Source organism: Clavelina lepadiformis, chromosome 1 (genome assembly GCF_947623445.1).
Source record: "Clavelina lepadiformis chromosome 1, kaClaLepa1.1, whole genome shotgun sequence".
Classification (NCBI taxonomy): Eukaryota; Metazoa; Chordata; class Ascidiacea; order Aplousobranchia; family Clavelinidae; genus Clavelina; species Clavelina lepadiformis.
In genome coordinates this window covers 21,478,931-21,551,019 of record NC_135240.1, presented here as the reverse complement: position 1 = coordinate 21,551,019, position 72,089 = coordinate 21,478,931, and the positions used below count along the sequence as shown (strand labels likewise).

The following is a 72,089-nucleotide window of genomic DNA, read 5'->3' as shown; positions in this document are numbered from 1 at the left end:
AAAGTAGTTACTTTCAAATTAAAATACTTCATCAATCATTGGCGTATTGAAGTGTCTAATTATTATGAATTTTGGTGAGCGAGCTAGGTAGCGCAATGAACACGCAGTAAACGAGATTCACAGAACATACGTACAAAACATTGAAATAATAATGTAATTAAACTACTACAAAAACAAAGCCAATCCGACATAGAAATGATTCATTTAAACATTCAAAAACTAGCACGCATGTTATGAAATCAACAACCAAAGGCTCACATACTTTAGGGCTGAATGTCATCACGACAAAAGTTTAGAGCAGAAAAACGTTTTCTAGAAGAGGAAAACTCTTGAAATTCTCTGGCAACAAGCTTACAGCTTTGATAAATCGCTTAACAAAGTTAGGATAAATTTATCATCAGCTAAAATTGTTACTTTTGCTTGGGTCGCTATAATACTGTATCAATTTTCTCTTTTAAGCAAGTTTGAAAACAGTTACCGGATGTAATAATCATTACGTAACGTTCAGCAGGTTCACTTAGAAATTAACGCGGAAAATAATATTTTACACACTGGGTCTGCATATGTTTATTGATATTCATAAAAAATACTTACAAGTGTTTGTTATTTAGAAAAAATTGAATTTACCGCAAACTCAACAAAAAAATTCAAATTTATCCAAAGATCAATTTCAAGCACAGTGTTAGAAAGCAATAAGACTTAAAAGTGTTAAATACAAACAAGCGTAGATGTCAGAACTATAGTTTAGAACGACCATAAACGATCAACCAGAATATACTTAAGCCAGAAAACGACGGAATTTTAAAGAAAAACTAACTGGAGAAATACACCGTGACTTCTTCAATACTAAAATACATAAATTCCTACATAATGAAAATTCAAACAAGAATTTTCTCCATTGCATTTAATCCATTTTCATGGCCAGTTCTGGAGTATTGCGTTTCTCGTTGACTATATGTATCTAATAGTCGACCTTTGATAACAACCAGTTTGACGAAAATGTTTCACACCCACACATAAATTTAACAATAAATGCTCACCCATACGTGAAGAAAATATGAAGCTGACACGCAACGCGACATTCAAAAACCCTTGCAGTATCATATAAATATCAATGTCATTAACATGTATCTATTGCTTACGTTATAGCTTCGTTGGTGTACATGTGCGTGCAACATCAAACGTGTCTAATTCTGTGCAAGGTTTCCAAATATGGCAAAACTAAAAGATAATGACAAAATACAGCTAACCTCACTCAAGAAAGAACAATAAATATTCAGTTAGGTCATCGAATTATCGATTTAATTAATACTGGTACAGCACTTTAATCTATTCCAACGGAAAGCAAGTCCAAAAGACGAACCTAACCTTATTGTAAAAACTTTAACGCTGTCAACGTGTAACCAGCATCAGGAAAACATTGCATAAGTCTGACGATCGACGAACGTTTTCTAAAAACTTGTTCCACTAAACCAGCGACCTAGCAATAAACTATTATTATCATTATTGTAAAAATCCATCCGCGATAAAATCTGCTCTTCTCCTCCAGTGTAGGCTACTTCTTCGTTACATGGGTTTTTATTTATGTGACTTTTGACTTTTCAAATTTTTTAAGTTCGGACAATTTTCCTTTGATAAGGCGTTGCACGCGCTCTGCACAAGAATATTTTTCCATATTATAAGTACAAACACCTTTTCCGAGTTGTGCAAGATTCAGCATGTTAACAATGCGTTAAATTGTTTTTCAACTGCCCAAGATCTATAAAGTACGCACAGACAACACCAAGCAAGGGCATCTTTTACAGTTATTCTACACAAAAAAAGGAAACGGTGGGTGTCAAAAATTAAAGTATTTCGAAATAACTTCATATGTTAGACTCATAAAATCTTTTATAAGCATTTGACAAGGAAGAGCACTGCATATACAGTTTTACAGCAAATAGCATATACAGCAAAAAGCATCTTTCGTATCGTAACATGCTTTTGTCGAACATGTTATGTGACATAAAATGCTTTTCGAAACACAGTCAGTCACGTTAAGATTTTCTAATCTCTCGAAGCATTCCTAACCGCTAACATTATGTAAGAGGTCCAGGTAATGCCTTGTAATCAAAATAAGACTTATGTAATACGTTATTAAAACACACGTATTGCATATAAACGCAAAAGTATCACAACGATGATAAAGTATGTACACAACGATTGAAGAAAATTTATCAAATTACGGACCGTAAAGGTATAGTTCAGGGGTTCTTAAAGTATGGGTCGCGACCCAAACATGGGTCGCGGAGGGTCAGAAAATGGGTCGCGACATAGTGACATAGGTGGGTCGCGACATAGGTTAATATAATATAATATAGGTCTATAGGACATTAAAATGGGTCGCGACATAGGTTTGGGTCGTGAGGTGATCATGAAACTCAGATTTGGGTCGCGCTCAAAAAAGTTTAAGAACCGCTGGTATAGTTAAAAAGAAGTTTATTGAACTGTGTGAAACGAATTAAGTTATGTAAGCTAAAGTTTAAAGAAAAACAGGTTCAAGGAAACGCAATATTACAAGTTGCAACAGATTATTGTAATGATCACCCACTAAACCAAGAACTTTCACGGATGCGTTAAGTTTCTTGACATTTTGACCTAAATGTCAATCAAGTATCGTTACCCACTCACAATCCTGGTAAAGCGTATTGCAAATCATGACAAGCCGATGCCCCGTTTTCTGGATTTCTTTACGAAAGACTTAAAATATAAATAAACTTCGGTATTTTGAAGGGTGTATGTAATGGCAAATGCGTGCTATACATGAACATGACGGACATAGTATTTCTATATACAATGAGAATATTGTATTCCAAATTTATATTGTATGACATAACTAGTACCGGTACTTAACTTTGTGAAAAAGGAAATACAACATAAAGGACATAAAAAATAACATCCCATGCATAGTGCAATAGTGCATACTACAACTATATTGCAATTTTTCAGAATACAGCACCGGTACCAAAAAAATAATAAACTGATCCCCCTTTTATTTCACCAACATTTTATTTCAAGAGCAATATTAATCATGTTTCAATATGTTTATCTGTACATAAACCTGGTGAGCTTTAAAGCAATTTTTAATTGCGCAAATACTAATTTTAAAACCCGTTGTTGTCACGGCGTTGTCTTGTGTGGGGGAAACAAAATGATTGAACCAAAATGTTACTACAATCTGAAAACAGATTCAAAATAAAAAACGCAGAAACAATTAGTTTTGATAAAGATGAAGCCAATAATCTTATTATCAAAGTTACGGTAAATATTGGTAATAATAAAAAGTGAAAGCAACACCTTACACATTTTAATTAACTATCTGCGTGATTACCCTTGACCTTAACCTACTTTGAAAGATAAATGGGTTGCACCTGCCCCTGTATTTATGAAACACATGTCTATGTGTTTGATGTCACATATTTATATATACAACACATGTCACATATTTATCAGCTAATCGAGTGTATTTTCCACTGATATCACGCTACAACAATCATTAAGGTATCAAAGAACATACAATCGTCAGAAAATTGATGGAAACGATCAGTGACAACGACAACCAAAACCAAAGATCAACAATTGGTACAACCAGCAAGAAATAAAAAGAGTGTAAAAATTTAATTAACTTCACTTGGTGAATAAACTTTAAAAATTTTGAAAAATTTGTTTCTTTCAAACATGATTGACTTTTACATAAATAAAGAATAGACACTTGCGTTAGTCACATAAACTCTAAGCCAGATGGTGTAAAATTAGATTTATTTGACTAATATTCTAAAACCGGGATCAATTACTGACAAACCATGAGTTTCTGGTTAGTAATTTGAATAGATATAGAGTTAATCTTATTTGCATTGAGCATGGTGATAGAGGTGGTGCATGGTGGTGGTGATTGAGCATGAGCATTGAGCATGCATCAGGGCATGGTGATAACGTCGATGCACTTGTATTTGTACATCGTTACGCAGGAATGGACCGTACAAGCACATTTAAATTTGAGTTTAACCTTTACTCTACAAGTTTTGCCAAACAGCAAGAAATCAACATCATAGAAATTAATCATTTCTAAACTTTGGTTGTTAACCGACCAAGGAAATACTTAATGAACTCAACATAATGAGAAAAGCATATCTGTGACTTGATTCAAAACACCCTTCGTGTTTATGGGAACATGTCGACAAATACAAGTCCCCAGCAAAGTGACTTTGCTAAAATAAAACTATTTTTTGTAAGTTTAGGAAATGCTCGCCACTAAATCCCACAAGAAACGTACTAATGCAAGAAGTAAAACTCTCATCGTAATATGGAGAATACAAACGAACTTTAACGCATTTATCGCATAATATGCAGACGTAAATCACTTCGATTTAAATCAGCAGAAGCTTAAACAAATCAACGTAGCGCTGCCAAATATGGAAGGTTAACATACGCTATTTTGCAACACACTACATATTAAAAATGCTTTTGACTGCACAGATCACCACAGGCTTACAGCATTTTCATTGACCGTATCACGAAAATATTTAAACAAGATTTGAGCACTTTTGCTGCGGCGTTTTGCAGACTAACGTGAAACTACCTGTAATGATTAATGCAACGCTCCTCGCGGTCCCTAATCAACGCCCCTTGCAGCTTTATCGCATACCTTGCAATCACGCCAATGATGCTCTCCGTTCAGCTCCTCAGTTCTTTTCAGTTGCGTGATTACGATTTACCATTCTAAGAATACCAGTTTCCTTTTATGCTTTTGTCTAAATTTACTTGTTGTGTTGCAGCTTAGTTTAGTTCTTGTTTATTAAAGCTGTATAATTAAAAGATACAATTATTTATAATTGTCTGTTCAGTTCACTACCCATGTCTGCAGAATTCATTTTTCACTTTCCTTCACACAGTTTTTGCATAATCCTTTGAAACTTTATTTCGCCTTGAACTCATTCTCCCTTGTTTGCGGATTATATCGCGTGCGTGCAAGCTCCGTTAAGCACTACAGCAGAGCTGAATAAATATGTTTAGGCATGCCCTATCGCAACGCAAACTTGGCAACCTACTCAGTTATTCATGCCACCTTCCAACAAGCTTCGCACGAAATCATTCATTACCATAGGAAAAGGGAAGAAAAAACATTGCAGAAACCTCACAACATTGCTGAATGGTTATGAGATAAATTTTTCTAAATATTCTCGACAAGGTATCATATTTTAAGCCGTCAGTATTCACACTAAGATTAATGGCTCACAACACATGCGCACAGTGCACACGGTTACATGATATTAAAAAATGATAAAGAATTATACACACATATGTGGTTAAAGACTTCACAGAGCACAGCTTGTATGTCTAGTAAACAGGACACATCACAATTAAATTGCAATACTTTGATTTCCCACATTACTTGAGTCAATGCAACATCTGGCAATTTGAAAATATGGCTAAATAATCTTATTAGAATGCAGCATGGCTCTTGCAACTACAACATATATAGCCAGGCTAGGTATAGTTTACACATATTAAGTTATAGAATATTTTGGTTTGGTTTGGAACTTGATTAATGTAGTGTAGCATGACAAGTTGGTAAACATGAAGTCCTACTAAGCAAAGCATGAATTTTCAAGTTAAAAAATATACACTAACAAACATATACAGCAAAAGCTTCACCTTCACAATCACATTCAAAAAATTCCATACGCCTAGACAACACTATAAAAAACGTCTTGCAATCATCAGGGCTTGGTTTGAAATTAGACCATTACAGCATTCCAAACAGGCTTGGGTCTGAAAAGTGGAGTTGTTCCAGATCAGTTTTGATTTGAGGATTGGTGTACTTAGGCAAATGGGAGTAGTCTGAAATCAGTCATTTTTTAATCAATTTGGTAAAAATTTTTAACAAGGGAACATCGAATTCATATAAAACCACATTCTCAAATGCAATACTTCCACGTTGACATGTTTACGTATGGACTTTGTTCGCAAATAACATGATGGCACGTTTACTCTTGGACTCTACCCTTATCTATTGTAAAGCCAAGGGAACAAAATTTATTCCAATTTGCTCACCAAAATCCGTGGATTTGATGACGTCGTATGGCACTGGACGTGCCATTCAGCAGACGTAACTGTACAAAGAAAACAAAAAATTGCCCATTTCAAGTACAGAAGAAAATCTCCCGCTATTTGTCGTGAAATGAAATAAGGCAGACATCACATTACCTTTACACCTTATATTTGTAACTAAACATGAGTTTAGTTCATTCGTGAATATATTTCAGCAAAATATCTTGTATAAATCATAATATCTTCACTTATTTAGGCTCAAACATTTTAGAAGTATGCATTTTTACTTCGGTATTTACATAGATATTTTTGTATTTGAACTCATGATATTGAATGCTATGGGAAAGATATTTTCACGTTGTCCCCATAAATACCTTGCTAAGATGTAATAAGTAAGTTTTAACTTAATCCTGGTGATGGGGAGAGTTGATCAACATAAAGGGTTCAAACAACAAGGTTAGGCTGATTAGCAAATAATGATTTATGCGCAAGAAGCAGTCTCCAGATTGGGTTGGGTCAATTTGCCAACGTCGGGGTTGTATTCCCATAATGATGAGCAATGGTTTATTTTTAGTCGCAGTTGCTAACGTGATATTACACTCACGTTCGCTGGGTTAAAATACAATTCGGTTCCCAGTTTTTTTTTCATAGGAAAAGAGATTGGTGCTATTGAGCTGTTGTAGGCATTTTCCCAACAAGCTTCGACGATATGAGGTCTTAACTGGAACCCTTCTCAGCAGCCCTTGTCCAAGAATAAATATGTCTGAACCTAACATTAAAATTTCACCATGGCGTAGCACGTGAAATGTTTTCAATCCATTCTTTCAAAACTCAAAAGCGTTAATTTGCTATTCTTACAAGTGGGGTTGTAAGCTACATACATGAAATCCATATTTAAAACAACAAATGACGAAATACTTTCGCTGTAAGCGATGACAAAGGGTTAAAATACCATAATCCTTATATGGAAATGGAAAAAGTTCTCATATTTGGTGAACACGCATGACTGCATTTTTAAAATGCGTTCACCGTTTCTAAGCGTGAAAATAGAAGCTGACTCAACTTGAACCACGTTATCGTAAAAGCTTTGCATACCAGAGCTCATCGCAAAACACATGGGCATGCAGGTTGACGTCATATAACCATGATTGTTTATCGGCAGATGGTCAGAGTACTCTGATTGTTGGGACTCAAAGAATCTGAACAAAATTGCTGATATAGCCTACTTGCCATATACAGGAAAATGAGTAAAATATTTTAGACTAAAGAATGCGTCATAAGAATATAGCTTTAGATTCTAAAGTTTAGAACATCTAAAATGCGATGTGTTATCATGAAAACGTCGTTTGACGGTATAATTAAAACGGGAATACGTAAAATATAGTCAACACGCAAAATACAATTGCCAAATTAGTTTACATTTTGTAATACTCCCATAATTTAACGCTGAAAAGCTTGAAGGTCTAAGTAAAATCTATGCGGGAAAGTTATTAAAATGGTGACTGTGATAGCATGGTGGCGATTTTGGCTTTGTATGAACATGTTGATGCCCTTCTCCAAAACTTATGTATGCTCATATGCGTGAAAGGAGTGGATAAAAATTCGATGCTTTTGACTAAAGATCGTCGTATTTCATACCATATTTATTTACTTTATTTAATCTAAATCTTGATTTTCAGTTGGAAAACAAACAGGTCTCGGTAACCTACTTTGCGCTCCTTTCTCACATGTATTCTTTATCCTTATATGGCCCTGACGAGATAGCAGCACGTGCGTACCAGCAGGCAAAGATGGCGTGACAATGGACAGAGACGTGACAGTAACTCGGAAAAGACATTCTTTTGCAAAAAATACATAAAATACGCAGCTTCCTTCACAAACCACTGAACTGGTCTTTGTGCAGTTTTGTTTCAAAGAACACTTTGTTGTGCTTTTCATTTAAAAGATCTTGTGCATTTAAAGTTAAGCATACATGGAAAAGCTTATACTAACCGAATGCATTTGAATTAGAAAAAAAATTCAAATATTACAATTGACTTGGATTATAACTGTTTTATAGCACATCTAATCTTCCGGAATTTTACTGAGTGTCTGGTAAAGCATAATACCTTCTATTTCATTACCAGTTGGGGTCAAAAGTTAATCCTAATTATCCGAAAAGCTTACGAAGATATTCCTTCCCTAAATGAGGTGATTCAAGACACGCTTTTGATCAAATCGTGATGACAACATGTACTAAAAGCAACGATATCAGTCGTGTTGATCAGCTTCCCAGAAGTCCACTGTTTGCGTATCTGTGAAAAAGTCTTCAACTTAGGGGAATCCATAGACGCTTCCATGATCGCTCTCTTGGGATGTTTGGTCGTGCGGAGGAGTTATTTGGGTGACAAACACTTCCTCTGCAATCGTGTGTGGCTGATCTGTATCGACAAGCTAAATCTTGCACCTTTGTGATCACGTTTTTTGAAGTTATTGTCACCCACTTTAAAGACTACAATATGATGTCGCAAAATATCAGTTATCTGCTGCATCTAGCAAGCACCGTTGCGTTATGAGGTAATGAGCGATATTAATAAATGGGACCTGGATATACAGGAAGGATGGAAATTCCATCACGAGAGCTTAACTCTTCAGAACATTTGTTCTCTCCTTTTATAAATATATAGGCCTAGCTCACGGATTTGGTAGGATTTATCAAACGGGTTTTATCTCTGGGATTAGATCAAATTTAGCTCAAAAATTAAACCAAAGAAAAAAGTATAATCTAGCAATCTAATCCATTTACTTTCTCAAACTGTTACAATAACAGATATTTTTACAAAAATTCCCCGCAAGTTTTTTTCAAGACGTTTTTTAATAAAATCAAAAATAGGTCAAGTGACTTAGTAAGTTTGACTAAGCAGGTAAAAATTAGGAGTATGTTTGTGATATGACGTTGTAGTGTCCAATTAACAAAGCAAGTACATTGCACACTAAACTATGGTAGATCACTATAAACCATTTTTACATGACCATCTTTTGCGGTTAAAAAACATCTATACAACGTAAGACAAAAAATTTTAGAAGAACGTCATCACATTGACAAGCACACGACTTGGTTATGTGTAAAATGAACAGTATGTTAAGTGGTAGGTTCGATAATGTATGGCTAGCGTACTTAATATTAACCCTCCCAAAGGACAATAATCCTTAAATCGCACCCTACCATAATTGTGAAATTGCTCACGCGTCTAGAATTTTCGTTATCTCTTTCTGCGACCAAATGCCGCCAAGACTTGTTTTTCCAACGAAACTACTTGGTAAGAAATGTGATAAAAAGAAAAACGCGCTTGAACCAAGTACTTCGTGATTCGTGAAGCGTGTTTTCTGCAGAGGTATAAATTGAGCACTTGAGTGGCGACGCAACGCATTTCTCTGCTGTCAAAATGCTTCTGGTCAAGGAAATTGTTTTAGAAAGAGTTAGAAAGAAAACAAAGGAAAAGGTATTGGGAAAGGTTAGCGAAGGCCTACCAGGTCTGATTTGCAACATATACGCTTTAACTTAATACCTTTTGTGCGTTACAGTGACAAAGAAATATAAGTGTTGCTAATGACTGAATGATTTTGAAACTGCCATACCGAAAGAAAACCACCCTGCAAGACATGGCACCAAAACCTTTATGCGTAGAATATGCCCTTCGTCCGTTATCACCAGTCGAGACATCGTGCAAATTGCCATGCCGACGGCGGCGAAGCAGAAAACGGTAAGTCAGCCAAGTACAATAAAATTTTCGAGCCTTGTTGTTAATAAGCTATACAGACATGTTTCAATCAGAACTGGTGTCTTTGAATAAATCAATGTTCTCTATCTCAGATCAAGACAAGAAGACCTTCCAGCTTCATCAGCTTATTACATGACATCCGTGTCTAAAGGAAAAATCATGAATCTCGCCAAAGAAAAGCTTGCTAACGAAGAAGTTCGCCAAGAATCTTCTGAGCATACTAACGAAAGAAAGGTATGTTATCCCATTAACAACTTTCAATAAAAATCGGTGAATTAAGATCATAATAATAGTAATATTTTCCGACTTTTATATAGTCTTTATTTTATGAAATTTTTAGATCGCTTTGATCTTGAAAATTAACACGAAGTTACAAGTCCTTCAAAATATCAAGAGCTTGTTGAAAGCAGAAGTTAAAGACAATGAAAACCTTGGAAAACAAACTCAAAACGTCGTCGCACAACTTTGCACAGCACGAGAGCAAGAAAAGTACAGCTTCTTTGTACATGACGTGGATAATATCATCAACCTAACACTTTCCATATCATCAAGATTATGTCGGGTTGAAAACGCAATCCAAATGCTTCCTGCTGATGCTAGTACACAAGAGAAGGTGAGGATTCCAGCAAGTTATAGGGAATTGATTTGTCTTCAGATAAAAACCTGTATGGCAAGGATATCTTAACTTTTGTTCTTCACTTAGGAATTACTTCACCTGAAACGAGTAAACCTCACCGAACAATACAACGATGCAAATCAGCTGAAAGAAAATATTAACCGAAGACAACAAACTGTTTCCAAGATATTAGCAAGATACTTCAGCAAAGAACAGGTGAGAACATTACGAAAAAAGCTTCACATTAGAAAAAATATTTCCAGAAAACGATAAATTTTACAAAATATAGGAACTTGCATGGATATATTTTCACCCAAATCATTTCTGTTAATTACAGTTCGCCGATTTCGAGCATTACATCAAAATGAAGATCGCCTTGATAACCGAAAGACGAGAACTCGATGACAAAGTGAGGTTGGGTGAAGAGCAGATGCAATGCCTGAAGGACAGTTTGCCCGAAGATTGGCAAATCAACTTGGACAAATTATTGGAAGAGGAGTAATTGGAAACGAATTCCTGGATAAAGATCCGAAGATATCAAAAGTTTCTACATCACCTACAAGGCTGGAATCTTGAAGTAATGGAAGACAAATCCAAAGAGAAAGTAGAGGAAGGAGCAAAGGTCACAAGACGCCATAAAAAGAAGAGGAGAAAAGTTTAAAGTGACCTTAAACAAAGGCTTAGGAGAGAAGAAGACCTAATGATGAATCATGATTGCCAAGATAACGAACTTGGCCATTTCGAGTGAACCATTTGCCACACATTTTTGTAATTTGCATCTAACCTTCTAACAAACAAGAACGAAGGCTAGAATATATTGGTTTGATAACGAAATCGGACATTGTACCGAAAAATCTTTACACTTACACTGTTGTAGCCATTAACTTGACTAATGATAAATTATTAACTTTGTTTATACCTAAAATTTGCAACATTTGGTGAAATTTCGCCAATAACTGATTTTTATGTGAAAACTCTTTTTATGGTTTTTATTGTTTTTTAAAAGTAAACACGCAATACATTTTATTTTTCTCATTTATTTTTTACGAAAAACGCTGATTTTTGTTACTTTCGAATGAATTTATTGTTGTGGTTTCTGTTCATTCTTTCCTTCAAGGTTAACATGCTTTAAGGCAATAAAAGTTGAACTTGAATAAATGTAAACTAGATTTTGTTGTAATAAAATTTAGAGACAACATAAATCGGAAAAACGAACCAAAGTAAAACCAGAAAGCAACTGGGGTGACCGTATTCACCGTAAACTTCAAAATTCGTCCACAGTATCGATCTTTTTACAGTTTGTTAAGAGCTTGAGTTGCTTTTGCCAATAGCTTATTGAATTAAATTCAAGAAATCGCCGTTCATAAGTATCGTGGTTTGGATCACCTCGTATATTTAAAATTTAGACTGGGACCCCGATTGGTGACAGGGCAAAAAACACGCTGACGTAGGCTATAAGGTATGACGTAACAAGTAAAGCCTTTCTATAACCGCACGCCTGCAAACGTCATACCAGGTATTTTTCCGAAGTGATTAAAGTGACTTGTACCCGAAGCATTTGTTAACTAATTGTTAGATTTGGGAGATTTTGCTGGGTTGGAACTCGTCATCGGTATTTCGTTTATGCCCGTTTATTTTAACAGTAAATGAATCAAGCCTTTGTCATTAACCCTGAAAATTCTCGGCAATGCCTCGTTATATAGCATTTAACAAAGCAACAAGTTATCGGGGATGAGTCAGCTTTTAACAACTTTGACATTTTGAATGACGTTCAAGGTCGGCCATGATTTGCGGATTCAACGCAGATGGGAACTTGCATCATTGCAAAAAATATTGTTTTTCAGTCGTTTGCAAAGTCTGTTAAATCCTTGTACAACTTCTAATTGATGAAGCTGAAATTTGATTAACAGAGGTGATAAAAAAACACAATTTAAATTGGACATATATATGAGGAATTTCTATCGTCAAAACTACTGTGCACCATCGTCAAGTGTATTTCTAAAGAATGTGAATTATAGAATCAACACATAAACATATCAATGAACTCGGTGGCGTGGCAGTAGATTCCTCGCGAGTAACTATTAGTTTGAAACTTGGTAAAATTGATTAAAACTTAAACTGTTTTGTATACTCTGTCTGGAATTACGTAGAAAATTTGATTGTTTTATGTCATTTAACGACAAACACGAAAGCGACTGATATTCAAGAAACGTTATAGGAACACTTTCCATGCTGCCTTTCATCAGCTCTATGCATAAAGTATTATAATTTGTTTAAAATTTTTTTAGAATCGGCGCGATTTCACAGTCGGCCTTCAACATAATGCTGTGGAAGTTTAACAACATACAATACATATCAATTAAGTAAAGTTTATGCGTGCAATTTTGAAAACTGGAGTCTCCTCTGTCGTCTTACTGTTGATTTAGTTGCACATTGTACTTCGAGAAAAGTTAACAAAATCGAGATTAAAATTTTGATGCTGGCACGTTAATATACTGATGGATGGGTGCGCCTGCCCTCTGGCAATTTTTATTTTCTTCTGTGTTTTTTATCATCAATCACTAACAGTCGACTGCAGGCCTGTTACGACGAGGTGCGAGGTTATATTAAGTGCTGCCTTCGGTGTCGTAATTGGTAGGGTATAATGACGAGGCGTTGTGCCTACCGCCACATCTGAGAAGGTGTTTTTAGCATATTGTGATAGATAGCGCTCGGGTTAAAATTGGACCTAAGTGCTTGTTGTTTACCTGCCTCCAACTTCTGCAAAAGGGGCTGCGTGGGACCAGGAACAGTTTTTTTTGGAAACAATTTCCGTGACCAGCAACTTTCTCACAGGGTCCAATTAACAACGACAAAAACCTTATTTCGGCAAAAGGCGGTCGACGACCGTATAAAAAAAACAGCAACCAACACAAAACAACGGGAGGGGCCAGGATGTTAAGCACGTTTTGAAATATCTTATCCCACACTTAGCTTTAAGTTTGAAACTTTATTCCGTTTATGGCGTTGCCGTACTCTAAAATGGAGTTTCCTCTGCGTAACGTGTGACGTAAGCATGCTCGAAAAGCATTGGCCTAGAACCGACGGTAAATCCGTGGGTCGCGAAAGCACTCAAAAACTCGGAAACGTGGCCACAAACAAAGTCCGCGACACAAATATAGTTTTTTTTTCGGGCAATTAAAATTGAAACTTGCCAAAAAACAAGTGCTTTGCGCTAAAAACAACATTATAGCATTAGCATTGGCTATAGCAAAAGTTATTACGAGAGGTGTTGTGTTAAGTAAAAGCTTTCACGGATAATAAATTTATTGGAAAGCGCACTCACATGGCGCGAGTAATGACTCCTATTAATCACACGTGCGCCAACCAATGAGAGCTGCAAAATGTTCCGTGGTAGCTGCGTCATAATTTTGACAGCGTTCAACACTTAATTGTAAGAAATATAAACGATCGAACCAGTAAACATTTAAGCTGGCCTTTTCGCATCCAAACAGATTACGTCTTTTACCCCGTGAATAACTCATGGATTTGTATTCCATACGGGTTTATTCAGCGATAAGCGTTTACATCAGCATGATAATGCATGTAACGATGCAGAAAAAAGTCCATCGTAAGAGCATTTATGTAAACGTGAGAACATGTAAGCGGCTTAAAACTCTGTCGCTAGCGTCAAGAATGTTATACCAAGGAAAATTAAAGACAAAAGCCTTTTGATAAAAGTCAAGCAGCTGTAACATTCCATGCTTGAACGAAGACATTTTCAAAGTGCCGAAGTCCGTCCGTATAGATGTGCGCATAAGTTTATCGGTATGAAAGTACCGCCATTAACCTTAGTTTTTCTGCACACTGGTTGATAATTCGAGATTACGCATGTATAGATCACCCTGTCTCGGGCATTTTTATCATATTTAAAGTATCGTTTCTTATCGGTCAAAAAATCGTTAACGGCATTTTAAAGAACTAGTGAAAGCTTTACAAATATATGCATTGCTTTTCGAAAAATGTTTTTACTGTATACACACTTCTACTTTTTTTAAATCTAGAGAAGATGAGTAGTCAATATATAGAACTTTTCGAAGTGTTTCAGAGTTGACAAGCATGTAGCGATACGATAATGACTTTTCTATTATTCACCTGGTCTAAGCTATGTACCCAGCAACAGGAAATGTTATGCAATCTCTGTCAGAAACAAACGGCTATTATCCTAATGCTCCCGTATCTAGATAAATAACAGCAATCTTAGTGAGATCGGCAGTGCAAAGTTTCCCTATACTTACGTAATATGCAACTGTAGCAAGCTAAATATGGCGCAGAACGCCTGCGCATAAACTAAAACCATTCTGCCACAAACCTACACACTCGGGTCTGCAAAATATCGAGCTTCGTTATAAACTTCAGCATTCCTATATCCAGACAAAGGCGGCAATCCGCACGTTCCGTACATTTTGAAAAGACAGAGACATAAATGTTGCTAACTACCCTGAAGTTTGGTTGACCAAAACAGGCAACTTCAGAAACGAACGGGCAACTGTTGAACTCAACTGAACCCTCTTTCTGTTGTGCAGAACTTTGCAACCTAATCGTATCGTTGCTGACGAACAATTTTCAGAAAGAACAGTTTTCCACAAATAATAAACCTTTCTAATGTCGTATTTTATTGTTGTTTTTGGCATCAAACGAGCAACAGACATTGCTCTAAGAAGGTGGGAACAATAACGAAGCCAAAAAAGCGCCAAAGGCCACGCTCCAAAGGCTGGCAGTATGTGTCTGATTCGGTAAATCTAATAAACGCGACAGAACCAATAAAATCGGAGAAAAAAAGAAACGTATAAGGCTTATCCACAATCTATCGTAAAGCCCATAGTAACAGCGAGAGAAGAGGAAAAAACGACGATAATAATATTACTAACAACAATACTACGTTTCAGTAGAAACTTTAAAACAATACAACTTAGTTTTGAAACAATTACAAGAAAAGCGTTGACAAAGAAGAGATTGACCCAAATTAAACTGATGCGAATGTAAGTTCGAGAAAAGATTGTGGGGCGCGATGTACAAAAAACAAACCTTTCGGCGGAAAATATGCGCTCAACAAAAACATAATAAAATATAACAGGCACGTTAGTCACAGTAACAAGCGAAGTAAAAACAATATTGGAAACGCCCTTTTTGGTTGTTTAAACGAAGGTAACGGAATGCAACTGGTGGAACAGCGCATGATAGCAGCATCTGTGCCTCCATAACCGCCGGTGGCGGCAAATAATTAGGGCTCCCACGAAAAGTGTTGGTTTAACAATATTGCCGACATTTAATTCATAATTATCAAATGGCCTTTATGACCAAATTACGTAACACTGCAATTAAATAATTGATCGCACAAAAATCATCTGAACTTTCATTTCATTTTCTCACTGACGTCATGCGAGCACGATGAACGCAATCTACGTCATAACGACGTCAAACACCTCTCTTCACTCGGTAAACACTTCTTCACTTTTGCGGGATAACATAATATGGCGGATGGGGAACTGTTCCGCTTTCCCCGCCTCGCTACTTCTCTTCCTCTTCCAGCATCTTGTCCAAGTGGATCTGCCATTCTTCGGGAAGACTCTCTCTCAGGCACTGCATCTGCTCTTCGCCGAGCTTTGCCTTGTCGTCCAGTTCACGTTGTTCCATTATGAGTGCCGATTTCATCTTGATGTAGTGCTCGTAATCGGCAAACTTCACCAAAAATTTTAAAAGGAAAATTAAAAAAGCGAAAAACATTACCTTCAGGAACTTAAAATACTACATTTCTTCACAAATTCAGCAAGTGTAAGGTGGAGAATTTTGCTACAAAAATTACCTCTTCTTGATCAAAATAGCTAGCAAGTGTTTCAGAGACTGCCTTCTGTCGTCGGTCAATGTTTTCTTTGAGAAGTTTTGCTTCTTTGTGTTGCTCCATCAACTTGTTCCTCTTGTCAAAAAGGAGTTCCTGTAATCGAAACCGACGACGTTACCAAACAAAGTTTGAGAGTCGAGACGCAAATAAAAGACAAGGACTCGTTTCTCATCACTCACCATCTCCTGTTTATCCGCACCCACTGGATGCATCTGGATCGCATTCTCCGCACGAGCCAGCCGCGCAGAGAGCGAAAGAAGAAGATTGATGATTTTATCAACATCTTGAACAAAGAGCACGTATTTTTCCTGTTCTCTCGGTTTGCAGCACGCCTTAGTTAGCTTCATTACTTGAGTTCCGAGGCACTCGTTCTCTCGCATCTCAACATCCAGCAGAGTCTTCATGTTCTTGAGCTCACTTAGTTTGGTGTTGATGCTCAGCACCAACTCCATCTGCGAATAATAAGACCTGATTCAAAATGTCACCTCTTGAATACTCCTGAAAGTTCAGTGGATGAGCTTGACTGGACTACTTCAAATCAAAAATACTTCAACCACCTTTTTCTGGATAATTTCCTCCAGAGTATCCTGCTCTTCATCATTCAATTCACCATCGGCAATCTTCTCCTTCACAAGATTAAGGATTCTCGCTTTTGATGCCGAGGTCTTGTAGTACGCCGATGATGCAGGGAGGCTTTCGTGGCTCGAGATATCAAGTCTGTAGCAGTAATGTAAGCAACTTAGCAATTTCTAGAGAGAAGTTAGTACGAAACCAAACAGTGACACCGTGCGCATGCAATGCCATCCATGACAGAATGACTTTATTGTGGGATAACTTGGTTAATCGCTCGGTCTGTTATACTCAATCAAAAATAAACATAGCACTAGCGGCATTTATAGTTAATGGCACGGGCGTTTCAAGCCGATTTAGCATGCAATCATGTACAAGAGATGTACATTTCAAAGCCTTCAACCAGCAACAAACACACACTCATTTATATATCGCTATCGAAGTTTGAAGCTATCCTACTGTATGAGGTAATATTTTGCCCAAAATAAACAGCTAATTCTCGAGTCGTTTTCTCCTAAAATCAGACGCACATTTTTGCCCTTCATCACTGCGCTCACCTGGTCTTGTAAACTTTTTGCAAATTTTTTGAATTTTCAGACGAAGTTTTGATTTTTTCGGTACACAAGCGACGACACGAAGTGCAAGCAGGCTCTGGAGCCATACTTAAAAAATCAAATGATTAAAAATTATAACTTATGGCGCCTTGCTAACTGGAAAGAAAAATGTTTTATTTTAAAAATAAGTAAGACTTGCGTATTATACCTCACAACAAACGGAATTAACTAGGCAACCAAACAAACGACCATCGCCGACTGACACATGATCAAGACGGCCAGTGCAGCTTTACTGATGAATCTATATATTCTTGTCGCTGGCACCAGCAAGCTGCTAAGTGACTAAACACGTCGGACGACTCCGAAGAAGTGGGATAAAAGTTTAAGCGCGATGTTATTTGGAAGTGGGGAAAAAGAATTTGAACAGAAAGCAATTGCCTCTTTTACGACTGACGTCATTCTGTTCCGCAAACGGTCGGCGCAAGAAAAAAACGACAAATTCTTGACAATTGAAATCACAAACGTGTGCCCTCTTCAAACGATAAGTCACAAAAAAATAACGTTGGCGTGAATCAGTTAAAATTTTTTGGTGAAGTCCCGAGTTACTTATGCTGTCATTTCACCTTCATCGGAAAATAATGGTAATACAAGGCCTGCTTCGCCAACAAAAATCAAGTGTTTTAAAACAAGTATTAAACAAAACTGAAACTGTATTACCGGGACGAACTTTATGGGTTCCCGTTTAAATAATGACGTTTATACGAGTTTTATCATGACAGACAACAACAATTTGTAGACACGCCACCGAAAAATGCAACATTTAGACACGAAAAATTATCTTCGATCGCTGCTGATAACTTCTACTCTAATCCCGTAAACAACCCAGAAGTTCACCAAATTCTGCACGCAATTTGCAGCTTAAATGTCGAGCCGTGAAATAGAGCTCACGCTTCTCAGGTTAAACGAGCACGTCAGAGCGGGTTTCCGTTGTTTTGCAAAGCTTTGTAGGGCAATTTCACTGAAATAAATCACTTGCAAACAATGGCTGCGATCATTTCGGATGTGTTCATCACTTGACCAGTGTCTGATAAATGATAAAAATTCTTGCACTCTATCGTTTGCCGCATTTAATTACCTGTTCACGTTTGCTGATTTTCGTTTATAACGAATAACAAGACCCCGTGATATATGAAAACAAACGGAACTATAATTAAGTGAACATCAGAATAGTAATAGACTATATTTTCGAATTTCACTCTAACTTCATTATTTAAGAAAGAAGAACATGAATTTAAAAGTCCTATAATTACTAGAACAATAAAACTTGACTGGGGTATATAAGATAGCAACTTTGACATAACGTCTGAGTATAAGAGAGTTTGTTTATACTAAGCAGATTTGCGTATAAACGAAGCAAAAATGCTTCTTTGCAAAGTAATTTTGAACGACTGAGGCAAGTTTTAAATAGTTTACTCTAGCCTAATTAAGTTGGGAGTGCCGTAATTTTTGATCACATACGATACGGCGCCGGTACTGTCTAAGCACAAAACTATGGGCTTAGTGAATATAACCCAAACGTTAAGCCTTTACATGAAAATCCAATGTAAGCCACTAACGTACGCAAAGTAGACGAAAGAGCTTTCCACAGAACAACTGCGGCATTAAATGTGGTACAAAAAGCCATGCTCTATGCAAACTATTTCTGTAGACATTCTTCATCGTGACCGTAATAAGGCAAAATTAGAAAATCTTCAAACGTGAAATGGCTTAGTTATTCGTAGTGCGGTTTATGTGACTACGAAATACTCAAACTTCGACGAAATACAGACGAATAAAACATTTACATTCTACTGTATCTAATTCCATAGCGAATGGCTTCGTGGAAACTCGTGGTTCGTGTATATCACTGTACATCACAAGCCGTTTGATTAACACAACCACAAACAATAAGATAAAGACTGAACTGAGGTTTCTGAACATCTGCGTGATTTCGACGCTCTACTTCGAGGTGGCTAGTAGCAGATTTCGAGTTGGGGGATTTCAGTTTTCACACTGCCAAAGTTTGTGAGTCAACCGAAAATAACAACAGGGTGGCGGAATTGAGAATCAAGATTGTCATAATGAGAACATAATGAGACTCCCGAGTACAATTCTTAAGCTTTGTACAATACAAACCGTTTGCTGAAACGCTGCCGCTGGTACTTCGGAGTAAAATGGGATAAGCCGTATTATACACGCAAAAGCTTGCTTCGAAATTGGTTGTAGAAGACTTGCTTAATGCTCGCTGAGCAGATCTTCAGGTCTCTCAAGAACATGCTACTTCAAAACTAAACTATGCGCACCACGCTACAGTAAGAAACCGAAAGAGGAAAACAATAAAATAAACAAAGATACATTCCGCCTTACTAATAAGCATATAAGATTTTTAAGCATAAAAGGAAAATGCTACTAGAATAAATCAAAAAAGTTTCAAACAAAATCATTGTCTCCGAGTTAACTTCATAATGATTGGGATAAAAAAAACAAACAAGGCAAGCATGACACGATGATTAGTATAAAATGAAAGGTAGCGATGGTAGTAGGAGCAGGCAACGCAAACCGTTAGATGGTTGTTCAGCATTCGTTCTACCTGAATCTCTGTAAGTAAATGTGTGGCTCGATCGTTATACTAAGAAGACCTTCGCTCGGTGTAGGACGACCCGTTCGACTGTGGGAAAAAAGCGACATTTTTAAAGACGAAGAGACACAATGTCCATCGTCTTTGCCAAATAAACACGTTTTGGAAACTTATTAAAGTCTTCTGTTAAAGTGGTTGAGTCACAACGTTAGTCGCACGGATAGCACAAGCGTGTTGGTTAAAATTCTGCAACTTTGGTAAACTTTGTTTATAAATCGTAACAGCCTGTTTATGTCTCACACGTAAATTCTCTAAACCAGACATGTTAGTATTGTGATCTTGCGTCATAATCCGTGCGCACATTACATCCATTTAATCCACGAAATGAGCTTTTACATATGCCAATACATGAAAATTGGTGAAAAATCAGACTTGTTCATAATACATACGAAGGCCATTCTATTGGGCTCTGTAGCCTCTGTTTATTAGGAAATCCCGCGAAGCGCAAGTCCAGGTGGATAATACAGCAAATAGAGTCAATTACGACAGTTATGACGCTTGGGTTTTTCCACAGACGCGACATCGTCAAAAATTGAGCAATGCAACTTCCAGTCGGCGACCCTGGGCAAACGGAAAGCCCGATATAGCGCCATATTTTGATATTTCCTTTCCAACAAATCCAGTACAGCACATGACACCCATCGTATGCAAGTGCTGCTATATTTAAAGATCGAGTTAGTTTAGAGAAGGAAACGGGGCCCATGGCCCTGTATAGCCAGAACCAATATGACGTCACACTTGTCGGGGACAAAGCTTAAAATGTGCGAACGATTCGGCCCAATGAATATACAAGTGCGAATGGGTGACACTCTTTGAAGATCGAAAGGTTTGTGAATCAGTGTGTCGGCGCGCATGTCCGGATTCAAGCTGATCGGTCATCTGAGGAAGCTGAAGTATATCGGCCTAGAAAAGGCGTAACCCACGCGTCTAATGTGGTGTAATCTTGGCGAAACACTTAACCTAAGACGGAAGGTACAAGGAAACCACTCGTATTGGGACTAGATTGGGCTTTAGATTCCCCCCAGGCCCTCTACTTGACCCTTAACACTAAAAGGGGAAGCACTATGTTATAACTTTGATTAATAAAAAGTTAGGCAATCATACGGTTCGCATTTTTAGTATGTATATATGCATTGTATTATCCAGTGAATGTACTGGTAGTGTATAATTGTATAAGCCTATGGGGTAATCGGAAGCAACTCGCGTTTAAAAGGCCAGTTGTTGCTTAATTTTCAATTAGGCGTAAACAACTCACTCGTCTAGCCGTAGATAAAGTTTACAGTAGGCCAATAAGGTCGAAATTGCGTATGTAAAATGCGACTTCCAGTACTGACGTAATAAGTACCTTAAATTAGTAGTGGACCGGTAGGGCGCACATGTAATTCATAATAGTGCTTCCAAAAATGCGGATTACTAATCAAGAGTGCGTTTGCACTTGCTACGAAAGAAGATTTAGAAGATAGAATTAACGACTTTTTATGAAGCACTTTACCGACACGAAACGTCCTACGGAAAATGTTGTTTACAACGTCAAATGTGACGTCAAGTCCGAGGCAACAGGTAATAAAGCCCAAACCAGCTCTTCAAACTACCAGTAAGTTCAACGTTCTTGTTTTCCAGGGTTAAATAAAAATTTACATCTAAAGGCACAAACAAACCTACATCGAAAATTCCAGGCGTTATCGACATGACAAACTCGAAAACAATACGCGTTATGGCGCGATACAAATGAAGTTATACATACATAAGACTGAAAGCGGCATCATGTTTTCGTAAAATTAAAGAGAAGTGACCTGTTGATAATCCTCGGTGAATCTTTGCTTTCCACAACTGACGTTTAACGAAAATTACTATATTCAACGCCGAAAGTCTATGCTTGTTTTCATTCGAGTTCATTGAATTCGAAAGTTTACTGACTTTTAATGAGAACGGCCTGCGATGACTTCAATTGAAAATACGTTCGTTACTGGTATAAACGGATTTTGTTACGACATACCGCGATTTGTGTGTTTGTTACTATAGTTGAAAGCCATTGATACTAAGCCTTTAGATACCTCGAAAATATTTCAACAACAAACGTCACCATATGGAATCAGTTATAATGAACCAATATCATAAAATGCGCAAACATTTCAAAAGCGTATTAAAATGCCCTTGTTTTGAACACTGTTAACCTCTGTTGTTCAAAAGCACTCAGCAATATCTGCGAAAATTATTTATGACGTCAACTTTATTGGCGGAGAGCGCACGCGATTTTTTCCAAAACACCTGGCTATGTGTTTACTATAATGAAGGCAAAACAAGCGTATGTTGCTATGTCAAAGTGTTAGTGGAAGCCATATGAGCACCAATGCTTTTACTTACGTTGCATGAACCGTTGGTGCTTCGTTGTCGGCCGTTTCGGTTTTAACAGGTTTATTCCGGCGATATCTCATTCCCTCTTCGATAATATCGTGCGAAGGTTGCGACAAAATGCCCGCCATGTAGTCCGCCGACCTCTTCTGGTTGGTTGTAGTCAAAACCTGATGCAGACGACACACAAGTGATACCATTGCGTGCAAGATTAGGCTTTATATATTCTACTTTGCAAAGTATGTCATTTTTCAATGAAAACGCTGCACTCTGAATGCTGAAAAAGCATTCCCAGAAATCGCATAAGTAATTGATCTCTGATGGAACAGCGACACGATCCTGTGCGTGATAAATTTGCGATACTTCTATGATCGTGATGCATGATAGAAAAAAGTGAAATTGTTCTGGGAAAGTCATTTTAATATTTCAGCGATAAACTGCGTTAAAACTTTGAAGGCTAGAAATGCAAAACGATCAACTTACTTGCGCCAGAGCTTTATCTCCTTTTATGATGTCGCTGGAGAGGTTCGGATGATGACGTGATGAGGAGTCTGGGAGCATTGAAACGTCTGGGAGAAGGGGATGAGGAGAAATTTCAGGAGGCGGGCTGGTCAATGGCTACAGACAAAAAGCACTCACTAATCTGCTGTGTTTACCAACATAACACGACTTCAATACAAGATGTTACGCTTCAGGTTTAAAAACAGACGAACAGGTCCTGTATGACCCAGAAATCATAGCAACTTAAACAAACTAATAAAACCAATCCATACTCAACCTATACCTGCTATATCAAGACTATTTAATAGTTACACTGCAGTTTAAAATCGCTATTGCCTATACGAAACTATACCTATGCTTTATGCACTTAAGTGTGGCACAAGCTCTCTGGTCATTGGGGTTAAATACCTGTAGAACTAAACCAGAATAGAAATAAACGACCACTCGCGTGTGTAGTAGGTTATCTGTCTTCTAGTCACTTTCCTTTTTAGGCTCAAACTAGAATGCCGTGTCATTAAAGTCAGGAAGACGTTGCGCATTAGAGGCGCACGATGAGATATAGAGAGCGTTACCGGAAAGCGCTTTAAAAGGCCACATGATACGTGACATGTCGACATTTTTAGTTTGGTTGCAGAAGCTTTAGTTAATCAGTCACAGACTTACTACCGGCACATCCGATAACCTGCTTGTTGAACTGCAACTACTAAATGAAAGTAAAAAGTGACCCTATCTTTATGAAAATATGAGCATTATAGTTTTAGTTGCTTACCTTTTCGGGGGCTTTCGTTTCCGCTGGCTTGCTTGGTTTCGTTTCGGGTTGGGTTAACTTATTCTTGACGCCGTCATTTAGCTGCGATTCCGTCTTGATCGGCTTGAACACGTTCTCATAGTTGCTGGTTACTCCGTTCAAGTGGGCGTTTTCGTACGACGCCGATTTCCTCTTGCTTAAACTGGGTGAAGATTGTTCATCCATCCCGGTTCCACTTTCTGGTGATTTTTGCTTCTTCGTATCAGGGGATGGGGGTGCACCTTCACTAACTTGACCGTGATCTGCGCTGTGATGATTTACCGTTGGCTGGCTTTCGTCTCTGCAAATTGTACAAGTATTCACCCTCACTAACTTTTCACGTTTAACACTTAGTGAAAATTACGGCCTGTACGAACACGTTGCAACATACCTTCCCTAACTAAGCGTTATTGCAAAATTGATTATTAAAACAGACCAAACGTTACGAATTTACATAGCCTAGCCCTAAACTAACTGCACAAAGTACTGTGGGGTGATGTAAAAAGCAAACAAGATTATGACTAAACTGCGTTAATAAATAACAAGCAATACACAGTGATAACGAGAAAATACGACCGGGTTGTCAAACAAGCTTTTATCCATTTACTAATGCTAGGAAGTAAAAGTAAATCGCTCCTAATGGGTACAAAGCGTAAAACCACTGGAAAAACGCGCTAAATTAATTCATACCTATCGTAAACCAAAACAGTTATAAAGGAAGTTGAGGTAGCGACAACATCCCGCACCAGGCGACCGCCGATTAGTCAAAAAACGCCGAGAAGGCGATATGTTGCATTATGCGTTATGACTTCCTAGTTTACGGTTTAAAAATGGGGCAGTCGCGTGCCAGGTTTGACAAGTTGCTATCCAATTACAAACCTCCGAGGCCGTGGACTAAACCAGACAGGAAAACGTGTGTACAATAGCAAATAGAGCCAAGTAAAGCTTTGTAAATACGAGTTAGAGAAAATAATACACATTGGCTGATTATAAATGATGGCGCAAGGCAACAGCATCGATTGCCGCGATAAATAATAACACGGGTTGAAAAGTTCGAGTTGCATGTGACCTATTATTAGAAGCGAAGAAAAATGTTGCACAAGCGCTATTAAGCACCCAGTGCACCTGTGTCAGCATACAACGCAAGTTCAGCTGAGTTAAGAGGCTTGAAAAACGCATTCTTGGTCTACTATTAGTCACGTAGATTGTGAGGTGTTATTTTAAACTCGCTGCGTTGCAAGAGCTTGTACGTTCATTACGCAATAACATTAATGAAGTGCTGTTGGGCAAAGTAAACACAATTCCTCTAAGACTAACACCAGCTGAAGTACTTTTACTTAAAAAGTTACCAAACCAAAAGCACTTGACATGTAGAGACTCACCTTAGAGTTGATTCAGCAGGTTTAGCAGGTATGCTCGGTGGTAGTGGCAATTCATTTGCAGACCGCTGCAAAACATACTCTTTCAAAACTTGCTCCGCCGCGCCGTCTAGCGGGGTCGGCGGCGGTGGTGGTGGCAAATTTTTCGAAGTCATCATGATAACTTCACCGGTGGAGTAGGATTTCGATTCTTTGACTTGATTAAGGAGCTCCTTAACGCATTCTTCATTAACGGGATCAACGGAAAGCTTCGAAGAATTAATATTGTCAGTTGTCTCCTTACGCGAAGGAGCGTTCGTCTTGCTAAAGTCAGCAGTGTCCGTGTTCTTTTTGTCAGTTTCATCTTGATTGGACTTCGGTGAGTTAACTTGAATTTCCACAGTTGACTTATGCACCACCGCCGCGTTAGACCTTTGTGTACTTTTCGGTTCTATGTTAGAGGATTTCCCGGTGCTCTTTCTTTTAGGTACCCGGTAGGTGCCGGTGTCAATGGGAATTCGAGTCGGAATTGCTTCGCTGTTTTGAGGAGCTTCCACATTTTCGTACTGGCTGTTCATGCTCCTGTGGTGAAAGAGTATTTATAATCATTTATGTTGAATATATGCTGAAAAACGGGTTATAAAAGACGAATATAGCTGGTTTTAAAATTTACCAAGTCGAACCAAGTCAAGTCTTGAGTAATGAAATAGTTCGACAAAAAAGCAAATAGATGCAAACACTTGTTTAGCGGAAAGTCGGGGACAACATACGTTTTCTGTCGAGTTGGAGGCGACTTTCTTGAGCTTTCGCTCTCCTCTCCAAGAGCGGGAAACTTCCCCACTGAAGTCGAAGATGTGGAGGAGAATGACGACAAAGTGCTGATGGTGGTTGCAGATGAGGCATTGCTACTGCAAGGAGCAGAGCAAACATCATTACCATCAGCTTATTCCTCAAACAATAGCATTCAAGAAATTTTATAGATAAAACTGCCAGGTGTTGGGTGACGAACGAGATAATGTTAATTAATTTAAATATGCCCGTTTTGAGTTACTTTTCAACCAGGTTTGGCACTTTTTCTTGATTGGATTTAAACTTAGCGAAATGCAATAAGCAACTAGCACAGCCCACCTATGCCACTGCCCGGCCGGGCAGCTATATCATGTTGAATTAGCGCGCATTTTACAGACATGACTTTTATATGATTCGAGAACTTAGACTCGTTAGGGTTTAAATCCAGGCGGAGTTCAAATAACGTGACAAAATTCGTGACAAGTGCGCTGCCGTTACCTCAAGAGGTCACCACTCGACGTTGCGCAGTGGTAACAGTTCTTAATCGTTTGTCGATTTAACACGAGGTCAAAAATATTGATCAAGCAAGCAAACCAACTAGTGACAACAGATCATCGATAAATTCCTTTCTAGTGAGGTAATTGTTAGGTTTATCGACTTTACCTGTTTGAATGCCGTTGTCTATGAAACTTCCTAGGTGGCGGTCGAACCACGTCATCGGCGGATGAACCGAGCTGCAAATTTAATTATTGCGTGATGCGTGAAGTACAATTGTCATACACACCACTGAAATGAACTACTGTTACATAGCTTAAGCCTAAGACAAAATATAATGAAACAATACTACAGATAAGCGATAACCAGATAATATCCGTATCATACAGTTTAAAACATCTTAGTCTTGATGCTGTGCTACATAGTATTCAGCTGAGACCTGAGCTGAGACCATCACATTACCTCTGATGAAGGTAAGGATTCAATATGCGGGGAAGACTTTGATCTGTTTCTTTGTGGTAGGTCTTGAAGATCAGTTCTGCTTTCAGCTGGTGAACCTCTTGACAAATCTTTGACACAAGATAACCACTGTAAGAAGCTTACAGGCATTGTACTTTTTAACTACAAAAAGGTTTGTGAGTTAATTATGATTATTGATGACAATTTTAAAATAAGAAATATCCATTTATTAATCGATCGATAATACTCGATTGATTGACTGCTTAAGAAGAACTAAAACTAACCTAAACCAGAGTCAGTGAGATTCTCCAAGGAGGCTGACCTTTCACCTTTCCGGAGAGGAGAAGATCGGGAGATATCTGTTTGAGAGTCTGGGGACTCCTCTTCCAGAAGAGAAGACGTAGACTTTGTTCTGGACGTCAAACGGCTGCAAAAGAATATGCATCTTTTATGAATCGCATTCATAAACTAAAAGACAGAAAAATAATTGGAATTGTTCGTTCAAACTAACCCGATCCCTTCCAAAAATTTATTTCTTGTTTCTTTGAAGTTTTTCAACTTTCGAACACTTCCGACACTATGTCGATCTGGCTTGTGGGTTGTTGGTGTACTTTTGCTTTCAGATGTTGGTAAATTTTTATCACAGGTTAAGTCTCCCGACGAGCTGAGTTAAAAATCGAAACATTCAGAAATTTGTGTAAAAGACGTGACTATCTACATGGGACCATTTTTTATTTTCAAGCATGACAGCTTGTCTCTAACGCATAACCAAATTCATAAATTACTTTTAGTTAGTGGTTCAGGCAGTGTAGTCCGTACCTGTGCTTAACTGCATCACACTCATCACCAGACGACGTGCTCTCTTTTGGTCGCCTCTTGTCAGTTTCATCACTATGTGATGTGTGGATACTGGTGGAAGAAGTGAAGTAATTCTCCATTGTGCCACTGTAATATAACGAAAACAAATAAAAAAACATCAATGAAACAACAAAGAACTACTAAACAATAAATAACACATTTAAAATGTCTGAGACGAAACCTGTCAAATGATTGGCCCGTTTTCTTTGACAAGAAATTAAGGACTGCCTGTTTCTTTGCTGGATCCGTTGACATCTTTAGCATTGTCTGGTGGAAGTCAGGTTTGACATCAACGGACACTCTTCTATTCTGTGCAGAAGGATCCGGAAGCGGCTTGTTAGGTGATTTTGAAGTGGGTGAAGGAAAACCATCGGAATGAAAACTACGTCAGTTCAATATAATCACAATGAAAAACTGTTTTGGCAGTGAAATCACATCATATTATCACAGATTTCACCAATTTTGGGGCCGTAATTACAACATGTACCGGCAGGTGAAGGTCAAAAGTCACCCGAAAATGTTATTTAGAGATTTAATCCATGGCTGTGATTCATATTGTATACACCACTTAAAACCTAAATCACCTACTGACTGGTGATGAGCGAGCATTCCGAAAAGCATAAAACCTGAATATGATTACAAACACAGTCATGCATACCTTGGAATCATATTCCTTGGTAAGGACTCAGACTTTCTCGTATAATACGAAGCGGAATTATATGTGGGTGTAACGGTGGTACGATGCACTGGGGCATGCCTGATGATAACAAAACCATGCAAAGAAGCATTAAATTAGAGAAATGACATTAAACCAGTGACATTTAATGTGAGAAAATTATTATGGGGTCTAATGCAGTACCCTGATCTATGTGTTAACATCCAGTTCAACTGAAAATAGTAATGACAAGAAAAATGCATACTTGTGACAGATATTCACATTAAGATTGTTTTCAAACTAAATCATGCATTTTGAATTAACGAGCATGCGATATTACAATGGAAGAAAAAAAAATTACCAACAACCGGGGGATGAAAGATAATGATGATCACAAATACCAGGGTTTCCAAATAACAAGATATGTACCTGCTTGGTCTAACCACCCCAGCAGATTTAGGTCGGGGCCGTGCAGATTCAGATGGTGAATTATCTGTTGAAGCTCGGCCGCTTTTGGGTCGTACATTTTTAGTGCCTGCAATTGGCTCACTGCTCTCATCAATTTCATTACCATGCGAACGAGATCTAAATTGATAAAAAATGTGCAAGCACAACAGATATTATGTAGTTGCAATAGCAAAATTCAATCATAATTATTCACTTAATTCATAACCAGGAAAAACATTTAAGATTTCAAAGTTGTAAAGCATTGCCTGCAAATTATATCCATTATAAAATAAGCAAAAAACTTGTGTGCCTGAGTACAAATCAACAAGTATAATTTGAAATAAAGCTTAAAGTTTCATTACCTGCTGTGGATAACAGCTGGATGAGCTTGCTTCTGGTTGAGATGCGCTGGAAATTGAAAATGTTTCCTCTTCTGCTCAAAAGTTCTAGATGATGGTGATACATCAAGTTCCTTTCTTGTGAAGGAAGTCACACGCAAAACCTTTTAAATGGATATTGTCACCATTTTGCAACGCAATGTTGTGTTTCACTTATAAAAATCTCAAGACAAGCAATGAAATTTACCTGATTGATTCAGGAAATATCATATGTATGTTAAGACAAACATTTTACATAATAATTAATGCGGCTTACTCTTCTTACAGACTATTTTTACAAAAGGATGACTTGCCTATATCATTGACGTTTAACCATCATTAACATCACTTAGCCTTTTCCACTGTAAACCCTATAAGTCAAGTCCAGAGCTATATACATTCTAAATCTAACTTAAACACCTGCTTTACTTAAGTAAATGTGGAAATCTGATTGAAAAAAAGACAAATATACCAAAATGGGCAAAAATTAGTAGAAAAATACTTCCAGTTTGTTATGCCATCAAGCTAACCTTTCTAGACATGTCTTTTATATCATTGCAGTATGCTTTTCCAAAAGCCTCATCATCTTGTGTATCATCCAGTTCTACTGTCCAGCTCCTTTATAACAACATAACAAACATGAAATTGAGGAAATAAATCCTTCATAACAAGGAGAAATGGTTAATAATAATTAATTTGCTGAAAGAAGATAGATGTTTATTTGCAGCCAGATATCTTGTTTTCAATTCGAGAAATATTAAAAAGCGACTACGTGTTCCAAACAGGAATTATTTTAAGCAAACAAAATTGAAGAAATATTAATTAACAAAAGAAATTACTTTCTGGTGTCTTTCTTATTTGACCTTTCGTAGTGTGCTTTTCTTTCCTCTGGTACGTCACGGTTGGCATCTTTTGAGCCCTTATTTGGCTCTGAGCCCCACAGTGTTTCATAATTGTCAGAATTTGCTTTTGATTGATGATTTTTACCTTGTCTGTCACTGTACTGTGCATTTTGCAAAGACCGTAAAATGGAAGGTTGATTGTCAATTTCCATTTCCATCTTCTTGTTATTTGAAAAAATTGAGGCACTGTCAGGGGTACGTGATTGACCTTCAGTATTGCTGTTAACGTCTTCTTTACAATTGTCACTTAAGTGCCTTGGTGTATTATTGTTTTCAGGTTTGAACACTGAAAATCTACCAGCTAGGTCGTCCTTATCATGAGGTGCCCAGTCCCCAAGAACAGTGGAAAAGTCTGCCGATCGGCCGCGACGATGTACTTGGGGAGTTTTCCAAACTGAACCATATCTTCCTTTACCCTTTGCCGAGCCCAAATTCTCATTGAGATCTCCTGAACCAGTCCTGGTGTGTTCAGTAACAGATTTGTTAAGAACACGTTTTGCTGGATGTTCTGTGGGAATATTGGGTTGGCTATGCCTGGTCTGCTGTCGAGAGACATAGTCGGTATTTAGACCACTACGCTCAGGTGCAGTATATGAGTCTTTGAGGTGCTCGTATCGATGAGGTGAAGTTGTGTCACATTTCTTTTGAGAATCTTTGTAAGTTTGAGATTCACTACTTGTCTTCTCGCCATTTACATCTAGCTCTTTAACTTTGGGAGAAACAGTCATACTAGTAGCAACAATGTCTTTGCTGTTCCCGACTGATAGGACCCCAAACACTCGACCAGAAACTTTTGAAGTTTCAACATTCTTTTCAATGGGTCTAGTCACAGTGATTCTATGAGGTGCCTCAGTGCTTGCGATCGATGTATTTGCTTGATGCACTGGGGAAGATTTTACAGCACGACTGGAGTGCTCCAAGATTTTGTCATTTGGTGACGAGGCATAGGGATGATTAGCACCACTTTCATCCTGAACAGCAAAAAGATATGTCAAAACAAATACAGAAAACATCGAAATAATTTAAACAAAACTTACTATTTATAATTAAACCACTCTCCAATAAACTATTGTGTGGATCAGCTACACAATAATAATTATTAAGAGATACCTGAGGGCTGGACAAATGGGAGTGGATGTGATAATTTCTCACAGCCTGTGCACTGGAACTGTCTCTAGCGGGAGGTTCAGGCACTTCAGATGATGGAAGACGCCCTCTGCTCGTGTCTAAGTTGGTTTTAATAATTTTGGCATCACGGAATCTCAGGTTTGTGCCACTTGTCCTCTTTGGAGGAACATCAGAAGGACTTGGAATCCTTTCTTCATAAGTACGATTATCCTGTTGGGATTCCCTTTTGTTGAAGATTGATTGGTCACTATCACTGTCTCTCGACCTGTTGCGAAGATGAACCGAAACAAGGGGAGGTGAAAAAGATGATCTTCGACTGTTCGCAGTGCTGTGATACGGACTTTTGGAAGAGTCCCGCCCATATGGAAGTTGCTGGCAAGGTTTTTCTCTGTCCGAATCATCAGATGGAATTCTGCGGACCCTGCTCAGTCTATCCAAGTCTTCACGTGATCCTCTGCTGTACTGATGAGACTCCCCAGATGCTGAAGATGTCTGGGAGAGTTTCTCAAAAATATTCTTCTGCTGGCTCACAATGCCAGGTTGGGGCTTGTATGGTGAACTTAGCTTTTGTTTACTGCTGCTTGTTATTTGAGGATAACTGGACATGTCACCACTATACCGATAATTATTATCGACTAAATTGTCTAAACTTCCCCGGGAGCTTGACATAGTTCCAGAGCTCCTTGAGCTAGATACGCTTAGCCTCCCACTTCTATAAGATTGCTGGGATCCTCCTGAGATAAGAGAGTCTTTGGAGCCATTTATGTCTCCTTTAAATGTTGACTTTAAATCCCCAGACTCTTGCCAGCCTTTGGATCGCCGTCGATTTTGGTTTAAAGGCGGTTGAAATAGACGATGATGGGAGGCAGGACTTCCTGGATATGCTGTTACTGGTGATCTCATGTTTCTTTCTTGAAGTGAGGTGTCGAAATCAGGATGTTTGGACGCATGCCATGAACGAGGGCGTTCAACAGGATGACCTCTATCACGGGCTCTAAAATACAAACACATTGTTTAGATCAATGACAGCATTACCCAAATCTACAAAACTTTTTAACATAATTTCGCCGCGCCAAGAAGCTATAACTCGTATATCTGGCAATCACTGAAGCAATAACATTGGGCAAACGATCGCGTTTCACAAACACTGGTTCAACGCATAACAAACGTTTTTTAAGAGCTGCACAATTTCTTTGACGGGTGGTTTGCCTCAGTGCGTAAGAAATGAGAGACGGTGAGGCACCTCGCTTACAACTGACAACACTGCTGGCTACCGTTCTGTGATAAATATGTTCTTGTTTTTTACAAGTAATTGTAAAAATCTTTTTTACTGTTCCCCATTTGCATTCACAACAAACTACCTCTAGTAGCTGCAAGGCCAAACTTAGGGGTCAACTGCATGAAAAGGATCAAAGACATGAATAATCACTTTTAAATGAGTTGATTTGGAAAGAAATGAGAATCTTACATGAGTCACTAAGTCGGCGCGTGGCGACCAAAGGGTAACTGAGTAACACTAATAGGGGTGGATGTGCTAAGCCGAAGTTTAAACATACCGGTTACTCAAAGCGGTAAGGTTTTGAGTTGATTACGTCTTTCACCGTAACTATCATGCCACGAGGTAACAAACAACTCGGAGCAAATTTATGTGTTGGCTTGTCAACACTATAATACGTAGACAAATGCACAATGTATTTAGGGTTCACATGCCTGACGGAGGTTATCTTATCCGCTTAATATTCGATGTTGACTGCGTTTCGTGTTTGTTATTTACGTGACGTGTTCGCAGGTTTGCCGAAGAGTTTAAAAGCGTAAAAGCTGGTTTCCTTGTAGTCGTTTGGCCACGTAATGAAATATGTCCTTGACACAGCAGAAGCAAGTCGTAAAACTGGGATCGTAAAAGGATGAGTAACTTCAAAATAGATGTTTTTCTTGCTTTATTACAAGGATTTTCACAGTAAAACGGCAGCATAGTTAACAAACATACAGTACGTGCCTCCTAAATGGATTTAAGCACATTCTTAGCCTATTTATGCTCTAGTAATAATTAATCTCAATAACAGTTCTACGACAAGTGGGAACAAAAACGGCTTAAACGCTCGTTTTTTACGTGGAAATCACCTTTTTATTTGTCGGAAACAGATACAAGTGGGCAGCTTTTTTAAGCTGAAGGGCCATACCCTCGCTTTTCATTCCGTACCAACAATAAAACCCCCACGCAACAACTATCATGTTTTTATCGTAGGCCAAAGTATCTTTTGACAAGGAGAACAGTGGTAAAACAATTGTCAAATTGTCAAGTCAACAAATTCGATAAAAGAAACCGATTGCACCACCAAAATAGCTGCTTCGATTGCAGAAAGTTATTTAGCTACCATACGTAACCGAATACGATAAAACTTCAGCTGTAAAATAGAACAACTTGCAACACATCTTCCCACACTTTTCCCAGCCACAACGCCGCTAATTCGAAATAGCTTGGACCTGTTAACAGGTTTCGCAAATTATGTCAATACAACAAAAAACTTCTATTTCAACACTACCTCAAAATATGGTTAAATCAAATCTTCCAATTATGTAGAAAGTTGGAAATAAAATCAGCGACTGAGTAAACAAGGATTCGCGACAAGCCGCCATCTGACTAAATACGGTGTCGTTGGGCACGACTTAAATTACAACATGGAATCGGGCGATTTATGTTGCCTAGAAAAAACCGGCTCGTCGCCAGAATCTAAGAAGAAATTTCAAGCTGTGACGCATGAATGACTGATAAACATAACAAGGAGATTGTACGACCACCAAGCGAGAAAAAGGAAATAACCCTGACATTTAACATACATTGAACAAGCCCCTAGCTCATAGCACCTGGCCAACGGGAGCAACTTGAATGAACTTCTAAGACCCAAGTTGTAAAAATCTGGTATGTTGATGATAATACAGGCAATTCGAAACACTTAACAGCGGCGACGAAACTGGCCAAGGGGCCATACAAAACGTCCTACAAATGCTTTCAAAACATTTAATGTATTAGCATAGATTAAGTGCTCTCCATTAAAATTTAAAAGAGTCCCAACTGGTCTTTGAACATGAGCTGTGGTTCTGCATGTCGGCAGGAGCAAATTCTACATGCAAGCAACTGTGCAGTTTTACGATTCCTGAGCAATTACAGGGCAACTGTTAGATATACTAATAAAACTGATGCGGCAATTGACATCAAACAATGCCCAGGGCAACTGTAAATAAATTCAGGTCCATTCTGACCAATACATTAAGCAGCCTTTCGACCAACCAATATTATGGCAAAAATTGCAGCAATAAACGCAAACTCCCTCACTTGTCAATTCGGGATAAAAGCAAACCTGTATACTGTCATTGCTCCAGGTCACAAATTAAATCAATGCACATCTTGCACCATTGAATAACACCAATGGCGCCGCTAAGTAATGTACGCAGCACAATTTTCTATGTTTTACACGTCTAAACTCACTCTTACCACGCACTCTGACACAGAAAACGCGAGTTACTCAAAATGAAGTAACCACAAAAACGCCAATATACAAACCAGACTCCTCTCTGCTAAACAGCTAAGATGAACCGTACACGGGTTAATATTTGACATAGGCTAGATTCGTTGAATACCGATACACAAGCTACAAAATCCATCTCTGAAAATTTGAATTTAGTCTGCCTACATACCTCACAATGTAATGCACGAATTAGTAACTGGTCACGTTGCTTACCACCGGCTACTTGCTCATACGGTTAAACATTAACCAAGTAATATAAACATGAAATTACGTCATCGGTATTTATTTCAATTCCGATTCCTTCACAAATAATTAAATAAGCTAGTTTTTCTCGCTTAACTCTCATTCTAGTAACTTTTGTTCACGAAGTTTACGATTAAACAAACACTTCCTCAATTCTCACTATAACGACAGAGGAGCGAAATTTCACAGGCAAAAACGCGCAATGTCCGAGTTATTCAGAACACGGATGCGTAACAACCAGCCGAGGGCCGGCTTGCTTCGAATGACAACATCAAGTCGGGGCACAACAGACGCACGGAACGTCACGTTAATTTCGTAAACGACGTTAATTACTTTTTGAGAACGTATTATTAGACACAAAGAAATTGCTTTTGATTAAAAGCTTTTCGTCCTACTGTATGGTAAACAGGGATGCACGATAGGAGTTATTAGTTTTATTAAACGTGTTTGGCGGCTTACCTAGGTATACAATCCAACGCTGAGCATACTACAGAGCATATTTTGTAGCGGCACCAAAATCTAAGCTACCCACTTTAAAATTGTGGATGGACGATGACAAAACTAAACGCACGTTGCAGTGAAGATTTCTATCAGACTAAGCTTCACGTTACAAGCAAACGTAGCAAACGTTTATCTGTGTCTACGAAAAACTTCGGTAATATGATATCTCAAAATTTAAGCAAGCCAAATATGCACTTGTAACCCGTTAAAAGTTACACCACTACTGCGCCATTAATCAACCACAAGCTCAAACTTGAAACAGCGCTTAACTTTGAGATGTACAGCCATATTATACGATAATACTGCATATGAAAATATCTAAAACTCAACTGCAAATCAACTAATTTCCTTAAAACCTCGCATCACGCTTGCGCTAGATTGCTATCTGCAGACACAAGCGCAGAAGTAGGAGGCCAGACAGACGGCACACAAGGGGACACGCCGAAGTTTTTTGTTATTCCAGCCGATATGTCATTCCTTGTGAGTCATCTGAACCATGAGATATTTAAGGCTTTACCTATGACCATATTTCGAAACAATTTCCAACCGACGTTCGCTAGCTGCTATTGGTGAGCGCGCTTTGTAAGAGCAAAGTAAATTTTCCCCTAATCTATGGGAAATGACTTAATCGACAAAGGTATGATATGGCAACAAACGAAGAGACATTAATTAAAGTACGAATACAAGCTACGCTCACCAATCACTGCTTTCGAGGAGGCACTAGATTTGCTAAATTTGCTGTCGGTTTGCTAAAACTATAATAACGGCAAACCCGTGCAAATGTATAAACATTGATTTGTGATGTTCAACATTACAACATCAGTCCGAGGTAGGATTCGCTTCACGACTCCTGAACAATACGTCGACTTTTTAAGTATAAGAATGTTTATAGGCGCCAATTGCAGCCAAATTAAGACGCGTTTTTTGACGAAAACATCATTTTTGCAAAGCTTGTAACGATGACTAGCGCGGCATGAACGAAAGCAAAAATTCACTTCAAACGAAGAGCAAACGACCCAGTCATTTGTTTTGAATTTAAGGAAACCGGCACTTGTTTAGTCAAGACAGAGCTCACGGGGCTAAATCTATTATTTGAAGGTAAATACGTAATTAGGAAAAGCGTGCCGACTTTAAGTAATTGTAAAAAATGACCCCTCCAATTCTGTTTGAACTCCATGCCAATGAGAAGCTTTTCAACGGTTTCATCTAAAACCTGTTTTAAATGATTGCAATGGCACATTAATTATATCGGCAAAACCTTTGCCGCATTAAAAACTGCGGTGTCACACGTGTCAAGCAAATGCAAAATAATTTTAAAATTCGAAAAATACTATTCCAGATGAGTAAACTGATTAAGCTGGTAAAACCTTTGCATGGCCCGTTAAGTCAAGGAAAGCAGGTTCGATTCAAGTTTACTCTGCTGATGGGGGCAATTATGAAACCAACACTTACGCTACACGCTCGAAAAATTTCACGACAAGTCGGGTTGTATATTGCTCGTAGCCTGTTTATCGTCAATTCGGTCGGGTTAATTTACGTCAGACACGATAGGAATGTTATTTCTGTTAACTTCGCCAAATTCTTCAGCTATATAACAGTGCGAGCACGTACAAGCTGCAAACAATGCCTCAGTCTGTGCTAAGTCGGTGTGTCATGAAAAAGCATACAATCTATCACTTGCGAAGACAACTAGCGAGCTGAATAGATTAAACCGTGGGATAAACAGAAATACTCCAATAGATTTGTTGTTTTACTTTCGCATCACCGCATCGAAGTCTGGTGTAACCATATACGCCGCTATTGTGTGGTCAGCTTCAGATTAGCGACCCAACTTAGACATATGTGAAATCTTCCGAAGAGAATCTACCTCTACCAAACACGAAATAATAACTAAACAAGGATTTATAGAACCTGTGCTTTATTCCATCATCGCCCCATTAACTAGCGCGAACACCTGCCAGATGCTTCAGACGGGCGATAATATCTGAAACCAAACTGTTCGATACGTGACCTGTTGGACTGTAGGGGTTCTAATGACCTTTTGGGGGAAAATGCTTTTGCTACTACGTCATTGGGGTGATGTTACCTCTAACAAAACCCATGAGGAAGTGAAACTTGTGTATCAACATTCCCGAAAAAGAATAAATTAAATTTTCTAAAATACGCTTTGTACGGACTGACCACAAAAAAACTGCATAACCTGAGCCGTTTGTAACACCCAGTTGCAGTATTAGGGACTTTCCTAGTTGTGTAAATTCCAAGGGACAATGTAGAGAGGGAACGAGGTGTAACGTTAGCGCCATGTTCAGTTAACACAATAAGCTTCGATCTAATCTTAGACAAAGAGCAATTAAACAAACTTTCTTCTCAAATCGATCCCGAATTAATACTGATATAACACGATACAGCCGCCTACTCAAATTGTAAAACCACTGACCGTATTTGTTTTCATTTTAGAAGACCTCGATCATACTTCAAAGCTATACTTAAAGGAAATGCCTTAATTGTAACGAAGGAACTTCAAAAAACAATTGACTTTCTATGCTGCCTACGAATTCGCTTCAACCGTGAAGTAAGAGCCATGCTTCAGAACTATCCAGTTTCAAAACTAACCGCCAAGCCCCTACCGACAACTTGGTCGTGTCATCTGCGAAACAGTGAGCGATGTCTGACGACACCAAATTAAAGAATGATGTCAGCGCTGTCCTATTACAACACCGCACTTGGGAGAAAACGCTGACACCTGAATCAGGTTTTCGAAATGACTTGGAGTTGGTGGCTGTACTTCAAGGAAAATAAACTCTACGAGCAATTCGTTGAAGAACCCTAATAAAAACCTTCTGCCAACAAATCCACCTTTTTACGTCACTGTATGACGCTAAATTTAAACACGCACTCACGTGCCTGGAAGCAATCCTTTTTTTTAGAAGTTTTCAAAAATACTTGAGGCGCTTACATGATACACTAGTTTAGGAGGGGCAGTAACGTTTCTTCTCTAACCCTAAATAATATACACTGTGACAAGAATGAATTCAATACACTCATATACGACGTTTATAAAATACCAATATAGTCAAATGAAATGCTGTCGTTAAACCAATATCGCAAGAACCGTACAACTATAAGTTAATTCCATTGTAGAGAGGAACACGTCCGCACTACCTAGCTGAGAAAAGATTATCTTCACCAGATATCACATAAGGCGTATACTGAACAGCATTTTCCCCGTAACACCTTACCAAGTTTGAAAACTGCATTGAAGACGTTTTTGGTTCAACAATTTTATATCTGGGACATATTTTTATCCCTTTACATAATGATTTGTGTATGTTTGTAGCGTTTGCTATGTAAATATTTTCAGTGATTTACCAACTAGAAATAATTTGGACGAAAACGATCTTTATATTTTTAACTTCCCGTCGCAGCAACCATTATTTACACAAACAATACAAAAAAGGGACAAGTTATGGTATAACTGTAACACCCATAGCGTTTATCTAAAAAGAAATGTCTTCTCTGACAGCTAATAGTTTCGTTTGAGTCTGGGTGATGCCGTCATGTGGTCGAGGTACATAACCCTAAGACCAGGCTAGGAAACCGTCATATAAAGCTTAAAAAAGCTTCTCCAAGGTAAGTAAGACTGAGCGCAGTTTCCAAGTAAATCAAGTGCTATATTTTAGGAACTCGGCCACCTTGTTTATTCATATTTCATTGATCTTGGCCGAAATAATGGTCTGAAGGGTTTGTCATCAGAGCCCGTGGCAATTCTAAATTTTAGTATATTTACTTAAGAGCGACAAGACGACATAATAAATTTATTGTAATATCTTTCACAGTAGACTATAATTTAAGTCTAACTACGCCTTTGTGTTGTCTGGTTTGGGCAAATAAAATAAATCATTATTTGACAAGATGAAGCGGTCTGTTAATCGCGGAATTCACATTAAACGCTGAAGAAGGTTTAAAAAAACTTTGTACGGTGAGAAAAATTTAAATATTTACGACAAAAGACCTTTCTAATGTTAATAAACAAAGAAACAATTACCTTGCTGAAATCTACAAAACCTACAGAGCATCGCACCGCATTTTCAAAATAGTTCGACTGTCTGAACTAAGGCTGTTACTGCTTTAATCTCAGCCGTGTTTCGTCCAAACAACACAATTGAAATAGCAAAATAACTCCAAAGGCTATGTCGCGAAATTTCTTTGTTGTCTTTTGCTGACGTCAAAGCCTTCTACCCGAATCGCGAAACACAATATAGCTTTCCAATATTAGCCCTTATAACATAAGACTATTGGAAAACAATTGCCTGTACAACAAGTGTCAAATTCTTCACTATATTAAATATGAAAATGTTAAACAATGTACTCCATATACACAACTCGACATACAATACCATAATATAACACGCGATATCCTACGCATCCAGCTTTCGTAACATCTGGTACTAATTTAGCATCAATCATCGCTGCTCGAAACGTTCATCTACATTCTACAATTTGCTCAGCGCACTGTACACCACACTGACAAGCTTTGGCTGCGTTAAAGTTTGGGAAACGTTTTTGGGAAAAAACTCAACCAAAACAAAGCTAGTGAATCACAGGTGATCAGCTTACAAACCCTACCAATTTATAAAGCGTTTGCTTCAGAGTGCAAGCATTTTTCTCCTCACATTTGAGCATTTTTCGACGGGTTTGCCCCCAAATAACCCGACTGCTGCTTTTCCGGTTGAGACAGGTAATTGCTTACTAAATCCCCCACTATTTCTAGTCTATTATTCGAGGCTTATATCATCTAACAACGGCAAATAACCTTTAACACAAGACTTATTACTAGTAGTAGAACAAAGCCGTTTAATACTCGCAGTCTATCCGCACGAATCAAGCAATCAATGAGCAAGCAGACGCATTAGGCCTGAGATTACTTCGACATCAGTTTAAATTATTTCAATGTCGTGGCATTCCGATCACTCTTAGGCTTAACAAGAATGCAAGAATAGCTTTTAAATTTCTCTCAAACCCAAATGTAATCGGATTCGAAAGGCTTAAATCTAGCTAGATGGTGACTCCACCTTTCAATCAGGCTAATTAGCTAAAGTTCATATGATTGTACGTCGCTAATAATGGCAAACATTTAGATGCAGAACTCAATTTCAGCCTTAAGATAATCACAGTATATAAGCGATTCTTATTGGGCCAGATACACAAATGGCAATAGCGATTTGAATGATATGGCGTCATGAAAAGAATTACGTCACGATGCTAAAAGGAAATAAAAATGCGCGCCCAATAGCGATTCGACAGTTGTTCGACGACTACTAAATCCAGGCGTGGATCGCTAAAAATTTGACCCAAGACGTGCGGGAGTAGCACTCGATTGAAGCGTTTATTGATTTCATGACATTCCAGAAGTGACGAGTACTTGTACAACTCAGTGGGAAAAAGGAGCTCCACTAAACTGCGGTAAACCGTTCGCGACAATACCAACCAAATTCCGGTTGCTACCACCTGATCACTGTGTTAAGTACTAGTTTCATTTACCTGACACATCTTTGGTTACACTGATTTTTCTCACTAGATTTAGTAAATCTGCATACGCTTTATTGTAATCAATAGACTTTTTATATAGCTATGAGGACGAAATGGATCTAAACTAGGCCGCAAATGTTTCGGATACGATTGGAATTGCCAAATCAGGAAGTTCTTAGTCGAACTAACAAAAATAGAGCGGACAAGACAAAACACACTTTGTTAATTTCGTTTGTTTGGACTTGCAATTGTGCTTAAAGAAAAAAAAGGTTATGTATACAAATGCAACCATTTTTATGAGAAATTTTGGGTTGGAGCTACTGGTAACTTGACCCATTGTTTTTTACGTTTGGGCACAATTATTAAAAGTTTTTTACGGAGTTTGTTAATCAATCAAGCAAAAACTTGTTTTAAGCGAACGTCCACTTAGAAAGGGCCGAACGGCGCTGTTTTCCGTTAAAGTTTCCGGAAAGTTGACTTCCGGAAAAAAGACCAATACAGTTTCTCTTTAAAAAATTAATGTAACTAGGTGAAACCGCATGCAAATGGCGGCGACAAAAAAACAATTGTGCTCATGACTGCCAAAGCTACGCTCTCGTTCGGATCATAAGTTCATAAAGCAATTCAAATTAAAGTCTCCGTGGAAAGCGTAGTCATGGTTTGTGGCTGGTTGCCTAGATTGACCCTAATTCACTTGCAAAAGAAACCATTTGCGGTGGACCTAAGAAAATCCAAAGAATTCAATGATGGCGTAAAGGCTTATTGGTTGTTGATGTCAAAACGAAGTCGATACCAGGTTACGTTGGAGAATGACAGAAAAACTCAGAAGAATTTTGTTGGTAAACAATGAACAGCTGTGAAGCGAACGTTGTTTAAATACTTTATGACTTATCGGCCGACATTGCCGTATTTTATTTTTCGCACTGTTGCCTTAATTAGTGCGCCAATAACGTATCAAAATATTGCTCGCTTTGAGCCATCTCAAGGAGGCGCATTCATTTCACATGGAGACAGACGCGGACAGCCTCGAAATTCTTGAAGGGAAAATCTTACATCTGAACGTTTATCAATAAAAGGTATTTATCCAAAGCCACTAAATCTACTGTTTGTGGCATAGGAGGACCAGCGCCTTGGGAAGGTTACGTCGGAAAACAAGCTTTACAAAACAAGGCAATAAAAGATTTGCCACACATGAAGAACATGTTTACCTCTCCTGCCTACACCAGCTAACTAATCCAATGAAATACCAAGGGATGGGCAAAAGAGGAATTTTTTTAGAGATATGTCGTATAATATGAGTGCGCCTTCACCAAAGGCAGGAAAATGCGTTTGAATTCACTCAATATTTTAAAAATAGAAGACAGCGTTGGCCGATCACATGTTTTGTTACTACAAAGCAAATTTCAGGATGAAAATTACTAACTTTACCGCAGTTTATACGAAACGGCAACCAGCTGTCCTTCAAATTAATTCCTGAAATAAAATAAACCAGTAGTTTTGGATTCTGTAAACTCGAAATTAGATCGTGCCTAACTAGCCTTGTAGACAAGTTGCTGGCTAGCAAGCATCTGTCTGACTATTCAAGAGCACTGGTGCTTACACGATTGGGTGTCATATTACTTTATACAGTCACGAACATTTCCCTAATTCTTAATTTTGAGCAAATCACACCATGCAAGTAGGGTACTCTATTGACATTCACGCATGCGTATAAAGACGAAGACTTGTTCACCATCGTCTTGCAAGCGACGAGGGCATCAATTGCAATTCAACTAGTAATTTTAGCGCGAGGTTTGCTACTTATTGCTAAACTTTTGAAATAACTTTAATTTGCAAGCAAACTCTTAATTAGTAACGATACGGCGATATGTATCTTTACGTAGAGTGTAGTATTACGTGAGTGCATAACATACGTCTTCATTTTGCAAAAGTCCAGCATTGCTATAAAACTAAACTTACAATTTTCTGAAAACAAATTCTTATTTTGTGTGATACAGTAATATCAAGACAACTCGGTGTAAATTTTTTTTAACAGTGTTATCTGTTGTTTCAAGGTAAATTACATGTATTTCCCGTTTTTTTTTCTGCACCCACCAGAAAGGTTCAAGAATTCGAAAGAAATGTGCGGGAAGCTGGAAATAGGCCTAGGTCTGACACACGTTGTTAAATTCATAACGTCGACTAACGGTATGCAGTAGTTTCCAATAACAAAGAGCCCCGCTAAAATACCACCTTAAAAGTCAAACAAATGTATGGAACTGGAAAAATACAAATCTGATGTTATCGATGTCAAGAAAGAGAGCGACGAATGTTTACCGTTGAACCCCGATTTCTATTGTGACGCCATAAGGACAAAACAAAAATCTTTAATTCAACGACATACCTCGCTATAGAAAGATGACGACAGAGGGTGGAACGTGCCCTTTTCATGCGTGCAGCCTGATCGAAATTATTCGTCTGCTCGACGACCACATCCACGTGCTTCATTTTGGCCAATGACGTATGACTCGAGTTTGCTATAAATGCCTAACCGCTGCTTGAGAAGACTATAAGCCACAATTTGGAGATCACAACAACTCCAGAAAAACTTCACATCTTTCAGCTGATAACTTTAAACTGAGGAAATAAGTTTCCTTCTTTGGTTGGTTAGTTGGTTGTGACAGAATTGAGGTAAAGCAGAGCAAAGCAAAGTAGCTTGTTTAGCGCCGAACATACCAGGAGGGGCAAATTCAATTCCCCAGGTACGGACAAGAAGTACTGCTCTTTTACCTATCCATTCACCTCGGCAATAAATTTTCGGATATTCCTCTTTCCAGATTTATAGTTTTAACAAATAAATGACAACAGCACGTTCTGCAAACACAAAAGATCTTTTTTTAAATAACTGTCATATATGTTTTTTCCATCTTTTCGTTCTGCGTTTGCTTTGCTGACATCTCATAGTTATAAACAACAGATAGAGACTGAACGACCAATCATTTCATCATTAAGCATATATATCTCAGCTGTCAATTCATGTCATTTGAGCTAATCTTCCACTTAAATTTCCAATGTAATCAGTTAATAGTAAGCAGGTTAAGCCAATCAAATCTTCACGCCTCCTTTGGTTCGATTGCTCAATAAACAATTGTATCGTCTCGTCAACTGACTTTAGACAAAAGCCGGTCTTTCTCGCCAAGCGGGCGGTTCGACGATAGAATGACAAAGAATTTCGAGAGAGACCGAAACAGTGTTTGCTGAAACAACAGGCGCTTGCCAAGTGGCCCGCGTGAAGTAGATTGGATGGCAATAAAGGGCCGCTGCTACATTTCGACGTTCAAAACCGTGCTAACAAAGTAAAACAAAAACAAACGGCTCTCTTCGTTACCCCTCACCCCGATATGCGCCGGAAGCCGTTTCAAAGGCTTACAGCAGTACCGGTATGTGTGAGTATAAAAACCGGTGGTTGTTAGCTTTAATGAAAAAGGCTTGTAACTTAAGAATTCGACAATAGAACGCCCAAAAGAAGCATAAGAACGACAGGAAAAGCGAGGCAGCACGAGAGTGTGGTTACCCGACACCTCAATTAGCTTTGGCCATAAATAGCCCACGTTAGAAAGGCAAACATGCCCTTATTATTTAAATAACTTGCTAAAGACGTCTTTGTGCGTTCAGCGATTGTAAAGAAATAAAGGATTAGATGGAAACGGTATACGGGCATGCGCCGCTGCTGCTTGCGTTTGGTCTGGCATATTGAACCAGACACTGGCGGGAATTGACAGATGTCATAGGATGGACATGAGTGCACTTGATTATCATGGTTCGACGTACGACTGCTTAGTAGGCTATGAAATATGTAATCAATTCGTTAATCCGTCCTCCTGCGACGAACGGTCCATCACTGAAGCCGTGTGAATTTTGAAAAGTGTTACTTACGATGAAAGAAACACCCAAATCAAATCAAACCGCCACCCGTTAATGGTCGAGAGCACTCGAAATGCCATGGGACACTAGAAACAACAATATTGTTGCGACACACAATCAACACGAAACAAAGATCAACTATTTCAGCGCATAAGGACTTTGTCATTTCTTTCATCTTTTTATATTTTTTTATTACCAGCGATAACGGAGGACAAGTTTTACATTGTTAACATCTTAATCGATATTGTAAGATCGTTGAAAAGCTCTTATGATTGCATCACTTGTCGCCGATAAAATTACCATAAAAATGTTTTCGTCTAATACACATTAAAACTTCTTATAGTCATAAATTTACCAACAGCTGATAGAAAAAAGGGATGAAAAAATTGGCAGCTTTGCGCTGAATCTACATGGCTCCATCATCGATTTGCGCTGGTCCTACAGTTTCTGGCCTCTTCTTACGACAGGTTTTTATCAAGCTAAGTTGGTTCACAAATTGAGTTTCAACTAACTAAACAAGCATCAATAAAAGCATGTGGTTATATAGTATTATGTGTTTTAACGCGACACAACAACCTACCGTAGGAGTGCTACTCGTAGTTGACAGTTTGAGATTATGGTGATGAATAAAATAATATCAATTACCGGTTTCTAATCAGAAAGCTACTTCTGGCCAACTAGCTTTTATCGTTACAATTCGTGTCCACTGTGCGTCAACAAAAAGCCGACTTTCAGTTAAAACTTCCAAGCCACCCTCAATACAAAAAGGAACCCTGGGAGATGAAACAGAAACAACATAAGCTTAGTTTCCAACACAACCATTGTTTTCATGATGTCATAACTCAATAATATACGCAATGAGCGGTACCGAGCCGCACAATACAACATTCTTCAAAGAATGCCTAACTGTAGTTATAAGCATTTAAACTTCAGCAGTAAACTTAGATTTAGAGTGCGTCGGTGCTGAAATGAAATGCCATTTCTCGTTATCTCTACTGGACATGTCTGGCGTACAAATTCAAAGCTATGCAAGATATTGAAATTTGACCATGACTGCAAAAAACTCTCCTTTCCTCATACTTGCAAAAGCCTTTTGCTATAGCGTAAAAGAGAACCGTTGCAGAAGAAAGCAAAACATTTGGCTAGCATAAGAAATGTTAATGGCATTAAAATAACGTTATTGGCCATGAATATGACATCAAGTTGCTAACACATAACACAGATCCCATAGAAACGCATAGAAACCCTGGATCCTCTCGCCTGTCGTGGTTCATTAATCTGCCCACTAGACCGTATAATCATAATCTTCCACACTGAGCATTTAACAAGCCATTACAAAAAGTATAATAGATGCCCTATGGACTCAATTTGCTATATTGTTTCATTAAATCGAAATTAAAAGCGTAAAATACAGGACAGTTCTAGCTAAAATAAAGCAACGATGCTACTTTATTTATAGTCGTTTCAAGACAAAAACGCACGAACATTGACAATATCGTCAGTTTTCATTTGGCTAAATCAACCAATTTCTCGAGAAAATGCAAATTAGCATCGGCTATCCAAAATTCAACAACGATGTTTCAGTTATTCGTTTCAGATAAAAATTATGCTTCAATTACTATGATTTTGGCGGATATTCACACGAACCTTTACACTAATGTTAGACGCTTCATAGTTAGATATGGCACATACTTTCTAGCGCGAAGTTTCACCGCAGGGTGCCGTTGATTCTCCACAGGAGTCTCGGTGTTGTGGTCTAAGCTGCTGCTGGAATGGTAGGCGGGCGTCGCTTTGACGTGACGCAAATCTCTCAAAAAAACGTCTGCAAAGTGCAATTATAGTAAGGACCTTCACGATCTCTCAATAAAACCACTAATGCAAATAGACGTTAAACGAATATCAAGAACATATGTCAAAAGTATATCATCGGGTAGATAAAGCTGGAATTTGGAATTCACATGGATTACGCTCATATCTATCTGCTTCATCCAACTTCGTTGCAATCCAAACAATGTACGGCATAACACAATAATATAACAAAACAATATACCGTAATAATTCGCTTCAACTGTGATTACAAAGTAATTTCGAATAGCATATTGTAGATTATAGCAAGTACTTTTTAAAGGCAAAATGACTTTATGAATTATTTACCATTGGGGTGACTTCGATGCGAAGGCATGTAGCCTTCATTTAAGGACGTCGACGATTTACTTATGTCATCATAATTGGAGTTCGGTGTGACTTGGAAAACGTCGTCGTTTCGACTTTCAGGCGGCTGGTCGTATTCGTAAGGTAACATTTTTGACTGCGGGTACTCTTGGTCGTAGTCGTAGTACTGCTGTTCTGGCGTGGGCGAAGGGTTGTAGTAATCACTGTTATGATATTGCGTCTTTTGACTGATAGGCTGATGGTACTTCCCAGTCGCTGCTTTAGATATCATGCCCCTGAAACAGATGGTTGAAATAGCTCAGAAATGCTGTTCACCTGTTGTATTCATAAATACTAAGGTAAGCACAATTCCTGTGTTTGTGATTTGGACTTTGATTGTCTTGGAAACTGGTGACGTAATTTGTGTGACGTGAAAGTTCACAAAATCAGAATATCAATGACGTAACCGTTATTGATCAGATGTAGCAAGTGGTAGGCCGGGCCATAGAACAAATAAGCTCTGACACGTTTGGAATTTGGTCAACGATTAACGCCGCTTAGGGCCAGGCAGGTTCCAACCTACTTAATGAATTACAGCTTTATTTTTAGACTTTTTGTTGTTTAGAAATTTACTTACCAATCAAGAGTCCCGTCTGCTTTCATACTGACCAACATTTTTACCCAAATATAGATTTTTTGACTGTTTTCAGACAAAAATTGATGAGCATGCTCAGGAAAACTGCAAAGGTGTCTGATTTTCAAAGGTAAATTTTTTCACAGCTGCGTTTTGTTTCGAAAGAAGTCTCCACTAAAATGCCTTAGAAGTTGATAGATACACGTTAAATCACACATTTAAAAATACAATCGTACAACATGACAAAATCTAACAACATAAAAAAGATCTTGTACTACTACTTTGTCAGGCTATCAATCGCTGCTAAAGATCTTGATATGACATAACAGACTCAACGGAACAATAAAAGAAAACCAATTCCACAATCCAGGAAAACATTCTAAACGTTGCTTGCCGCTTCTGGCTCGCTCAAATACTTTTGAATAATAAAAACCAATAAGGCTCTCCGCACCTGACGTCTAAATAACCGTTACTTATTAACCAACCTTATAGAAAGCAAGGCTTTGAGAGCTGGAATGGCGACGCACGTAACGAGACCAATCTTTACATCACAACGTTGAGCGCTATACCGCAATACTGCTAATATACAGTGAGTGGGAAGGCAAGCAGTATCCGGGAGCTAACGCATTCCACACACCATGAAAAACAAGAAGGTGTTTGTGGACTTTGGCAGATGCGAAAAAAGTTTACTCTGCAGTGACGTATACAAGTAAGTTATTATGAATGTAATTGGTATACTTGTTTTTACAACTCACACCGTTTGCTTAACATATCTCGCAGTTCGCAGTGTGTTATTGCAAATGAAAAGCAACCTGATTCATGTAGAGTTGACGTAAAATCTATTATGGAAACATGAGCGATTATCTTCAACTTATGGCCGCATTGGCAACATGGAGTTTTATGTGGGCACAATTAACCTTTGCCTGCGGGCGACACAATATGGAAATATAAAAGATTCCAAACAAATTTTCAACATTGGCAAGGTCAACACTTTTCAGGGGTTATCATGGGGCCCTAATGAAGATAAGACAATTGGGAAATTTGGCTTCTTATCACGGCTATCTTCTTAAAATACACATTCACAAACTGATAATATGCTCACCCCGCTCTAACTTTTACGTGGGAACAAGAAAACAAACACCAAGTGGCCAAATATACTACCATGGCACGACACTTCAACGCAAACAATATGATTCTGGGAACTATCAGTTTATGGTCAGCTTCGATACTTTAGTTACGACTGTGAAAAGTCACTGATCATTAACGTAATACTGAGTTACTTTCTGCGAAAAATAAACATTTGCAAAGGAAGCAGGAAACACGTGCTTATTTACCAAATGACACTAATCGAATAACAGAAACTTATTGCTTTAATTATAAGTACGGGCCGCCATTCGGTTATCTACGATTCTATGCTATTTGTCATTAGACTGACTTCTTTTGAACTAAATGAAGTGTGCTTGCAAATTTGTTTGAAATACTCTACTTTTTCAAACAGGTTCCAATAAATAATATACATTGCAGCAAGCAAGCAGCACTACCGTGTTAGTCAGTATGTGCCATGCACCTCGCCCATACAACACTTACTCAGCAGCTACACACACCTTTCGCGGTGGCAACTTTTCTATTGGTTAAAGCAAAATTCCTTGTACTATTAATTAGGGGCCACTCAACCTTCAGTTCATTCGTCGTTAGTTAACACTCAGAGTTAAATCGTCACAATCACTATTGTGCACTCATAATACAACGACGCAGCGAAACAAAGACGGGCTAAAATGCGACACTTTCCCACGATGCTGAGTCCGGTCCGTAGTGGCGGGTTAGCGTTAACCGGACAAGTTAGTGTCAATTATTATCTTTAAACAATTAATAATCGGATTAGCGAATTAACAAAGCGCTTGATTGTTTGATAACATTGTTTGGTGAAATTCGACCGAATCAAAACCCAGATCATAAAACGGGAAATTCCGATAATAAAATGTTCAATGCAATGCAATACATTTAATTGTATCAATATTTATCATCATTGCGTTTAATTTCTGCCAATAATAAACGCTGTAGAATTGCTTACAAACTTTTCTAAGTTCATTAAAAAACATTCACAAACAACACGTGATAGGGTATTTTCGAAGAGCAAGAGCGTATAAAGTCCGTGTTTACTGCGTTTGCATGGCAAGTATAGAGGGCAATCCCTACCGATCAAACTAACCATAAATCACTGGAGATGTCGAAGGTTATATGGCATAAGATCAGCTTAAGCTTGGAGTTAAAACTCGTAACAATTTTTGCGCTCTTGTTTAAGACAAGACGTTGTTAAACTCTGGAACCCTGTTTTTCCTTACCTGGTGTAAACGTCAAATATGACTTCGCTCGATCTCCGAATGCATCGTCGTCTAATAGGAGTTACGCAATCTTCCATCGCCAAGCTATTCGTGCTCAACTCGTTTCAAAGTCAAAATTGTTGTAATAGAGAAGAAATGTTAAAGGACAATTTTAAACAGCTTTTATCAAACTCTGTTAATTTAATGTTTTCAAGTTAAATGCTATTTAGAAAAGCTCGCTAACATATACGACTGTAAAAACAAAGATATATAGTATAGTGGCAAATTACTGACCAACATGAACGTATGAACATGAACGTATGAACATGAACTATGAACAGAATATTTATGACGTTTTTATAACAAAAATGCAAGGTGTAAGTTAATGTTTTACTGCCTCTGACTACAACTTGGTGATATGTTAATAGAAGTATAAAATGTCTCTTTTCCAAACGCAATACTCTTTTCCGTCAAAGGCTTATCTTCTACAGAAGGTATTTTACAGTTTACACCACACTTGCACTCCAGCTATCCACCACTGCAAAGCGTTGTGAGCAACACTTTCATATGAGAATAGTTTTCCCCAGAATAATAACAATAGGCTCATTGAAAACCTCATTTTAACACTGGTTCCTCTATCCAAGCTATTGTCTCATTGTGTAGATATATTAGCAGAATAAACTTTTCCGGAATGGGGCAGCATTCTTATCACTTCTCCGAGCGTCATGTCGAGTCGCAGGTCAATATTTAAGCAGCGATTATATTTCTGTAATCGCCTGACAGAGTGCGTTGAAAAAACAATGCGCCAGTTCGCCCATGACACAAAAAGCATTTCCACAAAGCTACCTGAATTACTATTGCGACTGATTCCTTTTTTCAATTAATCGACCTAAGAATATCGAGTAAAAGTTAAATACTGCTGACTTTTGTGCAAATAGCAAATGCCTATAATTCATCTACAGTTTACCTAAGGTAGTGTAATTTCATTATTAATACGTACCAATACCAATCAGGATAACTCGACGATATTGCTAAAACGTTTACCTAATGTTAACAGCGGATCAAAAACCTGCCGGCTATCGGGCGACGAATAAAAAACGAATGTCGCACAAGTTTTTTATAGTCGTGAGTTATTATTTAATCACCCACCACACCTATCGTTTTAACCCGGACAAATGAACCCACAAACAGTCGGAAGGTTTTTAATGAAATCGTCCTCAATACAGAATTGCTTGAATACAAAATAGAACTTCAAAAAAGCGATTGCGCTTATCAACATTCCAAACAGAAGCTTTGTATTTCTGCCTTAAGTCTGAGAATTACAATCGTGCCCTGTAGTTGTGATAGATGGAATAATGCAAAGTGTACAAAAGTAAATCATGTTTCACAAAATAACAATTATCGCTGAAGGGCAAAAAATGTCAGGGCGCAGATATGAACAGGACCGTAACGATTTCGTCAAATATTATCTTTAGAGGTAATACAGGCTGGATGAAATTCCGAGACCTATTTTGGGAAAGCGACCTAACCCACACCATTGAAAGCGCTAAAGTGAATAAAATAGAGTTTTATACAGAACAATGTATGATACCTTTTAACTGTAATATTTTTCGACACACTACAAAGCGGACAGAAATGCGATGACAATCCATGCCATGCAACACAATGGCCTTTTCAACTTTCTTCATCTATCGGCGGGGCTTTGTAGGCAAGTAGACGAAGTGTCTAGCTGCGTACAATAAAATCGACTTCTTAAAAAATCATTACATCCTGTTACAAACTCCAATGAAATAGGTGTCGGCAATTATAACGAAAATGTGGCGGGGGTAATTTCAAGGTGACATCGTTGATGAATTGATTCGCTTTGCTCAGCATATTTGATGCAATTTTTTTTTAATCTTTGCGAGCAAACAATGAGCTTGCAAAAATCTCCCATTTTAAATTTACACAACGAAAAAAAAACTTCTTAAACTATCCTTCAAACATTACCGACAAAGGATTTCAAAATTGAAAATTCACATACGCATTCCAAATTTTCTGAATAAACCAGAACAGGTCATACATATTTTTCTTAATGCTGGTAAGACGATGCAATTTAACCAAAACTATATGCACGAGAACTAAAGCTAGTCGGTAGATCCAAGAAACTTAAAAAGTTTTAAAACTCATTATTAAGTGCAAATACTATATAAATTACTTGGTAAAAGTGAACAAAACTTTCAATAATCACTACTAATTCAGGACCTGATCAATAAAACTACCTTTTCATATCTCTAGTTTGATATTAACAGACCTTGTCCTTAGAGCTCTGGCTTGGGTGTATGCGACAAGACGCAAAATGACGAACTATGGTTTTGTGAAATCCACGCGTCCTCACACTATGCCAACATTGGGGTTATTTTGCTATTGTCGACAAGGCCGGTCCTACCTTTGTCAAACGTACGAGCAAACCCCTCTGGTTCAACATATATGTATGACGATGACGTAATATCATTGCCAAGAGTGGTGGGCGAAAAAACAACTTTCAAACATTCTCTTGCTCACAGCGATTGGGTCGTGAAAAATGGTCCCGTTACCGAACATTTACACCGTACGTTGTGAGCAAAACCAAAATGAAATCTTCGGGAAAATTTACACTTGGGTTCATTTAAATATTAAATGGTAGAGATGGTTATGAAAGATGTAACAGATTTATTAGGTGTAGCGTATTTCCGTTGCCTTGGTTACATCAATCGTCGTCGCTAGAATGTTCAGGAAAAATACTTAACGTGAAAACTTAAAATTGACAGTGGCAAAACATGACAAGTGCAAATTACAAACGGAACATAAATCAAGTGACAGTTGAAGTATTAACCTAAGAAAGACAGCGTTGAGGACCAACTGTTATCCCAAGAATCAGAATTCCATGATTAATGGGATTATGTTATTGAATAATGAAAACGAAATGAAACATAAAATGAAAAATAATTGTACAAAAAATATAACAAATCGGCATTGTTAAAACTACAAGAAAATCGAATGACCGTTTGAGTTTAACTGGTATGAAAATATCCCCAGGAAATAACAACCTGAACATGAAAAAACTTCTATGTGTTAGTCACTGACCCACTCTGAACAACGCTGTACACTTCCTTGAAAACAATGTAAAAATGGATTCAATTTGTTAACAGTAGCGAACAATTGCAACCCCTATGATGCTGTATATGGTCGTGATTCAATCCAATGCTGTCGCAAACAAAAACCAACGACCGGTGACATCACCGTATCAGCTGATCTCATGACTAAATTATGACAACGTTTTCCATGGAAAGGTATTTATTGCTTTCCATTTCCATCTTGCAAAAGCTTCAAGCATTGGTATTCATGTATTGGTCAGCATTTAAAGAGCAGGCGAATCAAACAAGACTTTTGATAATTAATAGATTTGTAACAATAAAGAACAAAATCTCTTCGTGATGGTTGTATGGTTCCGTGCTGGGCATTTAGCAACAGCAGAATTTTTCCGAATTGATACAAGTAAAAAAGTTGAAAAAATTTACCAACATACGCAAAACCAAAAATGAATGATCGGCAGCTGGCTGCAACAAAAACCTAATACTATCAAAGTCACCAAATGCAAAATGTACAGAACACGTTAAAAGTGCGTGGTATTTTATCCATACCTGCAAACGACACCGTCATATGTTTGATTATGATTCCCAACTGCAGTAGGATTGCTTCTTGGTTGAAGTGGTTTAGTCGTATTTGCACATATTTGGAAATCGGACGCAATTTCTTCGCTTCGAATTTGGTCGTAAATTTGGTGTTTACGCAATGTACGTAGGTCATCAGTTGTCAATATTAGGCTTTTTAAGCGATACAGAGGAAGCTCGGGTTCTTCCGTGACGGACTGGTCACCTTTTACAAAGAGACCTCTGCTTCGTGGGGTTTCTACAATTTCCTGTTGTGGATAATCTTTTTTGGGAGTTATTGGGGCGTTCTGTTCAGCAATACGATTGTTCGATGGAAAGACTGGTGAGTCTGAGTTTAATTCGAATTTCTGGCGAAGGGCAGCAATTGATGTCCTCAACGTGTACTGGGTTTGTGGAAAACTGTCCTTTCTGTACTTTTCAGATGTGTCCAAGTTTGCTGACTCTGTGCAAAATGTCGGCAGCGATTGCATTCGACTGAGATGTTTTTGAAAAGCCACAATACGTTGTCGCCCATAGGCCGATATTCGAGCAAGCTCTTTTGAAGATTCGGCACTCCAGCTAGACCGCTGTGTGTCCACCAGTGAGCAGCCAACGGTTATACTGCCCATACTACGCCGGGTTTTAAAAATAGCGTTGCAGGTCGACGTTACGGTGGGTGATTTTAACCCATTTCGACGTAATTCCCTCATGCTCTTTCTTCCAACTTTTGTCAGTTAACTCGGTTGTAAACTCAGTACATTTCCTCTCTTGGTGACCATACAAATACCTAATAGAGGGTCGACCTACGTCTGCGTAATTTAAACTTAACATTTAAAGTTAAACTTATAAGACCAATTAGCTCAGTACTGACAGACCTTGCGTAGAAAGCAGCTTGCCACCTGTATGCCTCATCGCGTATATCTTATACAAGTCATTTGATTTTAGTGCCTTAGGCAGCAGTAGATCCGCTTCAAATAATCAACGTGCCAAATTTGGGATACGGTCCAAGTTACTAAGACTGTTTTAAAACTTACCGCCCTCGCTTCACCTACACCAAATTAGGTTACAAGAACAGGCTGGTGCAAATGCAACTCAGCGTACACTTCCACAGCTGACAGTGCGTGTCGGCGGTTTTTAACTAAAATAGCAACAATCGCCCATTAAAATACGTGCAGTATGACCTCAACCGTCTGACCTGCGGGACTGGAACTCGTCTACTGCTATTACCGAGCATATTCGAAAAGGTCACGCAAAACCCTACATAAATCTGGCACTGTACCACTGCTGTTGAGTCTTTTGCCTTTTGGAGAAAGTGGTGGTCTTCTTGAAATTAGGCGCATTGAAAAAAACGCTCAGTTACAACACACCGGGCGCCGTGGAAACATTGTCCACTTACACTAACGCAGATTTAAACACCACGGAAAGGTAAGTTGCGATCTTCTCAAAACCACGGGCATGCCAATCGAAACTGCAATTAAACACATCTTCAAAAAGCTCAAAGGCTTCAGGCTTTCCTTCATGTTTATAAACTCTGATTACGTTTTTAGCGATTAGCTTTGCTGTGGATTTCATGCCTTCAATTCATAATTTTTCTGATGGCAAACTATTTTAACAACGTGAATTTCGTCAACTTCGTCAAATTCAAACAATTATAAATTTCTTAACAGGTTTACCGTTTACGTATATCCACGTAGTTTTTCTGAAACTATTCGGTTCTTCTAGCCTCAGTTATGCCAATGCTTTTCTGCCTGAGTTGAAGCAAAAAGCCTGCTACTTCTCAGCCTTTTAATGGCCAGTCGTCAAAGCACGATTCATCAGGCAGCATTTAAGTCGAAGCTCTTCATTCATGACCCATCGTTGAAGGCGAGATCGCAATCATGTAATATTCAGTGCGTGTACCAGCTAAAATTTGTTTGGTTTGATTCTGTCTTTATGAGACAGACTAAAACAGGATTTCTCAACAATCAACATAATGTACCTGACAGCAAAACAGACTTTGTCAACAAGAAAATACCAAGAATTTAACTTACACCGGTACACGTCTGCATTTTTTCTATTCGATACGAACCCATAGTCAGTTTAACCCACCGACTTGCTTTGCAAACTAGCGCTTTCTATGAAGTTCCGGCCATTTAAAACATCAGGAAAAGAAGCGTTCAATTCACCTCATATCCTGCATTTGAGATACGGAAGCAGTGAAAGGTGACACTTTCGCATGCGATGGTGTAAGCAACAACAACAGTCTTTCTGTTACTGTATTTTCGTAGAAAAGGAACCAGTTGTGACACAACTTATGCAGATGCCGAGTGCAAAAGAATTTTTAAATTCCAATTGCCATTACTATACGTTTTACAACAACGCAAATTACAACTTATCTTCTGTAAAGGATTTCTTTATGTAAAAGTTCGATTTGGGCAAATATTGTGTTAGGGCCGCTGGGCATTAATGAATGTTGGTTTCTTTCATTAATGTTTCTTTGATATTCGCTTTCTAATAGAACTGTATGACGTGCTTCCCACAACACAATAATGTCTTCAGGTATCTACTGCGGGGCGTCATCTAGCGACGTACATTCAATCAGCGTTTAATGAATATCACAAAATCGGCCAACCACAACGGCCATTACAACACATGTTTCCTTTGACATTTCTTAGTTACAAAATTGACTGGAAAGCCCTACAAGATTTGAAACATCTTTTGGTTGGTACTGGGATTTTAATGTTCATACAAATAATTCTAAGTAAAATACACAATTGAGTTTTGAGTACATTAATATCTGATTTCTATAAAAAGTTACAAAGTTAATTCTGAATCTATGAAATGAAATGTATTGCAGGCAACTACTGATCAATAACGTCTACTTTAGAAATTTGTTGCCAGATGGCATCAGTATCTCTGTATAAAGTTTATATGTATTGTTGAAGTGAATGTCCATTGCACTAAACTCCCACAAACCTTATACCTTTTTTGAAGAACAGCTCTGTTTAAACCTGTGCAGATATCGTCGATTCCTGTGTCGATATCATAAAATTTGCAAGTATATTTGTGGGCCTGTGGCCTTATGGTATTGCATTAAATTTTTTACAGTCCGCTTTAGTTTTTAAAGTTCATGAAGTTACCTTTACAAGCTTAAAAATAATGTACAAAACTTTTTGTTTTGACATGTACTAAACATTATATACCAAAGCAACAAAACTTGCAATGTAGAAGTCGGGTATGTACAATACAAATATATGAATATGGTATATAATACAGAAATCTCCAAACAGTGCACAGTTAAGTGTACGTAGCATATAATGGTTTAAATCAATTACTGAAATATATCTATACTTCACATGGTGAAGAGAAAAGTGTGCTCCCAGTTTTTTAAATTAACTAACTTCTGCAATTCCTTTTACAGTAAACATATCTTATTTCCTTTGCTCCATTGTATACCAATATTATGTACAAAAGAGTGGAACTTAATATTAGAGTTTACAATGTTAACAAAGATTTCCATGGCATTTTAATTTTGCTAGTGAAAGAAGTCTAACCTTTGATAATAGTATAGGTAGGTTCAATAGGTATTCGGCTGGTATGTTTAATTTATCGGCTCAAATTACAATATTAAATTCAAGTTACATAGATTTGTTTGTCAACAATATATATCAACCATAACACCACTGCTTAATTTTTATTAGAAATAAAGCATAAATTGCAAGAATATAAATTTATTTTATGTCTGTTTAATTTGAAAGACATATTTCGAAGCATACCTTTGCTATTTTTTAAAACAACAAATTTTTAGAAATCTTTTGTTTTGATAACAATATTTAGACCCCAGTGAATGGCATATACCATGAGCAAAGCTAAACACACAACATACCACATTTTAGAGTAGATAGTTATAGTTTTACCCTGTGGTAGTTAGCATATGTAAAGATACAAAATATGAGCTAACCGATCCACTTCTAAGGTTAAAGTATGTCCAGACGTTTTGACAAGTTGTATTGCTTCATCTCGCAAGCCACTTAGTAGAACATTGTTTACACTGTGCAAGATGTCGCCAACAAACAATCCACAGCTTTCAGCTTTGCCACCTCTTTCCATCTATTGTATTTCACATGAAAGAAAAACAAGCTTATTTCATTGAACTGTGCAGGCATTACTGATAGCTAATGATAATTTAATTCAACACTGGGTGTTTACAAGCATCTCAAGTCTTTTAAGATAAAGATTTAAACCAGATATATCTATGTATTTCAAAAATATCAATCTTTCTATTAAAAATTCTTATATTTTTTTTGATTCAATGTAATTGCTTAGTTTTTTTTTGTCATTGAGTTGGAAATATCCCCACATACAGACTCAGTATATACCACAAGCAAAAGTTTAGATATTAGCACAAGACAATATATATACTGTATATATGTATATATCATTTTGAATATATGGTAGATACATATAAATAGTATACATACCATTATATATAAAACATAACATTTACTGAAATAACTCTAGTTTTTTATTTACAACAAGTAATCCCAAACTCACCAAGTAAGTAGTTCAACTCGAATAAAAGCAAATAAAATCAGCCTAAGGCAACTGCAATTAGTTGTATGTTGTCAAAGTAATGTCACAAGCCCACAGTTTAATATTATTAATAGAACACCCAGATTTTTGAATTGGGATAGATACTACAAGTGGTTTGTTTTGTCCCATTTCATGTCTAATTTCTGATTTTCAATTACATTCTATCACAAAAATTATAAATATTTAACAATATGTACATTAACACTAAACCATTCTCTTTTTGTAATCTGTCCTGACGAAGTTCACACGCATGGGTTTATAAAACGTTGGTTCTTAAAAGAATTAATTCACCAGCTGAGCACCTTTTGTTATTGAAATTATGTCCGGTGGCAAACATAGTATTAAACCATGATAATGACCAGTACACTTGGAGTTTAAAGTAAAACAGATATCATTATGTAAGGCATGCCTATTAACCAAACCAATAACATGTTCAAATTGTAACAAGGTTTATAATTGTTACCTCATTAAAGAGAGTATCCTGCCTTGGTCAATCAGGAAGTAATACATTCAATAAACAGATTAATAATAAAAATCTACTTCCTTAATGTTTCGCTGAATATTGTGCATTTGGTATTTGCAATGTTGCACTGTTAAAAACTGAAAAAAGAGATAATAATACGATATCACAATCTTTATCTTCAGATTGAGGAAAGTTTTTGTTCTACTAAACTCAAAGGTGACTCCTAAATGGTGGTCGGTCAATTCAAACCACAGGCGATATCCTCACGCCAGGAAAAATAAATCCAGAACAAATCAAGTAAATAATGATTAAAGCTATGAAAATTTAATCGAAGGACTATTCAACCCATAGATGTTGGTTGAGTCCAGGATTAAATTGTCTCTGGGTTAAATTGACCTGAAAACTTCCTAACTTATGCATTTAAGTAAAACTACACATACTTACACACCTTTGATATGACGAGTGGTTTGTTACTTTCACGTCCACCTTTTATAGAAAATCCCCATGGTCTGCCCCCAACCAATCGTATCTCTATCCGCTCTCTTCTTGAGCACATAACTTGATAGTTTTAGGTGAACCTTTTACAAGTTTTTTAATCTCATAACATGTGGGTTCTTAAACAAGGCAAGGTTATTCAACATGTGATTGTTAAAAAATTCTGTGCTTTTCGAAACAAAGAAATCAAATAAATTCATGTCAACCTACACAACAAGTAGTACATATATTATATTACCATGTAGGTCTTTTGGGTATATATACTATGATATATGGTATAATAGATATGGTAAGGTATGGTATAGGCTCAGTACATAAAATAAGGTATGGAATATATAGGTATGCTATATATGGTATATATACATATGAAAGTTTTTGGTAAACATTGCATGAAAAAATTTTCCACACTACAAAATACAACTTGCGTGGATCATGTAGCTTGGGCTTTAACTTTCATATACACTTTAAGCATATCTATGACCAAAACAAGTGTTAACACATTTGAAAGCAATCAAACAATATATGTACGACAAGCTACACAAAATGCCTGTAATAATACACAAAATTTGTTGCTTTAAAGGGGAAGATCCACGCACAATGTTAAGGATCAAAAGCAAAAAACAAAGTAGACAATAATAGTGGGCAGATTTAAAATCCTTTCAAAGTTTAACATCTTTCCCATCTGAACCTAATCCTATAACTAATCAATAGTTAACAAAAACTTAGCTGTTTGCATAATATCTTTTCCAAAACACGCTTTATAATTAAACAATACAAACTGTCTATAAAATGGTCACTCTGCAAAGATTTGCATTTAGCTTAGCCTTTATCGTCCGACTGCAGCAGAGTATGGTAGGTCAGGAGTATACCCAAGGTTTTTTTTGCTAAACTAGTACCAATATCGCAAACTGGCAGGCTAAAACAGTGTGCCCGTTTAATAGTAGTAGAAGAAGAGCAGTCTCTAGAAAATAGAGACACTACTTCATTAGATTATTTTTCAACTACAAGTGCCACCAGCTGGTTTGTTGCATACTTGCGCACTAAAATTTTACTTCTGCACTCTCGAGGTCTCGGTGAAAACTGCCATAATTTGCAATTTGTTTTCAATGCAGACTGGAAAATGCACTGGTGCACTCAAGTTTTCATTCTTTCTGGTTCAGCACCTAGCCTATGCATGTTAGAATTTAACTGTAAAACAGATTGTGATTTAAACATTTATTTTACGAAACATATCTTAACCTAAAACTCCTCTGACAATCTGCAAAACTTAACTCATGTCTGAAATGCACAAACACCTATGTTTAAATTACACCTACAGTATCTTTTTATAGCTGGGACCGCTAAGGCACTAGGCCTAATGATTATAGAACAACATCGGTGATCGCACGGTCAGCCGGTATCAGCCAATGGCATGATCATATTTCAGTTATTTATGTAATTGTTTTGCGGTTTGAAAGTAAAACCTTTCCGGTCGGTGGGTTTCTGCCTCCGGTTTTTATATACTTTCGTATACAAAGACTTCTGCACTTTCGTACCGGAAATGAGCACTGATTAGTTGTTACGTTACAACTTTCTTATATTACTTCACAAATCTTATTCTTGGCTCTTATGTGTAAGTGCACACTGCACAAATAAAAAGACAAGTCTATCTTTTTGCTTTTTCTACTGGTTTCATAAAGACTTGCCTAGGCCCAGTTGCAAATAATGTAGTTTTTCTTATAAATCTTATCACGATTTGCTACAAAAGAAAGCTTTTTCAATTAAAAATGGATATAGCTTTTATATAGGTGCAATTCCAAGCAAATTTAACAGAACATAGCAACAAAACAACGTCTCCTGCATCAGCATACCTAACTTCTCTGGATCTGAAGACGTTGTTGAAGTGGACTACAGCTGCGATTGGCCTCGGTTGAGTGATTTGACGTAATGAAAAGAGAAGCCGAATTTCCGTGGCAAAACTTTTAAAGCCATAAGAAGAACTAAGCGCAAAAAAATACAAAAATTTCAAATTTGAACAAAACATTTTTGAATTATGCCAAAAGTGTCCATGCATTAAATGAATAACAGACTATACTCTACTTATTATCTGATTCTTACTGATGTTTTAGTGCTCTTGTGGGCCTCAATATCGTGCCATCATTTGGCTACAGAAACGAGATTCCGCTCCTTGGAATGGAGTTTCTTTTGTTCGGTTTTACTTAACCATCCATTTGTTGTGTATTTAAGATATTTATTGCCACTGTAATCAAACTATGTCACTTCGTACATTTTATTTCGCTTGTTAATATCCGAGTTTTTAATGTTAGGGAACATGTCCTCTCAATTTTCCAATACTGTAGGCCTACTTGTTTCATTGTCTGTAAGACTTGGTGAAAATTTGGTAAACTTAGGAACTATTTTGTGGGTTCGGGAGCGATGCTAACCATCTTATAACACATATTACGTGTGAAGAAGATCTTCTTGCGTTAAGAAAGATTGGGGGCTGTCATTGCTGTCTGATCTAACCTGACATTGATCAAAGGCGCCAGAAGAGGAGGGAAATTGGGACATTGCCTAACCCAGCCATGTCCAACCAGCGGCCCAATTCAGGAAAACAACTAGCAATTTGTACAAACACCTTTTTGGGAAATTACGGTTTCTTGCTGATGAAATATATCGATTGAAATAGTAGGCTACTACCCAATAAAAGCCTGACAGCTCACTAAGAAAGAGCATTCTGTAGTATCTATGCGTAATAATACTTAACAACGGTTCTTGGAGTTTTAATGTGACATAATCATTAGCACAGCTCATTAAATATTACATGGTTGCGAAACCTACCAGTGAGAACGCAGCAGCCTTATTTTGACATCATTATCAGACAGATAGAAAGCCGAACGTGCAAGCAGTGACTTAAGAGTACGAGATAGGCTATAAACTTTAGCCTAGTTATCGCCATGTCTGAAAATAAAGAAAGAATGATTGCAGATGAACACATATCTACAATTTCGGAAGGATTGGGAAAAGTTGTAGGCCTACTTCTTTGTTCAAGTGAAAGAAAAGACCGTATGTTTGATATGCCGCAAATCTGTTTCAAGTTAAAAATCTTTTAACTTCAAACGCCATTACGAACTACAACACAAAGAAATGAAAAAAACTTGGATTGAGCGAACGAAAAGCCAAGCTACACTTTCTCAAAATTTTATTAAACGCTCAGCAAAGCAATCAGCAGATGCAGCAGCAGTTGTACATGCCAGTATGCGCATTTCACACATTATTGCCAAAAAAATACAGCCGTTTACTGACGGCGAGTACAGTAGGCTACATACTGTAAACGAGTGCTTAATTGCAACAGCTGAAGAAGTCGCACCTAACAAAATCAAGAAATTTTGTGAAACTAGCTTTCTCATCAAACTGTAACACAAAGAATTGAGAAGAATTGGAACGCTGAAAACAACTTCCAAAGATTTTGCATATTTCTCGCTGGCTTTTGATGAAACAACAGATATCGTTGGCACATCTCAACTTGCTGTCTTTATCATAGGTGTTGACAGCCAAATGAATGTGACTGAGGCATTTCTGGACGTTGTAAGCTTAAAAAATGGAACTAATGGAAACGATATTAAAGATGCAGTTATCAAATGTCTGGAACTCCAGAAACTGGATTTGAAAAAGCTTATTGGCATCGCAACAGATGGAGCACCATCAATGATCGGAAAAAATGCTGTAGCGGATACTTTGATTCTCCAGCAAACTAAAGCAGAAAGGAATTTTAATGCTGGTGAGGATATGTTTATCTGCCATTGTTTTCTGCACCTGGAAGATTTGTATGCACAGGTATTAAATATGTCTCACGTGATGACAGTTGTAGATAAAGCCGTTAACTCGATAAAAGTTAGCACCCTTAAACACCGCCAGTTTCAAGAATATCTGATTGAATTAGAATCCGAGTATAGTGAATTGCTTTTTTATGCGACAATTCGCTAGTTGAATCGCGGCAAATGTTTAGAAAGGCTTTGGGATTTGAAAGAGGAAATTTGAATTTTTATGAAAGAAAAACATGATGACATTCCTCAATTATATGAGTAGCCTGTAATTAATGGCTTCTAGACTTAGCTTTTTTGTTGACATCACAAAAAAGTTAAATGAACTCAATCAAAAACTTCAAGGCGAAAATAAATTGATCCAAGAGAGCTTTTACGATGTACAAGCATTTAAGGGAACTTCAACTTTATGAAAGTCAGCTGAAATCTAAATCGGCTATTCACTTTCCATTATTGAATGGATTCGAAAGTGGCAGCAAAGATTTTTGTAGATACGCCAACGAAATCAACGAGTTGTTGAAAGCATTCAAAGAAAGATTCACTTTTCTACAAACATTTGAAAATTAATTCCAAATTTTTATGTGTCAGTTTGATGTCCAGTTGGAATCAGCTCCAGTGTATTTGAAGATGGAGTTAATTGATCTTCAGTCGAGTATGGAATTAAAGCAATTGGGATTCCATGGAAGGGGGGGGGTGGCATAAGCCAATTACGAATTACTACTCACTAATTACATATCAAATCAGTCGGTTCTACTTCCTTTATTGATATAATAAAAGAAATGTGCTAAAGTTTTTACGTGTAACTGTAAAGCATTAGTTTACATTATAAGTTTATATGTAGCGTTAGGTTTTTTGATTTAAGTATTTAGTAATTTGGTGTTTTGGCTCAAAGTAGGTTTTAGTTTGATGGAAACGAGACGAAACGGCTCTTTCAATGCTAAAGGTTGCCGGCACGTGTAAGCCTAGGGCATAGGCCTATCTTATCCGTTAAGTAGGCTACCATTACCGACGTAAGCGGATTTCTGCCTATAAATACACACATAATACAGAAAAATCAAGTTTTACTACTACTCTTCATCAATAAAAATATACTACTGTTATAACGTTGGGTGCAATCATTATGGAATCGTTCTGCACTAGATCCAACAGTTGAGTAAGAAAGTGCTCTTAATTGTAGGTTGTAAAGGTCACACAGTTCACATACAGATAACACTTAATTAAAAAACCCTCATACAATTAGTCAATCATCCATTGTATTGAAGAAATATTAAAAAAGACTGACCAACGCACTCACAACATTTACCGAAACGAATTTTCCAACAGCAACTTTTTATTGATCTGAAATGCGCTTAAACCATGTTTGAAGACCAACGAACTCGGTGACATCACATCGTCTACTTTCGGCACAGCTTTTTGAAAACGGTTTTGCCAATAACTCGATAACGAAAGAAGATAAATTTTGTTTACATTTTTGGAATCAGGGCGTGTTTTTATCGATTTTCAGAAAATAAGTTGAAATTGACTTGAGCTTTACTCCAAGTAAAATAAACCACGATTGAGTAGCATTTACTGAAGTCATACAATATCAATATAATAGCACTGACCTGCCAACAAAGGGTTCCACGACAATTAACCGTGGGAAATTGACCGCGAACAAACTCACCGGGGACAACTGACCGGGGGACAACTGACCGTGACGTAAATTTACCTAGAACCAACTGACCTTAAATCGTATTATCACTTAAATCATATAATTTGAATAAACAACAATGCTAATTTGCGTAAAAAATAAAAATAAAATGCGTAGCGGTTGATTTGTGTCGCCGGCCAATTTGTTGCCGGTCAGTTGACCACGACCAATTGTCGCCGGTGAATTTGTTCACGGTCAATTGACGTGATCCCCCAACAAAGCCAGTGCAAGCTGCGCAGTTTTGTATAATTTCGGGCTGCTACTCCTGCAACCCAAATTACCAGCTATTCTGCTTCCGATTTGGTAATAGGGAATTTCCCTTCTGTGAGTCGAAGAATAATAACAAACCTAAACACTTTCCGATGCAGCATTAAGTGCTTCCAATTATAAAATAAAACAGCAGAAAACAATTAGTTTTTTGAAAAAAGAATCCAAAACTAAACTAAAACGTGTTAACGTTTTGTTTTATTCACCTTGGACAAAAATTACAGGAGGACTGCAGCCCGTACGAAAGAGCTGCCCTGCACATGGCTATTACGATTTCAAGCCTGATTAATAAATGATCTAACTTCTACATTTGGCACATGAAATCAAAGAACAGAATTAAATATTTAAACATACTTTTCAGGGCAACTTTACCAGAAAACAAATGAAAAACAAACAAAATTAACAGCTAAAATCTCAACATATTTTGTAACTTTAAAATTGTAAACACAACTACATCAAATCATAACATCATAACAAACATCATAACAGCATCAAATTAAAAGATAGCAATTTTCGAAATTTGGCACAGTTTCTATCAAATAAAATATCAGCAGCGCACAAGATATTTGAAAAAGATTAATCTTTTTAAGCAACAAATTTAAAGATATTAAGGATTCCCACACTTTTTAATGACACCAAAAATGCACATTAGAACAATAACAAAGTTTCTTCTAAATTGGAAAGAATTACTAATTTTGCATAAATTCATGTCTAAATTAATGTAAAAGCACCAATTGCTCAGATTTTCTTTACAATTCGAGGAGCAATCATTTTTGGTGTTGCATAGTACTGGCAATCACTAGGTGGCTGGTTGTCTATTACAGTGGTTGATATATTTTCCTTCAGGAAACCGGATTTAAGCAACAGAGGAACTTGAGTATCCTGCACACAGTACAGTTTCATATCAAATCAAGTCTTAACATTCCATGATAATATTTAAGTATTATCAAATCCAGTACAAATAATTACAAGTGAATAATAACAACAAATAATTAGTCATACATCAGAACTAAAAAAAGTTTACTGGCAATCCATTGAATACTAGAACTTTCGAATCATAAAGCAACATATTCAGGGCAATGGTTTAACTTAATTAATTAAATTATCTATTTTAAGGCCTAGTTTCTTTTCTACAGAAATCATATACATTACAATTCTAAATGCCATGAATCCTGTTGTCTATGGTACCTTTTGAAATTTATATAAAATTTTATTTCTGGGACAAATTCTCTTGTAAAACCAATCAGTTTTTGGACTATTCAGGTTTTGAGATATGGCAACTAACAAAAGACAAGACTTATAATGCTTAAAGTATTATACCTCAAACATCTTATTAATATCAGTGTATTTTTTCTTCATAAAGTCGCCCCAAGATGTAAGGTTACAATAAGTCAGCACACCACCAGGCTTCAATAAACGATAGGCATGATGCTGAATGAATTTGAACTGATGCGTGTGCCAGTCTTCTTCTGAAAGGGGATAGGTGTCATAGAGGATGCCTGAAAAAAGTTCGTGCAGTCTGATAATCTTGACATGAGAAAGAGGAAAGAAAAATATGTAACTTGCAAATTAAACTGGAAAATCACATTTGCAATTGAAAACAGGATAGTAAAATCAACACACCATCGAAATGATTGTTTGGTAAAATTGAAACCACGTCTTCCCACATTCCTTTTAGTGGTACCACCTAATAAACAGGTCAACTTCAACGTTTGCTTGGTAATTCATAAATTAAAAAATTGAATAAATTAGAATCTCTTTTATTTTTCAACACCAACCAACAAAAATTTTCAAAAATGTTGGTGATGCCATTATGTTGTCTGTAAACATTTTAATGATATACCAATACATGCAAACTGTTAACATTCATTAATAATTAATTAATTAATGGTAAGACAAAGTAGAGAACTATACAAATCGACAATAAAACAATACTAATTGAAAATTCTGTAACTTAAACATTTATGTTTGTGTTTCTGCTAATATGTTCTCAGCGTCTTGAAAGTTATCAATAACTTGCAAATGGCTTTCTGTGTTGTGTTTGTACTGCACTCAGTGCATCGCTGCTGTGTTTTTTTTATTTGGGCGTTTTTCCTCTATCATTTAGAATAGAAGCTCTTCATTTACAAATACAGCTGCTAGTGCATTAACACCCAAATTTCTATTCCAGAAAAGCAAGCTCCTCAGTCTAATAAATGCTGTATCATGCTACTTCACGTCATGGTAATGTCTCAATATGTTTAAACAACGAGGGAATCAGTATACAGTATTGTAATAATATAATTATATGAAGAAATCAATACCAAATGTTTTTTATAGAACCACACATAAATCAATCAGTATCAGTTAATTGAGCATCATTTTCATAATAAGCAGCAGTCAAATACATAAAAATTAGAGACTTTGCTGACTGCCATTTATCTGTAATTAAATAATATGCTTTGTGAGTTAAAAACCAGAAAATATGATTTCCAAAATCAAATGTTTTAATAAAGCATTGCAAAAGTTGAAAAGAACCAAATTTTATGTATGTTTAACAAGTATCAAATGAAGAAGGAACTCACAATATTCTTAAACTCTTTTTGTAGTCAGTTTTGGTGTTAACTTAACATGTTTCGATTTGGTGGCCATGCTAACCTTGCATTGTTGTAGCACCACTGTAATTTTCTTCTTACACGCTTTTAACCATCAGGGCTTCGCAACTTTTTCCTTTTCAACGATTGTTTGCGAGCGTATTTTTGTTTGATCTGACTACAACGAGGTTAGCGCCATACTTTTCGCTCTCCACAGTCAATGGCCAAAAAATAACGATACAAAAACAATAAACAATATGAAACTGAAAATTCACTTACAACATGAGGCTGATCTTCCCCCCACTTTTGCAACCTATTAAACACTCCATCATTGCATTCTATAATCCAGTGCTCATTAATGTTGTTCTCTTCTATTTTGCTTGCAGCAATAGCCATGCCAAAGCCAATTTCCAAAACTCTGCCACCTAAAAAGATTAAAACCAAAATATAAAAAATTTCCATGCAAAATAAATGTGTTACTTTCATAGGTGGGCAGTACAGCGGTACAGTACTTATTTAGTACCGGTACCGTTAGTACTTTTGCAAAAAAGTACCGAATAAATTTTTTCAAGAAATTTCAGTCGATCCTGGTTCTCGGTACTTTTCACATGATTATTTCCACATTTTAACAAGTATGCTTTCAAAAATGTATGTCAATTAATCGTTAACACCAATTTTAAAATCTGTTGATCTTTATTAATCTAGAAATGTCAAGTAAATTACAAGCAAGTAATGTTACATACGTTTTGGCCTGAAATAAACTTTACCGGGGGCATAATGGCAGCAAACATTGCATTTGCAGCAGCATCTTTTGCACAAAAAGTACCGGTACCGAACTACTTTTTTAAAATAGTACCAAATACCAGAACCATCAGTACATTTTTTGCCAAGTACCGGTACCGACAGTACTTTCAGAGTGTCGACTGCCCACCTCTGGGTACAAGCCAAAAAACATTTAACCAAAGTGTGTTTCCAAGAAATACAGAACCTTTGCTTGAAGCAATGTTAGCCAGAAGATGCATGTATGGTGTTTCCCATCGTTCCATGACAGGCTTTCCCATGATCTCAAGATGGGTATCAGTCTGATTGTATTTTGCATCAGCATTGGTCCAGTTTGACTTGCAGTTTTCTCCTGCATTAAATATTGGGACCTCCGCTGCAACACTCATGATGTATAATACAGCCAAATTCACTTTCGCCTAAGCAATGTCAATTAAGATGGTTCTGGATGATTACAGTAAAGTCTTTAGGAAGTTGTATTGAGTATTTAATTGGTCTGAAGAGGACTAACAAAATTAAGAAGACTAACATGTGCTTATATTACATTTAGAGCTTTAATATAAGCAGTATACCATAGACATCTTAAGTTTCCTTATCACTGAATTGGTGAATTCATTCACCAGCTGAGCTGACCTACTTTTGTTATTAGGTTCCCTTATTTCTTTTAGTCCTCTAGCGGTATTTAGAGGGGTCCGCTGAATAGTATGATACTGTAATTTTGGCGAATGCATGTATACTGGTAAACAAAATTCCGTATACAATCACAGGCTTTAGCCTATTTCTGTCTACAGGCTATTTTCGTATGTAGAGCTTATTGCGTATTGAATGAATGAATTTATTATGTCACACAGGAGGGTCAATATTTGGTACGACACCGGATTTCGGTCGTAACTCGCGTTACATGAAAAGCACCTGGTCACCTAGGCCTGGAACTATTTGCGCAAAAGCATCGTAGGCTAGACTACGTAACGTTCAAACAGTTAAAATCAATTTTTTTCGATTAAATACTGCGCAGTAATGACCAATGCAGCATCGATAACACTGGGCAACATCAAAATTGTTCCTCAAATGAAAATATGTTACCTAGACTAACTTTGGGATGCTGATTCCAAATCTGAAATCAGAATTGGTCTATCACGTCAGGATTTAAAAATATGAAAATTCACGAAATTCGGATTTTGCATTGATTCGCACTATATTATAAGGTAGTACAGTATAAGGTATTGTGCAATTTTCTTTCCCAGCGGATCGTTGGTCTTCAATGCATATTGTGTACGGTTAATATTGACATTATTTTGTAAATGTAATGTTCTACATGATAATTAATGCATTCTTGAGTGTTCTTGGTGATGACTATACGCACTTGGCCATGGCCATAGGGAGGGGTTATATGTGGAGACCTTAAAGTTGTGTCACTTTTACTCGGATTGCAGTTGGGTTACACCAAGCATATGTGTTTTCTCTGTTTGTGAGACAGTCGAGACGATGCAAACCACTATAACACAACCGAATGGCCAATGAGAACTAACTACATTGTTGGAAGATTTAATGTTAAGAGTCAACCCCTAATTGATCCCAGCAAAGTGTTTTTGCCACCACTTCATATTAAACTCGGCCTGATCAAACAATTTGTGAAGGCAATGGATGTCAATGGAGATGGATTCCTACATATAAAAGAAAAGTTTGGTGCTATACTAAGTGATGCTAAACTGAGAGCTGGAATATTTGTTGGCCCCCAGATACGTGATTTGATCCGTGACCCAGTATTTCCATACAAGTTTAATTCAATTGAATTGGAAGCCTGGAATGCATTTGTACAGATTGTACAAAGTTTTCTTGGGAACTATAGGGCAGAAAATTACTTGGATCTAGTTGACAATTTGCTGGAATCATATCGCGAAATGGGCTGCAGAATGTCACTTACACTGCATTTTCTTCGTTTACACTTGGACTTTTCCCCACCAAACCTGGGTGATGTGAGCGACGAGCATGGTGAAAGATTTCACCAAGACATGTCTTTGATGGAATCGCAGTATAAAGGTCGATTTAACCCTAACATGATGGGAGACTATTGCTGGTTTCGTCAGCGTGAAACTGACACTGAATATGCTCGAAATAGCAAGTGTATAAAGCACTTTTGAGGGGATACAATGCTATTTTGGTTTGGTTTAATCATCCTGGGTTGTGTTAAACTGTGCAATATGATAATGCTGTTATTTTCACTAGGAATTACTGCGTTGATTACATCTAATGTTTTGCTCTGCACAGCCAAAATTAGCTGAAATGACAATTAAGGGTTGTCGTGTGCATATATCATATCTCAAAAACGTGATGTGTTAGAAAAAATCTAAGGCCAGATTTGGATTCAGCATGGCCACATTAGTCTAGATAAACTTGAAACGAGCAAGGAATAAAAAATAAGTTGAAAAATGTTGCCCAGTGTAATTTCACCGGCATTGAACACTCAAACGCAAGCCAATTTTCCGCTTGACCTAGGTCCTAGGGCCTAGGCTAAGTTACAAACTTTGACCACAGTGCTGCCAGTGAACAAGTAAGCCTAACCATAAAAAAGACAAGATCTATATTTTGTATACTGCAATTAAGAGGAAGAAAACTTGTACGGACGACGTGTCTAGAACTCAACAAAAAAACTAGCCTAACCAGTAACCAGTAACCGTAACGTTAATAATGTTTTTAAAAAACACCGTACCATGCACAGGTTTTGTCATAAAGGGATAAACGTGGTAATAACTCTGGACTTGAAATCAACCGTGACCAAGTGGTGGGGTTGTAACCTAAAGAGCTGACGCTATTGTTCATCAGCAGCCTGCTGTTTTTCAATAGCGCCCAGCTATTGGTTGATACTCTGTTACTGACAGGCTGCTGTTGGTGACGTAATCAACAGAGGTGGGCAGTAGGTACTTTGAAAGTGCCGTCGGTAACGATACCGCTACTTTGCAAAAAAATGTACCGACGGTTCCGGTATTCTGTACTATTTTAAAAAAGTAGTTTCGTACTTGGTACCGGTACTTTTTGTGTAAAAGCTGCTGCTGCAAATGCAAAGTTTGCCGCAATTATCCCCTAGGAAAGGTTACTCCAAGTCAAAACATATGTGACGTTACTCGTTTGCAATTTTACTTGACATTTCTAGATTAAAGAAGATCAACAGATGCTAAAATTAGTATTAAGGATTATTTAGCATATATTTTTGAAAACATACTTGTTAAAATTTTAAAATTATTACGTGAAAAGTACCGAGTACTGGGACCGACTGAAATTTCTTGAGAAAAGTAATTCGGTACAGAGATTCGGTACTTTTTTTTCAAAAGTACCGCGGTACTGCCCACCTATGGTAATCAATAACAGTTGGGTTTTTCCACAAAGTGTGCGGCTGAGGTGAATTTTTTCTGAGAAAAGTGTACATTGGGTTTTAGGAAAGAAAATATCTAAAGATTGGGTGTGTGTGTGTGAAGGTAGGGTTTAATTTATGGTTACATCTTGAACACACTTGATATAAACAAACAATAGGCAAAACTAAAAAATAAACAGTACAATACTGTCCAGTTTTCAGCGCAGAGTTTTACTCGAGCAATCACAGCCTGTTGTTCATTAGGTCATAAATAGCAGACTAGTGTTACACATCATCAACAGCAGCCTACCAATTACTAAGCAGAAAAAAAAACAGGCTACTGTACAACAATAACACCCG

General features: G+C 37.5%; 4 protein-coding genes across 10 annotated transcripts in view; 2 read left to right on the top strand and 2 right to left on the bottom strand.

The window, feature by feature from the left end:
* The window catches only part of LOC143468477 (protein Shroom2-like), a 2,036-nt gene extending 1,998 nt beyond the window's left edge, over window positions 1–38 (top strand). The window contains exon 6 of the mRNA XM_076965728.1: window positions 1–38. This exon is cut by the window's left edge and continues 348 nt beyond it. The gene's annotated coding sequence lies outside the window, so the exon portion shown is untranslated.
* Window positions 39–9,553: 9,515 nt separating this feature from the next.
* Window positions 9,554–11,636, top strand: LOC143471252 (protein Shroom3-like). The gene is made up of 5 exons (XM_076969665.1): window positions 9,554–9,833; window positions 9,944–10,085; window positions 10,192–10,464; window positions 10,555–10,683; window positions 10,805–11,636. The coding sequence occupies exons 1-5, from the start codon at window positions 9,688–9,690 to the stop codon at window positions 10,967–10,969; spliced, it is 855 nt and encodes a 284-aa protein (XP_076825780.1). The 5' UTR covers window positions 9,554–9,687; the 3' UTR covers window positions 10,970–11,636.
* A 3,465-nt stretch (window positions 11,637–15,101) lies between these two features.
* LOC143473207 (uncharacterized) lies at window positions 15,102–59,471 on the bottom strand. 7 transcript variants are annotated; one of them, XM_076943250.1, is made up of 26 exons: window positions 59,221–59,471; window positions 57,678–57,826; window positions 47,115–47,407; window positions 46,653–46,782; window positions 31,240–32,251; window positions 30,067–31,100; window positions 29,758–29,845; window positions 29,213–29,352; window positions 28,833–28,988; window positions 28,407–28,505; window positions 27,930–28,130; window positions 27,710–27,835; window positions 27,402–27,554; window positions 27,175–27,317; window positions 26,894–27,000; window positions 26,600–26,670; window positions 25,918–26,055; window positions 25,172–25,729; window positions 23,772–24,090; window positions 22,985–23,119; window positions 22,514–22,671; window positions 20,102–20,179; window positions 16,906–17,065; window positions 16,528–16,800; window positions 16,313–16,441; window positions 15,102–16,188 (listed from the first exon to the last, which is right to left on the bottom strand). In XM_076943250.1, the coding sequence occupies exons 1-26, from the start codon at window positions 59,326–59,328 to the stop codon at window positions 16,018–16,020; spliced, it is 6,129 nt and encodes a 2,042-aa protein (XP_076799365.1). In that variant the 5' UTR covers window positions 59,329–59,471; the 3' UTR covers window positions 15,102–16,017. The 7 variants fall into 7 exon arrangements, with proteins under 7 accessions (XP_076799365.1, XP_076799341.1, XP_076799374.1 ...); XM_076943226.1 differs by lacking the exons at window positions 57,678–57,826; window positions 59,221–59,471 and adding an exon at window positions 53,729–54,664; XM_076943259.1 differs by lacking the exons at window positions 57,678–57,826; window positions 59,221–59,471 and adding an exon at window positions 50,088–52,994.
* Window positions 59,472–65,198: 5,727 nt separating this feature from the next.
* Window positions 65,199–68,862, bottom strand: LOC143461583 (guanidinoacetate N-methyltransferase-like). The gene is made up of 5 exons (XM_076959353.1): window positions 68,589–68,862; window positions 67,880–68,025; window positions 66,651–66,714; window positions 66,348–66,526; window positions 65,199–65,909 (listed from the first exon to the last, which is right to left on the bottom strand). Exons 1-5 carry the CDS (start codon window positions 68,767–68,769, stop codon window positions 65,766–65,768), a joined length of 714 nt encoding a protein of 237 aa, XP_076815468.1. The 5' UTR covers window positions 68,770–68,862; the 3' UTR covers window positions 65,199–65,765.
* Window positions 68,863–72,089: the final 3,227 nt, after the last annotated feature.

Excerpts from the sequence above, each read along its gene's own strand:
- LOC143471252 (XM_076969665.1), top strand. The coding sequence starts at position 9,688 with ATGATTTTGAAACTGCCATACCGAAAGAAAACCACCCTGCAAGACATG. Across the intron at positions 9,834-9,943 it reads CGGCGGCGAAGCAGAAAACG|ATCAAGACAAGAAGACCTTC; the intron begins GTAAGTCAGCCA and ends TCTCTATCTCAG. Across the intron at positions 10,465-10,554 it reads ATGCTAGTACACAAGAGAAG|GAATTACTTCACCTGAAACG; the intron begins GTGAGGATTCCA and ends TTCTTCACTTAG.
- LOC143461583 (XM_076959353.1), bottom strand. The coding sequence starts at position 68,769 with ATGAGTGTTGCAGCGGAGGTCCCAATATTTAATGCAGGAGAAAACTGC. Across the intron at positions 68,026-68,588 it reads TAACATTGCTTCAAGCAAAG|GTGGCAGAGTTTTGGAAATT; the intron begins GTTCTGTATTTC and ends TAATCTTTTTAG. Across the intron at positions 66,527-66,650 it reads ACCAAACAATCATTTCGATG|GCATCCTCTATGACACCTAT; the intron begins GTGTGTTGATTT and ends AACTTTTTTCAG.
- LOC143473207 (XM_076943226.1), bottom strand. The coding sequence starts at position 54,447 with ATGAGGGAATTACGTCGAAATGGGTTAAAATCACCCACCGTAACGTCG. Across the intron at positions 27,836-27,929 it reads ACGGGCCAATCATTTGACAG|TGGCACAATGGAGAATTACT; the intron begins GTTTCGTCTCAG and ends GTTATATTACAG. Across the intron at positions 22,672-22,984 it reads GAGATAAAGCTCTGGCGCAA|GTTTTGACTACAACCAACCA; the intron begins GTAAGTTGATCG and ends CGTCTGCATCAG.